Raw genomic sequence first — 50518 nt, 5'->3', positions numbered from 1 at the left:
ACCAGTCCTCGTGTCCTGCCCCCTAGAGGTGGCCGGGCTGGCTGGGCACTCAGTAAACAGTCTGGGGGAAGACAGGCCACCCAGCAGGGCAGAGAAAGCGACACAGGCAGGAAAGGCTGTGGCTCCCGTGCCGGCCGCTCCCCTGGCCTGGGGGGCCTGGGGGGCCAGGACGCAGCCCTACCAGGGAGGACGGGGCTTGCCGAAGGCAGGAGGCGGAGATGCAGCCCCCAGGAGCCTGTCCCCCGCAGCGAGCTGGCTTCTGAGGGCTGGCTGGGGACGCACGGGGGGATCTAGTCCCCTGCTCCTCCACAGCCTCCGACAAGGCCTCCCTGGAGGCTCAGGCGGGGCCCAACCCCCTTCTCCCTCACCCTGAACCCCCGGGCACAGAACACCTAATTGATTATATTGCTAATGAATCCGTTCGCCTGGGTCTCCCTGAGATCAGTCTCAGCAGCGCTCGACGGCCCCTCCGCACCCCTTCCCTTCCAAGGAGCCTGACTTGTGGGGTTCACGCCTGGACCTTCCTCCCCAGGTCCCAGGCCCCGGGAAGGGCAGCCCTGTGGGGCCCGCAGCTGCACCTTCTCCGGCACAGGCTCTCCCTTGACCCCAAGCCTGGACACCCTCCTGGGGGCCCAGAACACACCCTCCTTTCTGTGAATGAGGCGGCGGAGGCCCAGCGAGCCCGAGGTAAGGGGCAGAGGGGGAGGGGCCTTCTCTCTCCTCCAGGGCCGCCTCCTGCCCCAGGGGCTCCGAAGGTACCCAGGTTCCTGGAGGACAGGCCCCAGCTCCCCGGGGCCCTGCGGGGCGGGGACAGCAGGCGGCGAGAAGCACACACGAAGGTGAACGGAGCGGGAGCCGGACCGGGAGGCCGCGGGTCTTCAGGGCACCAGCGTCCACTGGGGCTCAAGGGAGCCACGTTCCAAGGCCACACCCTGAGGCGGCTGCCCTCGGCCCAGGCCAGTGTGGCGGAACGCGATGCTTCCGAGGAAGGGGCCGGAACCTGGGGGTCCTTCTTCAGACAGGATGAGCACCCGCGTCACCAGAGCAGGGGCGGGGCGGGGGGGCGGGGGGGGGGGCCAGCGAAGGCGGCCCCTGCCCCGCAGCCTGCGGTTCCCGCTCAGCATCATGGCCAAGAGGAGGGACGTGGAGGGTGTGCGGGGGCGTCTCCTCGGCCATTCCGCGGCCAGCGAGCCCTGATCGGGGCAGCGGGGCCGGGAGCTCATCCGCATACTTGCCCCCAAGTCCAAGGCCGGGGCCCGGGCCCTCCAACAAAAGCTCCTCTGAGGGAGTTCGAGGACAAAAAAGAGAAAGAACCCCCAGGTCCTCAAGAGCAACACAGAAAAGCTCTGTAATTCAGGGCCTCGGCCGCGGAGCCCGGGGTGCAGCCCTGCCCTCCTGCCGGCCGGGAGCGGGGAGGGGCGGCAGGCAGGGGCTCGGCGCCGGCGAGGGGCCACGTCACTGCGTCTTGGCCTTCACGAGCAGTCTCTGAACTGTTTTGTACAGGAGGTCGAAGTGCTGGGGGCAGCGGGGAGGCTCCTGTGAGGCCGGGGCCCCGCCACCGCGAGGAAGGCCTGAGTGCCACCGGGGGGTCATCTGCTTCTAGGCAGGGTTAGGGCCGAGGACTTGCCTGGCCTGGTCGACCCCCGCAGGGGCCCCGCCTCCCACCTGAGCCTCTACTCAGCAGTGCTCACCTGGACCGCCGTGTAGGCCATCCCGAGGTAGGCGCCGATGCAGACGGCCAGGAGCAGGTCGAAGATGGCGGGCTTGACCCTGGGGGAAGCGGGGCACCAGAGAGTCGGGGGAGGGTCTGCCGCTGGACCACGCGCCCTGGGCCGTGACCGGGGGCACCACTCACCTGTAGGCGTTCATCACCTGCTTCAGCTGGTCATAGAAGACGAACTCGGGGTCCCTGTGGAGACAGCGCGCTCACCCGGCTGCCCCGCGGCCCGCCGCGGCCCCCAGATGTCCCACCAGCTCAGGAGTGGGAGGCCGCGCGTGTGCCCATCTGTGCGCACGCACGAGGCTACGCGGACCCTCCTGGGGCAAGGACTGGCCTCTACTCCCTGTTGTTTTTTTGGGGTGTCAAATGGTACTCGTTAAAAATGGAATAGGGGTTGCCGGGGTGGCTCAGTCAGTTGCGTGTCTGACTCTTGGTTTCTGCTCAGGTCACGATCTCAGGGTTGCGAGATCGACCCCTCCATCGGGCTTTGTGCTCAGTGTGGCGTCTGCTTGAGATTCTCTCTCCCTCTGCCTTGCCCCTCCCCCACCGTGTGCATGTACACTCTCCTCTCGAGACAAATAAAATCTTTTAAAAAAAGGACTAGTGTCATTGTGTGAGTCTAGTGGTCCACAGAACATTACTACCGAGGGGAGATGGTCGGCGTCTGGGTATTGAGAGACCCTGGCTCCACAGCTGGGGGTCCACTCTGAACCTCAGTTTCTTCTTCCGTCCGAGAGTCCGGACTCCCAGGCACACCACGAGTAGGGAGAAGGCAGAGGGCCAGCGAGGTGCCCCAAGCACTGTGGGCTATCTCCCACCTGTGCACACCTGCAGGTTCCCGCCCTACCACGAGGCCCTGCAGTGCTGGCTCGGCCCGTGGTGGGAGGGGCATAGGCCAGATGGGGGACCCGGGCACAGAAGGACCAGAGAGCGGGTGGTTTAGGGCTGCCCGATGAAACGCAGGACGTTGGTTATGTGCGGATTTCAGATGAAAGACAACTGGCTCCTGGCGTAAGTATATCCCAAATGCTACATGAGATATACTTACACTAAAACACACTCATTTCCGTGGAACTCCTGTTTAATTGGATCCCTGTACTTCCCATTTTACTCTTCGTCCTCTGCTTTCACCAGCTCGACCTTGCCCCTTGGGGGGCCGGCCGCGCGGCCACAGGGTGCTGGCCAGGGCAGCGGCGGACTCACCGCTTGTCGGCCTTGATGTGGTGCGGCTTGACCTCCTTCAGGTAGCGGCTCAGGTAGTGCTCGAGCGTGCTGAGGAACGTGCCGTCCTTGTCCACGAGCTGCGCGGCCCGCGGCTGGTTGGTGAGCCAGTCCATCACCGAGTCCAGCTGCTCCTGCTGGATCTGCTGCGGGGGGGGGCCGAGGTCACGGGAACCACCCCCCGCCGCCCCCGCCGCCCCTGCCGCCCCGCCCCGCCCGGCCCCGCCGTTACCATCTGCTCCGTGAAGACCGGCATGTCTGGGGGGGTCCCCTGTGGAGAGAGAAGGGGCGGCCCTGAGTCCGACCCATGGGCTGGGGGGCGCCGGAGCCGGGGGGCGCGGGGGGCGCCTCACCTTCTCCGTCAGGTTGTAGATGACGCGGGTCAGGGCCTCCGCGATGAGCCTGGTGTTGCGGGTCAGCGTCTTGGAGTCGACCCGGGACCTTAGCACAGGGGTGGGAAAAACGTGCGTGGGCATCTGGAACCCGCGGCCGCCAAGCTCACCGGCAGAGCACAGCCGTGTCTCCAACGACAACAGGAGACGGGCCGCGGCCTGCTGGGGGGGCGCCCGCCGCGTCTGCCGGAAGGACCGCGGCCCTGGGCCTGCTTCCTCGCTGCGGATGTGGGGTGCTGGGGGACCTCCATCCACTGTGGTCGCAGGCAGCGCTGAGATGATGCCAAGGGGCGAACGGCACTACCCACGCTCACCCCGACCCAGAACCCAGGAACGGGGCCTGATTTGGAAGCCAGGCGTCCGCGGACGTGGTGAGTGCCAGAGCACAGCTCCACATGGGACAGCAGATGTCCTCATGCGAAAGGTGGAGACCATCTGTGACCACGGGAGCAAAGACTGGGGGACCACAGGCCAGGGGACACCCAGTATAGCTGGCGACACGCAGACCCGGGAAAGGGGCTTGGGTGCAGAACAGAGCCGGCCACTGGTTGCTGCCGGGAGCACGTGAGGGGGGCTGGGCCGCCGGGGGGAGCCGGGGCAGCGCTCTCCTCGGCTCTCACTCCCTCCACCCTGGAGCGCCCTCCTCCGGCCCATGCCCCTCAGCTCCAGCATCACCTCCTCCAGGAAGCCTCCCTGATGCCCCAGGAACGGTCCACAGCCCTGCCCGCAGCTGCTCTCTCTCTGGGCCTCGCCTGGAGCCAGGCAGCGCCTCCTCCAGGCCCAGCTGCTCACCCCGCAGCAGACACATGCCAGCAGCTGGGCCAGGCCCAAGGGGGGCCAGAGAGTGCACATGGCCAGACCGGCCCAGACCCAGCCCCACGGCCACCATAAACCCTGGCCCTGCGGAGCGCTGACACACCACTGGGAGACACGGACGGGAAATGAAATCCTCCACTGGCACAAGCCAGAGGAGCCCGGCATCTTGACGAGAGCTAACCCGAGGAAGGAGAGGTGGGGAGGGCTCCGAGGAGGTGTGAGGAGACGGGGCACCTCTCCAGGCCTCCGCGTGGCCGTGCGAAGGCCCAGGGGCAGGAACCACAGCCTCTGAGCCACAGGGCAGACCGCAGTGCTTGGCATCTGAGGGTCACAGGTGGGGTCTGGATATCACGTGTGGGGGCCAGAAGACCCCAAACCTCTCCCATGTGCCCCCCTGTGCCTAGTAAGGGGGGGCTCAGTCACCCGCCGCCAGCTGCCCCGTCACTGGGCTCAGGCCCGCCGCCCTCCCCACCACCCACGTTCCGCGTCTGCTCCTTCCAGTGTCTGTCCACGCCGCGGCCCCGCAGAGATCCCCCGTGGTGGCAGACAGAGGGGAGGCCCTGGGGCCGCGCTCACCTCACGTCCATGATGCTGCTGCGCTGGCCGTCGCGGTGGCTCTCCAGGTGGGACAGGGTGAAGGCGGGCAGCCGGCGGATGGCGAAGCGCTCGTGCTCCCAGGCCAGGATGTCCTCCGCCAGGTTGATTTTCTTGTGCACCATGGAGAACCGGACCTCCGGGAACTGGTGGGCAGCCACCTGCGTGCGGGGGCGGTCAGGCTGGCGCTCAGCCCCGCGGTCCCGCCCCGGCTCGGCTCTCGGATGCTCACGGGGCCCTGATAGCCGGTAGCGTCCGAGCCCTGGACCCCACCGCGGCCCCGGGCCAAGCTGCGGCGGGAAGGCACCTACCGCCTCCAGCTCGCGCAGGAAGGCGTGCTGCAGCGTCCCCTCCCGCGGCGGCTTGGACACGTGCAGGTGCAGCCGGTCTCCGCGGCCCACGGTGTCCAGGCACAGCACGAAGGCCACGTTGTCCTGGAGCAGACTGGAGTCTGCAGGGCGGCAGCGATGGTCGGGACGGGCGGGGAGCAAGTACCCCGGCACCCCTTCCCCCCCAGCTCCCCCAGGGGCCGCTCACCTGTGTGGTCCAGGTTGTCCTCCAGCCACCGCTTCGTGCCCTGGTAGTTGAACTTGCCCCCTCCAGAAGCAAAGAAGAGAAGGTTGTACCTGGCGTGGGGGCAGCAGGGGGTCGGCGGTGAAGGAGAGGGACCAGGACCCCGGCGAGCAGGCGGTCCCCCCGCCGGTACTGAATCCCGACCAGCCCCCAGAGCAGGGTCTCCCCGTCCCAGCATGGTGGGGCCGCACCCCTGCCCCCCACTCCCTCGGAGCCAGGAGCACCCCCAGGGTGGCAACCACGAATGCCCCCAGACAGGACCCTGTGGGCCTGCAGGACAGGATCTGGGCAGGGCTCAGCTCCAGGCCCATGGGGGAGGTCCTGGGAGCAGACCGGACCCTGTTACTCCGGGGTGCGCGACCCCGACAGGCAGCAGCCCGCCCTCCCGGCAGCCCCTCCCGCCGGCCGTACGCCGCGTGCGTGCGCTTGTAGGTGTAGAGCCTGGAGAAGAGGCGGGCGAGCTCCAGCAGCACAGAGATGCCACTCCCGTTCGAGTCCGCACCATGTGACAGCCACTGCGGGAGACAAGGCCAGTGATGAGCCCCAGGTCCCGCCCGGCACCTCGTGGTCCCCATCGCGGCAGCCAGAGAGGGCCCGGACAGCCCCGCCTCGCCACCAGACGGCTCCCGGCACCCCGTGTCTGCAGGGCTGAGACCCAGGGCCCAGGCCCTTCCAGCTCTCCTGCTTGCTCCCCAGCACTCTGCCCCGGGGCCCTGGAGCCCAGCGGGGCTGCCTCCGTCTGGAGTCAGCACCTGCCCCAGGAGCGCAGCACGCCCATATCACCGCGAGGGGTTCGGAGCGGGTTCCCTCCACTGGGACAGACCCCAACCCATCCAGCTCCTACGATCCAAACGTGCCCAACCACGTGGTAAGGGGACTTTGCAACCCTCCCAAGGTCAGGGTCCACACGCCGACATATCACACATCGACGTATTAAAATTCAGGGTCGTGCACGGGGGGTCCAGACAGCAGGGCACACGGGTGTGAGTCCACGCATGACATGCCCTGACCAGGCTCCTCCAGGGACGGGAAGGGGACCGTGGATACGGTGTGACTTCTGATGGGGACAGGGCTTCGTGCAGGGGAGACGGAACCTTCGGGAAGTCAGTGACCATGGTTGCACAAATCTGAGTGTCCCACTAAACTACGCGGTTTAAAGGAACAATTTAGATGTTACAGGGCGCCTGGGTGGCTCGGTGGGTTAAGCCTCTGCCTTCGGCTCAGGTCATGATCTCAGGGTCCTGGGATCGAGCCCCGCATCGGGCTCTCTGCTCAGCGGGGAGCCTACTTCCCCCCCTCTCTCTGCCTGCCTCTCTGCCTGCTTGTGATCTCTGTCTGTCAAATAAATAAATAAAATCTTAAAAAAAAAAAAACCCTCTGTGGTAGGAGGTAGAGATTGGGACGAATCATCTCGAAGGGCTGCCAGTCGGGCGGACAGGAGAGGAGGACCAGGCTGAGCCTTCTGCGCGGACCGCTGAGGCCCTGGCCTCCCAGGCGGGGTAGCGCTTGGGACAGCCGCACTGTGGGTCCCCTGGTCAGGACCTCAGGCCGCTATTGGCCTGAGGGTGGTTTTCCTTCCGAAACAAGACCTCCCTGAGGAAGAGCGGACACCGTTCACGCTCTGGCGTGAGCCCTGACCTCGCCGTGGCGGGGCTCGGAGAGCATGCCCGGAGGAGGCGGGTTCGCGAGTCTGGCCCTCCGCAGCGTCTGGACCGGACTGCGGGCTCCGGCCAGCCTCGCTGCCAGGGGGCTTGGGTCCCTGGACCGTCTGTGCAGACGCGAGGTTCGGGCTGAGCACCCGCCCCTTCCCCACGTCCCCACGTCGGGCTGACGGGCCGCGAGACCGACCCTGCAGAGAACCTGGCACTGGGTCTCTGCCAGCCCCTGGAGACCATAACCACACACGCACGGTGCTGTCTCGTTTGGAGGGAACTAAGCGTGTCCGGTGGGACACCCCGAGGGAGAGCTCTGGGAGCTCCGGCCTGTGTCCCCCCCCCGTCCCCCTCCCACACCCAAGGTGAGCTCATTTTGCTTCCTGTCCTCTGTCCTCCGTCCGTACAAACAAGGGCCGTGGGGACGACCATCTGCTGGGCCCTGGGGTCCTCCCGGTACATCCCCGCACCTGGGCCTGGGGACGGACAGGGACACCTGGTCTCGATCCGCGGCCCGGCCTCCTATCTGCCGTGGGACTCTGGCCACGGGAGCTGCCGCAGATTAGCCTGTTTCTGCTTCAGGAGAACACCCGGCCCCAGGGCCCTCCGAGGTTCAGCCAGAGCAGCACGGGGAGCGCGAGCGCACGCATACGTACAGGGGCCACTCCGAAGGCATCGTAGTGGGCCACGATGACGATGGTCGGAAGGTCTTCTCCGCCCAGCCCAGTCAGCCGCCCCTGCGGAGACACAGTCTGTGAAGGGGCTGCCGGCCGGGGCCCCGGAGGCCAGAAGCAGCCCGGGCCACGCTCACAGGTAGGGCAGTGCTCCCGACTTTGCGGACTGTCATGGACAATACGTGAACGAATGGCTGTGCCCACGTGTCCATAAAACTTTACTTGCAGAAATGGTCTAGAGGACCATGGCCTGCTGCCCCACCCGGAGCCCAGCCCGTCCTTCAGGACGGAGCCCCAGGCCCCCGAGGGTGCTGGCAGGAGAGCTCTGCAGGTGAGGCCAGCTGCCAGGACGGGACGTGGCCACAGTCCAGGTCCCGGCGCCCACGGCCCAGCTGGAGTCTCTTCACACAGGGACTGGCCCTCGCTAAAGTCACGTGTGGGACAAGCGAAAACGACCCCCCGTCAGCAATGCCTCGGCCTCCACGCCTCCCCCCGTCTGAGAGCTATCGCGGGGCACAGAGAGGGGGTCCCACAGCACGGCCCAGGGGTCTGTGCCGGCGCACGGCTGAGGCCATCTTCCTGCCTCCCATCGGAGGGCGAGCTCTGCGAAGGCCTTGGCCGTGTCGGAGGGAAGGTGCGAGCTCTCCCCGCTGCCGCCGGAGACCGGGGGCCACATGCTGGCTGCGGATCCTAGCGCGAGACTGTGGACGCGCGAGACCGGGGCCACACCTCTGCCTCTAGGGGCTCGGGGCCCCTTTCCCAACAGATGGGCCAAGGCTAGGGCTGGCCGGGTGGCCAGACGTGGCCCGACGTGGCGCAGAGGAGCAGGGGCCAGCCCAGCACCCCCACCTGCGCACCAACAGCAGGGACGGCAGAGGGCTCAAGGAGGTGCAGGGGTTTCCAGAAGTAAACGCCAAGGCAGCCAGGCTGGCGGCTGACACAGACCCTCTCGTGGCGAGCAGGGTCCTCTGGAGCCAGGCCGGCTCCAGCTGCTACTGACTCCAGCCGACCAGGCCAGCTGCGGCTTGGCCCGACCCGACCTTCGGGAGCCTGACTACGAGGCCTCTGGTCCCTGGGGCCTTCCCTGCCCAGACCGCCACAGTCCCTCACACAGCGGGAAAAGAAGGATTCCTCCTAATTTAACTGACGGCATAGACGCTGCGGTGGCCTCCCCACATCCTGGATGGGCCCGTCCAGCTGCACCGACCTGCCCGCCCTCCTCCTGCACCCGGTCTGTGCAGGGCAGCCCAGGAAACCCTGGGCCGGGCACGGTCCTCACTGCTATAGGCCTGCAACCTGGACGTCCCCGAGGGCCCCTGCACATGCCAGATGGGGCCACTAGGGGACGGGGCTGCTAGCGGACGGCACCTACTGTCCTGCCAGAGCCCTTCTCCACTGTGTCTAAGTGCCCGTTTGCTGCCCTCAGACCTCCGCACCTGCCAGTGAGGCCTTCACGGAAGGAGGGGCACCTTGCCCGCTCCCGCCGCTGGCACACGGGGCAGCTCAGAAGGCGCTCACGGAGAGGCGGACTCAGTCCTGGACAGGGAGGCTGCGAGCCTGGGTCTGCCCAAGTCCCACCTGCGCCGACACTAGGTGGGAGCAGAGCAGCCGGCACCATCAGGCGTGAGCCACCGGGCCGGGGTCCTGCACACTCCCTGACGCGCGCTCGCGGAGGGTCCCTGTGCTCCAGAACCCTGGTTAGGCTCCAAGGACACGACAGAGGCCGCGATGTGCGGTCTCAGCGCCTCTGGCACTCGGGCTGACGGGAAAGAAACAGACGACACGCGGCTTCCCGACGCGTCAGGTGGGACCATCCCTCGAGAAAGTGAAGCCACAGCAGGTCCAGCGCAGGGCTCCGGCCCCAGGCGTATACAAAGGCCTTGCCTGGAGGGCTCCCACAGGGCAGGCCGCCCCCGCTCCAGACTCGGGCACACGGGCACGAGCAGGCTGGCGGGCTGCCACCGAGTACTCGTCCCTCGCCCCCTAGCCCTGCGCCTCCGTGGCCGGGGAGACCCCCTCACCGGTGTGCGGACATGACAGACGCGAGGACAGCTCGGAGCAGACACTGCCCACCCCACGGTGTTCTGCTCCTCGCCCTCCCCCGCCCAGGGAGCACCCCACCGCCGGGTGACGAGAAGGGGCAGCCCCCGTGCGAGGGAGACCTCTCTGCAAGGCACGGACCACCGGCGCAAAGGCCCCTGAGGCAGGACGAGGAGGCCTGATGTGCGGCGGGGCTGGTGGGAGACTGAGCCAACGTCCCGATCAGAGGTTCCCCCCGGGGGGAGGCGCGGGGGTCAACTCAGGGAGCCCGGTGCCCCCCTCCCCAGGTCTCCGTGTGGCAGGCAGGGCCGGCACTCACCTCCACACTGGTGATGAGCCAGTCACTCACGGCCTTGCTCTGCACCCCGCTAGTGACCATCTGGAAGCCGTTGGCCGTGGCGGTGTGGAGAAGCACTGAGGACAGGCGGGGGAGGTCAGCCCGCGCTGGGGCTTCCGGGGCCCGAGCCGGCCTCCCCGCGGCCCCCACGCCTCGGACGGTAGGGGTCCGGTCTAAGCCCGGCTGTATGCAGAACCGACCCCGTGACCTGGGGCACAACTTGAGACCGCGCCCGGGGAAGGGCCCGGCGTCCGGCGCCAGAGCTGCTGAGCCCACCGTGCAGCCCCAGGCCGGCCGGCAGGGGGGACTCCGAGCGCCGCCCTCCTGTGCCGCCCGCCGCTCTGGGGCGTTTCTTCGACTGCTTCTGCTAGCGCATTCCCCACAGCCACCCACCCCTGCGCCAAGCTCCTGGACGTCCCCGGTCCCCGGAGCAGAAGAAACCTGTGTCCTCCTCTCCCCGAGGACACGGCTGTCCCGACGGGCTCCAGCATGACGGGGTCGCCCTGTCCTCAGCAGGTAGAACAAACAAAACCCACCGGACGCCCACAGGTTCGACAAGCCAGAGGCCGGCGGGGACAGCCCTCCCTTCAAAGGAGCATTTCTCAAGCTGCTGTTCGCATGGAATCAGCAGCGGTGGGGGACTGGGGGCCGGGAACTGCACAGCCTTGGCTGCAGCCCTGAGACAGGGGCGTGGCAGGCCAGGGTCGGGCCCGCTGACCCGCATGGCTGGGTACCGCGCCACGTGCTCGCCGGGAGAGGGGACCCCAGAAGCGGCCTGGTGTGGCCACAGCCCGCCCGCTCCTGCAGCCCGGGCCTACCTTCGGCGGCGGAGGCAGAGCCCTGGGCGGCGGACGCGGCCTGCGTCTGCTCGTAGATGGACAGCAAGGCCTCGTCCTCCACAGCGAAGTAGACAGGAACCACAGTCTCCATGGCCAACATCTCCGGCTCGGTCTCCATGAATTGCTGTGGAAGAGATACCCGTTTAGGGGGCTCCGAGGCTGGGCAAGAGGCTGCCCAGGGGCCTGTCCCCAGGGTGCGGGCACACCTCCTCCGCAGATGGCCAACAGGGCCAGGATTGTGCTGGAAAACAGGACAGGAGGGACGGGTGAGGCAGCACGCCCACCGCCCTGGGCGGGACCCATTAGGGAACAAGCAGGTCGGGAGATTGGGCGAGGGCCCAGCCAGGTTGGGGTCAGATCTGGTGTCCCCGTGGGCTGCTCCCAGCCCCACCGCCTGTCACACCCGTCGCTGTGGGCAGATGACAGATGCCGGCACCCTGGTCTGATGGCAGGGACCCCCACCAGCGATGGGCACACGGTGCCCGGCACCGAACAGGACGTCGGTGAGCATGAAGGCCCCTCCACCACCCGCCACCTGCTCGTCGGCCACAGCGTCTTCATCCGAGCTGACTCTCGGGTCCTGTCAGGATACCCTCTGCCCCGGGCACTGTGGCCATCGGGCAGGTCACTCTGTGGGGTGTCCTGGGTGCTGGGGGAACTGAGCAGCGCCCCCAGCCCCACCCACTGGATGCCAGGAGCTCCCCAACCCCTGTGTGCACAGATGGGCACAGACACGGCCGGTGACCCTCGGGGACAGGATCCGTCTGGACGGGAGGGGGTGATGACTAGAGGCGAGCCGGCGCCATCCCGCCTCCTGAAGGGCAGAGGAGGTGCAGGGCCGCGCCCGGGGCCTCCACCCACCCCCAGCCCAGCGCCCTTCCTCCGGCCGCAGGTGGGGCGGACACTCACCCGGATGACGTCCTGCGGCACGGCGGCCATGGCCCGCGGCAGGATGATGACCACGGCGCCGGCCGACTGCCGCAGGGCCTTCTGGTACCGCCCATAGGAGAAGTCCAGCAGCCGCATGAGCACGCAGCGGCGGCTCAGCACGTCCGCGTCGATGGTGCGGGCCTCCGTGTTGAGCACCGCGTTCCGCGTGCCTGCGGGAGGGCAGGGAGGGCCTCCCTCAGTGGGGCACCGGGACCCCCAGCCGAAGACCACCACGTCCACCACGGCCAGCCCCTCACTGCCTAGCGGTGCAGGGTCCACTCCAACCCCGGTGAGTCGCGACCCCCTCCCCGGGCACTGTGGGGGTCCGGGCAGCATCCCCCACGTGCTTGGTCCCGCTGGCAGCTCTCCCTGGCGCGACTACCACAGATGTCCCCAGACGTCACCCCGGGTCCCCTGGGATAGTATCACCCCGGGCGGGAGCCCCTGCTCCACATTCCCACGGCTGAAGAAAGCTCCAGAAAATCAGGAAGAGAGCTCCAGCCCGAGTTCCTGGGGAACCGGACCCCGCCCCCACCCGAAGAGAAGTGGGGACTCAGAACCAGGGCGGTGCAGACTTTCTGAAGGCCAGCGGGGACCTCCCCCCCGACACAGGGCACCCCAGCGTGGACGTCAGACGCGCGACGGAGGAGCCGCGCCATCGATCGCTTCCCACCGGCGCTGGCACGTGGCTGACCCTCAGGGCCATCTGTCCCCGGTCGCTGCCGGGAAAGGGGGCCCAGCCAGCTCCCAGGGTCCCGGCGCTCAGCTGCCAGAAATCCCAGCTTTGACATCCAGTCACCCAAATGGAAAAGGTAAGCCACGACTCCAAATGCCTCAAAAGCTGCAGGCCGACCCGGGACGCACGAAACAAGCGAACCACGAGGCCCGTCGGGCGGACACGGCCCCCGCAGCCCGCCCCCCCGCCCCCTGCCATGGGGTCTGCAGTTTGGGATGCGGACAACAAGCCCTCAAAAGAAAGACGCAGAGAAGCGGTCCCGCTCCCTGAGAGGAGCTCCGGCCGGCGGTCCTGAAGGTCAAGGCTGTAGGGGGGAGGCATCGCCCATCCACACAGATGAGGACCTACACAAGGTCACCAGGGGCCCCCTCAGGTCCCCGCCTCTGCTTTCCAGGAAGGTGCCGGGCAGGCTGGAGCGTGGTGTGGGGTTGGGCAGGGGCAGGGGCAGGGGCAGGCCATCTCAGGAGCGGGGGAGCAAGGGTGGGCCACGGGTCCCAGGGCTAGAGGGGGTGGTCCCTGCCTCTCCCCTCCCAGCCCTCCAGGGGCCTCTTCTCTGAGGCCTCGGCCGTGAGAGCCCCGGAGGGCTGACCAGGGAGAGTGCAGCAGACCTTCAGGCCGTCCTTGAAGCTCCTGGAATGCCGGGAAGGCCGCTCCCCGGGCCCCACCTGCCCCGCCGCTCCCGGTCCCAGAGGCGCTCCCGATCAGTGGGGGGTGTGGACAGGGAGGGCCACCCGTAGGGCCTACGGTGCGCGTCCTCCGCCGGGTGCCCCTGCAGGGCCGGAGCGCCGCCTCTGCTGTCCAGAGGGAGGAAGCCAGGGAGAGGCAAGGGGGGGGCAGAGCTGGGTGGACGTGGGTCCCCTCAGGGCCGAGACCCTCTCGTGCTGCTGGGGAGCTGCAGCCCGCGCCCCGTCTGGACAGGAAGAGGCAGGCTGGGCAGACGCCACAGGGCAGGGCACCAGGCACCCGGACATTAGCCCCCTTCTCTCCACAGGACCAGACCTGAGCAGGGTGGCGCGCTGCTCCGCCGGGGACCACTTTGCTCTCACCCCACACGGGCTTGGTCTCAACGGCCTGAGACGCAGGCCAGCCAGTGCCATGTGCCAGCAAAGCTTTATTCACAACAACGGGGGGACGAGGCGGACACGGGTGCTGGGGGCCCCTGCGTTAGCCCAGGGGATCCGGTGAGACCTGGAGGAGCTGCCACTCTGCGCAGCGGGTGCTGGGGGCCCCTGCGTTAGCCCAGGGGATCCGGTGAGACCTTGAGGAGCTGCCACTCTGCGCAGCCCGGGCACCTGGGAGGGCCAGAGTCTGCCGGGCGGAGGCGGGAGCGCTGAGGTCACGCCCCACGGCCTTGCACCCGCGGATTACCCTCGGCCCCGCTCACCCCGCGGCACAGAGCACACCCTCTCCTTCCCAGCAGCCAGTCGGCCTGCATTTCTCAAGAGGAGTGAACAGGAAGTTAGGAAAGAAGAGAGACCCAGAGCAGGGGTTGCACCAGGGGGCGGGGAGCCTGCAGGCACCGAGAGGGGAGCCCGCAATCACGATGACCCAGCAGAGCTGCTCTCGGGGACAACGCCGTCCGGGAGAGGCCCGGGCTCCCCTGAGCCCTACCAGGGGCCCTGCCTCCAACCACCCACCTCCCCCATGGGCAACGGCACCCCCTGGGCTTCTCCCCAGGTGAACGTGCCTGCTGTGCCTGGCCGGGGGCCGGGAGGTGTGAGCTGCACGTGGAGAGCCGGGCCATCGGCAGCCCTTGGCTGGGGCAGGTGGGCCTCCGCCCCCAGAGCCCAAGGTCTTCACAGACGCAGCGTGCGAGACAGGCTGCCCCGGGGCTTCTCGCTCGGAGCAAGGGACCGGGGCGCGCAGGCGAACATGTCAAGTCACAGAAAGGAATGGGAGGGCACCCCAGGGTTGGGAACAACGGACCCAGGGAAGGGAGGACAAGGAAGAGAAAGCAGCACGGAAACCAGCTCGGATCCCGAGAAATGGGTTATCTCAAGTCCCGGGACCTGGGCCTTGGGGAGGGAGATTCCTCTGGGAAACCCACAAAGGTCTAGACCAGGACGGCAGCCACCGGCCACACCGGGCGACTTCAGCTTGTCGCAGCCACCCAGCACTCGAAACTCCCCCCATCCCGCCTTGCCTGAGCCACAGCTCAAGCGCCCAGGGCCCCCTGCGGCTGCCAGCTCCCACATTAGCACACATCCACCACCCCAGAAAGTTCCACCAGACGCCGCCGGTAAAGACCCTCACCCAGGAGAACGGGAAACACCCCGTGAAAACGGGCCCACGACATCAGGGGCTCCTGGTCCTCCCTCCCACCCCTCCAGAGCCTGCGTCCTCAGGTTCAAGGGCATCACTCACCCACAGTTGGGCGCTGTGGCCACGCAGGGCCGGGTGGGTCACTGTGGGGGGCGTCCTGGGCGCTGCGGCATCCCCGGCTCCCACCCACTCAACGCCAGGACCCACCCCCCGACTTGTGACAACCACGAAGTCGTCACCCGATGACCGACCACGGGGTTGACAACCACGCTCTCAACAGCCACGGCCTTTGGGGTGAGGAGCGATGTGAGGGGCGGTCTGGACCTGCCTCCAGGGACGGGGGCTCCCCAAGGACTTGGCTGGGGGTCCACAGGGCTCAGGCTGAGCGTGAGAAGTTCTAACAGGAGGGCGCCGTCCGAGAGCAGATGGGCTCGGAGCGGAGACCGGGGACCGGGGAGGGGGCTCCCTTCTCGCAGGGACCTGAGGCCGCAAGCTGGAAAAGCCGGAGGCCGGCAGGTCCGCCAACACCAGATACAGCTACGGGCGTTCAGAATCCAGGCGCAGGGGCTGGGATCAGGACCTCGACGGCAGACGGGACTGGAGGGGACATCTGTGCTGGATCCAGGCCCGGGGTGGGGGTGGGCTGAGGGAGAGGACAGAAGGGCCAGAGACGATCCAGGACTCCCGGGGAGAGGGAGCACGGGGGGACCCGGAGGCCGAGACCAGGGGGTGGGTGTGCACCGAAGGAAAGGTCCACACGCAGGGTCCGAGGACCCCCAAGAGCCCACAGGCACGGGGACTAAAATGGGCCACGGGTGCCTGGCTTGTGAGCTGGGCCCGGAGGGCAGGGAGCCTGGAAAGGTGGGCCTCGGCGGCACCAGGCCCGGTGAGCGATCAGAGCTCTGAGCCCCCGGCCGCGGAACACCGGCACTGAACAGAACGGCCCGGGGTGCCCCAGGGGGCCGAGGACGGTCAGGGCTGGCGGGACCTGCCCACCGGCTGCCTCCGCCTGGCAGGAGCTAAGCGAGGAGGCTTGCTTCCAGCCGGGCTCGCCGAGGGGGAGCTCGGGGCTCGGGGGCACGACCCGGCGAGGACGGACCCCGGTGGCGCGCGGGAAGGGGGCCTGGGCAGTGCGCCTCTGGCCCGGCTGCGCATCGGACAGAGGGGACGAGGCCCGGAGCAGAGCGGGAGCGTGGCCTGGGGGTCGGAGCGCGGGGATCCGGGGCGCGCTGCCCTGTCCGGCGCGGGGGCTGCGGGTCAGCGCCGGGGGCGCCGAGAGCCGGGCGCGTGGCGGGGCGCAGGCACGCAGGTGAGCCGGCGGGGCGCGGCGGGGCTGCAGCCGGGCCGGCGGGCGCGGCGCGTCCCGGGGCCCGCGGGGGCCGGCCGCACGCACCGTAGGGCTGGCCCTGCAGGTCGTACTGCTGCATGCGGTAGACGGTGAACTCGTGCGCCGCGTCGGCCGCGGGCAGCGGCGGCGCCACGAGCAGCAGCACGGCGGGCAGGAAGACGATGAAGCCGAGCGGCAGGCACGACGCCTTCAGCATGTTCTCCAGCACCTCGCCCGCTTCTTCCAGCATCCTGGCCGGCGGCGGGGCCGCGCGGGGCGGCGGCGGGCACGGGACGGCGGCGGCGGCGGCGGCGGCGGCGGCTCCCGCGGACTCACCTCAGCATGGGTAGCCGCCGGGGTCCTGCGGGCGCCGCGCCGGGCAGCCCGCGCCTGCTCCGGGGTCCTGCGGGCACCGCCACGGGCAGCCCCGCCCGCCGCGCTGCCACCCGGGAGTCGTAGTCCTCCGGGCGCGCGCGGTGCCTCCTGGGAGTGGTAGGCCCGCTGGGTTCCTTCCCTGTGGAGGACGCGGTGAAGGACCGTATGGCTTAAACCTGAGGATGAAGTTTCACGTAACACGCGAGTCAGAAAAATACGGAGACTTTAAGGCAACTATTTGGAGTGGGACTTTCTCAAAAGCTGTCTTTGTGGCGGGGGAGGGGTGGTGGTGCGCGAGAGGTGGAGGCAGGACGTAACCTGGCGACCCGGAAGGAAGTTGGAATGAGAGCCGAGTGGGGCCAGCCTGGGGCGCGCAGTCTCCTGGGAATTGTAGTCCGCGGACGCGGCGCAGGGGCTCCTGGGAGCTGTAGTCTTCCTGGCCGAAGTCAGAAATCCCTTAAAACTCCCAAGGAACGTAGATGCTGAACTCCACGAGGGCAAAGACTTTTGTCGGCTTCCTGCGTTCGTGTACCCCCAGAACCCAGTCGAGGCCTGGCACGCAGTGAGTGGGTTGTAGCGTTTTTGGAAGAATGAATGAAAGAAGAATAAAGAAATCATGATAGACGTTTCCTAAAGGGATGGCGCGGTGGGTTATGGGACTTGTAGTCTGGCGCGTGGCGTTGGGGAAGGGGTTGGTGATCGATCGGCTTCCTCCTACCCGTGTATACCTAAGGCTCACTCGCATTTGGGGCGTAGGCATAGGAGGAAATAAATTTCGCTGCTCATCAGAAATGCACATTTAACTGGGGGTCCCAAACTTCTATTTTCGAATCTGGCAACCCGAGAACCCGCTGTGTTCTGCCCAGGGGTCGGAAGGAGCGTCAGTAACGCACCCCCTCCTCCCGATGGGAAGACTGAGGCCAGGGCGTGCAGAACGCGAAAACCCCGGTGAGCTGACGTCCAGCCTCCAATACGGCCGCCTCCCTTCTGTCCCGGTGCGAGGTGGCGCTGACTCGCAGCATTTTGGATTCAGGTCCCTGTGCCTCCCCCCTCCCCGGCTGTGTGACCTTGGGCAGATGGCTGCACCTCTCAGAGCTCCGTTTCCCGGCTGGTGCATAGGATGACAAATAATCCCACACCCTCCGTAACCCCTTACTGAAATGACCTCTGGCTGCTTGTCACCCCCAGCAGAGTGCGACCTTTGTGGGAGCAGGTAGCAAGCTGCGGACAGGCACAACCGCTGCACGGAGGAGAGCCTGGCAGACGGTGGTTCAGTGAATGAGCGAGCCCACCCCTCCGAGTCCTGTCTCGCCCAGGGAGCTCCTGGGCCCGGGGGAGTCGGGGTGGCCTGGCCAGCCGGGGAGGTGGGGGGTGGGGGGAGGACCAGAACTCATTCTGGCCCGTGTTCTCTTCACACCTGTTCCTTCTGCCCGCGCACTGGTTCTTCCAGGCCGGGCTATGAGCGCACAAGGGCTGCACACGCTCACCCGGAGACAGCCCGAGAAAGGAGCCTGATCTGGCTCAGCTCACAGGGTGCGGGCCCTAGAGCTGCGCGTGCTTCCTCCTCCCCGGAGTCCAAGTTCTTCTGTCTGGAGAGCGGAGAGATTCAACGAATCCCTAACCGGCAGGGATGAAGAAGTCACCAGCCTGCCGTGGCCACCTTGAAGCCCAGCGCTGCCCCTTCCTTGCTGTGTGACCTTGGGTCAGTTACCTAATCTCCCTGGTCCTCAGTCTCTCCATCTGTAAAATGGAGTTAATGGCGGTATGTTCCTCCTAGCGGATTACAGAGGAGGAAACGAGTTAACACCGAAGCGATGGGAGCCGTCCCACCAGCAGGAGTCAGGATTCTGGGGACAGTTGTGCTGCTGTCAGGGAGGGGGCAGGGGAGTGTTGAAAGGAGAGGAAGAGGTTTCCAAGGCTTGGAGGGAGGCATGCTGTGGGGTCCAGTGCTCCCAGAGCTCTGGCCGCAGTCCTGACCCAGAAACTGCCACGGTGTCCATCCTCGTGGAGCATCTAGTCCAGGGGAAGAGGGGGAGGAGTGGCCGGAAGTGAGCACGGCGGCCATCAGTGCGGGATGCGCAGGCAGCTGTGCGAGCCGAGGAGAAACCTCAGGAGGAGAAGATCAGGGAAGACTTCCTGGAGGAGGTGATGCCAAAGCCCAGACCCGAAGGAAGGGCGGGGGGCAGGCAAGTTAGGACTGAGGGTGGGGACATGCCAGGCAAGGGCGCTATGGTGGGGACAAGAAAGCACGTGCAAAGGCCCCCAGCTGGGCAGGCCCCGCGAATGGTTCAGCTCACTCAGAAGAGAGCCTGTGGGGGGGGGGGGCAGCCGGGCCCGTGCACACAGGCCCAGAGCACAGGCTGAGCGCTTCAGGGTGGCCCAGGCTCTACTGACCCCCGATTCCACCGAGTCCCTGCCCTGCCTGGCGCTGTCACGGATAAACATGATGACAGGAATCAGGAAAACATAAAAATATCCCAATTTATTGTGTACCTGGACACGTGCTTGGAGCTTTATCCAAACTTCTCGGATGAGGGACATGTCCCGCGTCTACACTAGCCGAGACAGTGGTCGCAAGCCCCAGGTCACTAAACATTATGGGCCGGACCGTGTCCCCTCAGAGTTCGCATGTTGAAATCCTCCACGTGGGACGGGGTTTGGAGGCAGGGTCTTTACGAGGTGATCAAGCTAAAAAGGGGTTCCTTAGGGTAGGCCTGGCATCCCTCTAGAATGGTGGCATTCGGGCACAGATAACCAGGGAGGGTGCCACATGAAGGCATGAAGGCGGCAATTGGGATGTCACTTCCCGGGGCTACAAGCCTCCGAGGACGCCCGCAGAATCCAGGAGAATGGGGGGCACAGGCTCTACCTCGGAGCTTCAGGTGCACCAGCCCCGCGGGCACCTCGGTTTCAGACGTCCAGCCTCCAGGACCGTGAGAGGACCCTTTTCTGTCCCAGCCACCTGTTCTGTGGCTCTGAGATGTGGCACCTCCAGCTGACCAATGCACCAAGAAGGTGAGTGTTTTGTATTTCATTTCATTTTCCAGCGTCGTGAGCAGCCACACGTGGCTGGTGGCTGCGGGACCGGCCAGCATGGCGAGCAGCTCCGGGCCGCCGCGTCTCTCATCACGCAGAGAAGCCCAGGCTCAGAGAAGAGTGGCTCTGTGCCTAAAGTGGCGGGCCAGGTGCTGCCCCCTGAGCCCGGGCAAGACTTACAGGCACTGGCTTGCCTGGAAGGAGCGGGAGCGAGCTTTCCAGCAGGAGAGGCGGCTGTGCGCGCAGGGCACATCCCTGTGCCGTCCGGTATGGTCACCACGAGTGCCATGGGCCATTTAAGCGTGACCAAAACTCAAAGTTCACCTCGACAGTCGCACCGGCCACTTGTCAAGCACACCGCGGCCTCCGGGGCTCCCGAGGGGGACAGCCTCTACCATCGTCAGAAGTGGGTCAGACATGTAGGACGCCATGTGCCCCGGCGAGCGCTGAGTGTGTGCCCACAGCCTCGGGCTACGGGGTCCATCCCCGATCTGCCCATTTCACAGGAGGGGAGATCGAGGCAGTTAGTGCTAAAGGGAACAGGAGAGGAGCGGCAAGATCCCCTGAGGCCAGGGGGCCAGGCGGCTGCGACTCTGTCACCCCCAGATGGGGCCCCTGATAGGGCAGAGGCCAGAGATGGGGAAGAGGCCGCAGGGGCCCCAGATGAGCAGAGGGGGAGGGGGAGGGGAAGGGGAAGTGGCGAGAGGGGCGGGGACCCACCTGGCAGCCCCCAGCCGCTCTCACACACGTGCGCACACACAGCCGCACCCCACTCTGTGCCCACCTCCCTCCTTCTCTCTCTCTCTCTCTCTCTCTGTCTCTCTTGCACACACACTCACCCACACCCTGCCGCTGCCCCGCACAACCACACCCCCAATCCCCACCGACCCACAGCCCCCCGCCAGGGTCCCCGTGCTTGCACGTGTCCAGCCGACCCACCGCCCCACGCTGTCGCCCCTGAAGCCCACAGGTGAATAAGAAGGAAGCTGGGACAAACCGTTTTTGAACTTCCGTGTTGCCAGGCTGTCCAGCCCCACCGCCCCCAAGGCTGGGCAGGGACTGAGACTCCCCAGAATCACAAGGGAGCTGGGGTAGGGGGAGGGGGCCTTCATCGCAAACCCACTCACGCCCACTCCAGACCCCTCCCCGTTCCCTCGAGCAGCCGCCTCCTCCAGGGAGACCTCCAGGGAGACCTCCGTGGGCCCAGGCGCTGTGAGGGGGACCGTGGAGCCTCGGGACCCACCGCCAGCTGGGGGCCCTTTGTCCTGCCTCCCCCGGGGAGCCCCCCACGCTCCACCTCAGACGCTCCGCACGCTGGAGATGCTGGTCAGGGGCTCTCGCATCCGGAAGCTGAGCGACCGCGAGCCCCGAAAGCTGTCGCGGGGCCTGAGCGAGCTGTCCGTGGTGGAGGCTGCGGAGTGGGCCTCGCCCACCTGGGCCAGGCAGTCCTGGGGCCCGCGCAGGCCCAGCCGGAGGCAGCCGCAGCAGAGGAAGGCCAGCACGGCCTGGCACACCTCCCTGCTGCGGAAGGAGTAGATGACCGGGTTCACGGCCGAGTTGAGCACGGCCAGCGCCAGGATCCAGTCCATGCCGCGCAGGTACTGCTGCGCCCAGTCGGTGGAGCTGAACACGTCGGCCAGCAGCAGGCCGAAGAGCGGGCCCCAGCACAGCACGAAGGCCACCAGGATCATGAGCACCGTCTTGAGCAGCCGGCGGGCCTTGCGGCGGGCCGGCGAGCGCGGCGCCTTCTGGCCGTTGGCGCGCACCACGCGGAAGATGGCCCCGTAGAGCGCGGTGACGGCCGCCAGGATGCAGGCGAAGACGCCCACGCAGAAGAGGATGTAGGCCTTGGAGTAGAGCGGCAGGAGGCTGGAGCAGCGCGCGAAGGCGCACACGCAGTTCCAGCCCAGCAGCGGCAGCAGCCCCAGCAGGCCGGCCAGCAGCCAGCACAGCCCGATGAGGCCGTACACGCGGCCGCGCTTGCTGGCCCCGCGCTCGGCCACCGGCCGCACCATGGTGGCGAAGCGCTCGGCCGCCGTGAACAGGAGGCTGAAGGTGGACGCGGCCAGCGCCGTGAAGAGCAGCCCCTCGCGCAGGAACCAGTGCGCCGGGCGCAGGTGGAAGGTGCGCGCGCCCGACAGCAGCACGTTGGCCAGGTAGGCGACGCCGGCGAGCAGGTCACTGAGCGTGATGTTGACCAGGCAGTAGTAGACCCAGCGCCGCGAGCGCATGTGCGTCGCGATGGCCACCAGCACCACGAGGTTCTCCAGCACCACCAGGCAGCTCACGGCTACGAAGACCCCCCGCAGGACCCCCAGGCTCGCCTCCTCCGGGCCCCCCCGCCCGGCCAGTCGGCCCGAGTGGTTGTAGTGCAGGACGATGAGCCGGCTGTGCCCGCTGGCCGCCAGCTGCTGGCAGGACTCGGGGGCCCCTGGCGGGGACCCCGTGCTGTTCATGGCGGTCCCCTGGGGCAGACTGAGGCCCCCGGGGTGGCTGGGGCCCGGGGCAGGGTGGAGCCGCCCGCCACCGCCCGCTGCCTGCCCGGCCTTGGTTTCCTGTTGTTTCGAATTTCCTGTTATGTTCAAGGTACCCCCCAGGCTGGGGTGAGGCCGTGGACAGGGAGGGGCATCCCAACGGTCGGTGGCTCCCACCCGGGCTCCACCCGGCTCCCACCAAGGAACCGTGTCTCTGCCTCCTTGTGGTCCTAGAAAGCCCAGGGAGGGGTGGGGGCACCAGTGGGGATGGGAAATGGATCGCCCCTCCCCGGGGCGCTCGCCACCGTTCCCTGGGCTGGGCAGCTCCCTCGCCCCCACAAGCCACCCTCTCCAGGCCCCAGCTGCTCTCCTGGACGGCTCCAAGCCTGCCTGGCACACAGTAGGTGCTTAATAAGTGTGTTAAGTGACGGCACACACGTGAGCACCCCCAGATACCTCATTGGAAGCACAGGTGCCTCCCGTTTCATTCCCAGGACGGACCAGCTGCGTGTCTGTGCGCAGAAGAGGAGGCTGAGGCCTGGAGACTTGGCACCAGCGGTCTCCAGCGGGAGGCAAACACCTGCACAGGGACCCACGTAGGTCTCGGCCGGGACCCTCTTTACTGGGGTGGCCTGCCCTGCCTCCGAGCTGGTTCTGCTAGAGCAGAGCTGCTGTGGACACCCCCGCCCCACATAGTCCCCTGCCGGCCCCCCCCTCAAGACAACCCCTCACCTCTGGAGGGGGAGGGGCTCATAGAAAAAATGGGAACTCACTCCCCCTATGCCTATCTGGGGATGCTGAGGACTGGAGCTGGGGGGCGGGGTGCCTGGTGGGGGAGGGGTGAGAGTAGAGCCCATGCTCCGGAGTCTGTGTGGGGGAGGCACAGGGGTCCCAAGAGGGGCTCCAGGATCCCCATCAGGGGCAGGGCCGTCAGGGGACTGGGGCTGAGGGCAGCCCAGCTGCCTGTGGCCGCCAAGCAGCGGCCCTCCCTTTGCTCACTGGTCAGCCCTGGGAACAGCACAGTTACAGGGAACCACCGACACAGGTGCTGCCTGGCGGAAGCCATCGAGTCTTGTTACTGGAGGTGACCAGGCAGAAGCAGGGACCTGAAGACGAGGCTGTGCGGACAAGGGCTACCCAGGCAGTGGGGCTGTGAGGCTGCGGCAGGGGGACAAGCAGCCACGTCTCTCTCAGGTACCACCCGGCAGGGCTGAGAACTGTGCCTTGGTCTCAACTTCACAAGGAACCACCCAAGTCAGAGCATTCGAAGAGGGACACAGTGTGTTCTGAGGCTGAGCCTGGACCCTGAAATGGTACCTGATCCCAGACTGAGCCCTGATCCCTGACTGAACCCTGATCCCAGACTGAGCCCTGATCCCTGACTGAGCCCTAATCCCTGACTGAGCCCTGATCCCAGACTGAGCCCTGATCCCTGACTGAACCTTGATCCCAGACTGAGCCCTGATCCCAGACTGACCCCTGATCCCAGACTGAGCCCTGATCACTGACTGAGCCCTGAGCCCAGGCTGAGCTCTGATCCTAGACTGAGCCCTGATTCCTGGCTGAACCTTGACCTTGGCTGAGTGTGTGACTATAGACCAGCCACAACTCTGACCCCTGACCCTGACTGAGACCTGGCCCTGGACTGACCCCTGAGCCCAGGCTGAGCCCCGGTTCTAACTGAGCCTCAACCCCCACTCCAGCTGCATCCCTGACTCTAGGCTCAGAGCAAATTCAGGACTAAAGTAAATGTAATGAGAGAACAGAGTGTGACTAGCAAGGCCAAGTCATCCAGCAATGATGCCACGAGTTACCTGCTGCCTGGCTGAAGGCCCTGTGCGCATTTTACTTTATTTAATCTCACGATTACCATACGCTACAGAAGAGAAATGCCCCCTCTAGAAGCCTGCCCCGGGACAGCTCTGACCATGCATAAGTACGCCTCCAAAAGGTTAGTCGTTGTTGTTTGTAAATGCAAAATATCAGAAGCAGCCCGAGCGTCCACACACAGGGGAAGACACCGACCAGCCACGCGCGCCACAGCGTGGACTACCACACAGCCACGAAAAAGAGTGGATCGGATCCCCCTCCACGTCGTATTGTTAAGTGGGGAAAAATACGAAAAGGTATATGGGATAAGCTGCCTTCTGTGAAACAAACAAGGGGGAAAGAAACATATACACGGCTGCTTGTTTTCTCGAGAGAAACCCGGGAAAGATAAACCGGGACGCAACGAGCTCGGTTCCCTCTGGGGGTGGTGGGTGGAGCGGAGAGGGGATGACAGCCTCCGGACACTCCTGCTCGCCGGATTTTCACACTCTGTGTCTGCTCTCTGTATTCTACAATAAAATTAAATCCACAAGGTGCGGGGAGGAAAGCTCGAGAATGGGTCATAAACCGAAAACAGAGGAACCGAACTGTGCTTCAGATGAAAACCACGACCACACAGGAATAGAGGAGAAGGAGCCCATGCGCCTTTGGACACGCGCTTGTTCTAAAGACAAAAGGAACTACAGAAAAAGAAATATGAACTTTGTGTTGTCGGTTTGTTTTCAGGAGGAGTAGAGGTGTAGTGATTCTGAAACTCTCGTGTGTATTATGGGACGAGCAAAATAGCAAGTGTACGGATCTTACTAAGAACCGGGTCCATTGGCGGCGCCTGGGTGGCTCAGTGGGTTAAAGCCTCTGCCTTCTGCTAGGGTCATGATCCCAGGGTTCTGGAATCAAGCCCCGCATGGGGGGGGGGGGTCTCTGCTCAGCAGGGAGCCTGCTTCCCCCTCTCTCTCTGCCTGTCTCTCTGCCTACTTGTGATCTCTGTCAAATAAATAAATAAAATCTTTAAAAAAAATATCTGGGTCCGGGACGCCTGGGTGGCTCAGTTGGTTAAGCAGCTGCCTTCGGCTCAGGTCATGATCCCGGCGTTCTGGGATCGAGTCCCACATCGGGCTCCTTGCTCGGCAGGGAGCCTGCTTCTCCCTCTGCCTCTAGCCTGCCACTCTGTCTGCCTGTGCTTGCGCTCTGTATCTCTCTCTCTAACAAATAAATAAAATCTTAAAAAAAAAAAAAAATCTGGGTCCACGCTGGGCAGGAAACATGATGTAAATACGGAATGGGAGCGAGCGCACATCACTCGACCCCATGGAAAGTATCATCAGCGTGGGCCCATGATTGAAACAAAAATCTGTTGCATCACTCTATCTGCTGAGACAAGCCAGGAACAACAGGCATAGCTCTCCTGCACCCAGATCTCAGGTTCTAAACACCACCTTTGGGGCTCCTGGGAGAAATGGATGATTCCAGGACTGGGGCAGGTAGGGGGCCTGATGGGCCTGGAACATCTTGGTGTGCCAGAGAGTCAGGAAGTGCCCTGAGATGGACAGGGACTGGTCAGAGACACAGGAGCCAGCCTGGCGGGGCAGCTGCTGGCTAAGCCTGGAGCCCTGTGGGCATCAATACTGAGTGACCGTAACTTTGGAGAGACGGGAAGTGGCGGTTGTGCGCTGCAGGGGGGCAGGGGGGAATCATCGGTGTTTGATGGGGACAGAGGTCAGGTTTACAAGATGAAAACAGCCCTGGAGGGGGGCGGGAGGGGGATGGTGTATGACATTATGGACGTGTTTACTGCCACTGACTGAAAATGCTTAAAATGGTGCATTTTATGTAAAGCGCATTTTACCACAATAAAACAAATTAGGGGGCAAAAAAAAGAATATTCTTTCTGTATGACCCAGCAATTGCACTCCGAGGCAACCCCCAATAAGCCAACGGTCATCATTTTGTGGCCAGGACAGAGTGACCGGCCCAGGCAACGGTCAGTGCTGGGGGTTAAGTTATCGGGTAGAAGTTGGTTGGGGAGAATGGTCTTTGGATAATCTCAAAGTGTCTTCCAATGGGTTCCTTTTATTTTTTTTTTAAATTTTAAATTTTAATTTTAATTTTTTAAAAGATTTTATTTATTTGACAGAAGGAAATCACAAGTAGGTGAGAAGCAGGCAGAGAGAGAGGAGGAAGCAGGCTCCCCGCTGAGCAGAGAGCCCAATGTGGGGCTCGATCCCAGGACCCTGAGATCATGACCCGAGCCGAAGGCAGAGGCTTTAACCCACTGAGCCACCCAGGCACCCCTATTCTTAATATTTTAAAAAATATTTTATTTATTTATTTGACAGAGAGAGACACAGCGAGAGAGGGAACACAAGCAGGGGAAGTGGGAGAGGGAGAAGCAGGCTTCCCGCCGAGCAGAGAGCCCGATGCTGGGCTGGATACCAGGACCCTGAGATCATGACCCGAGCTGAAGGCAGACGCTTAACGACTGAGCCACCCAGGCGCCCCAATATTTAATTTTTTTTTTAAGTAGGCTTTGTGCTCAGTGTGGAACCCAACACAGGGCTTGAACCCACGACCCTGAGATCAAGAGTCAGTCCCTTCACCCACTAAACCACTCAGGCGCCCCCTACAGATCACCTTTGCGTTAGAAAGAGGAAACTGTCTTTTGGGGGAAGCCCAGCGAAGATGGTGTTTACATCACTAGGAGTGTGATAAATGGGCATCCTGGGCGGGAAAGGGGGGGGTGCTGCTGGGATGTTCCCACCGGAAGTGTGTATCCCCCATCTGACCCAGGAAATCAGCCCCCAGACCCACCCTGAGGCACATCCCGCAGAATAAGTGGCCTGCACCCTTCCAAAGGTCAAGGTCAAGGAAAGTCCAGAAAGACAAAGGAGCAGGGCTGCGTGTCAAGTCTGGGACGGAAGGAGGCCCCTCGCCCCTCCCCCAGCCGCTACGGGGCCCGGAGTTAAGTGCGGGAGTGAACCTGGACGGGACTCGAGCGTTGGGGCGGGGGTGGGGGGGGTGGTGGGGGAGGTGTCGGAAAACACGGTGTCAGGACGACTGATGGGATTTTCACTCGGGCTCGAAGTTATATACACGCGAGATTGCCTGAACTTGACCATCGTCCTTTGCTTACATAACAGAAGGTGTTTGTTCATGGAAATGCACGGTGTTTTCCGGTGAAGGTTGGTGATGTCTCCAACGCACTCTCAAATCACTTAGAAAAATGGAGAAAAAGGAGGAGAAGTTGTCTATAGAACACAGTGTTTGCTTTTAGATCATGCTTACAGGCAGAGACAAAGCAAAAGGTGAACCCCGGGTGGATCCAGCTCTGGGATCTAGATTTTCTTTCCGCAAAGGGATAAATAGTAAATATTTTGTGCTTTGCGGGCCAGACTGTCTCTGTCACAATTACTCAACTCTGCTGTCATAGCGGAAGCTGCCGGGGACAATATGTAAACGAATTGGCGCTGTGCCGATAACACTTTATTTGCAAAAAAACAGGCTTGGCGCAGGTGGTTTGTCCATCCCGGACCTAGATGAGGGGCACACGGAAGTTCATTGTAATAGTTTTGCAACTTCCTTCCTAGCTTTGTGATCAGATTGTGGTCCCTAAATATCACCTCCCAAGAAGCAGGGCTCCTTGGAGAAATGGCGGGGTCCGGGGCCAGGGCAGGGTGAGCCCACAGCATGCCTCGGGGCTAGAACATGACCTCTTAAATCTGGCGGGGGCATGTCAGAAGGACTGAAGGGCCCACCTGCTGTCATAGAGCAGGACAGTCACCGTCGTAACCGTCTTGGAGTGCACGGCTCCGTGGCGTGAAGCACTGTCAACACCCCCACCCTCCGTCTCTAGAACTTTCCATCCGCCCACACGGAGACTCTGTCCCCACGAAGCACGGACTCCCCACCCCTGCCCCAGCCCCGGCTCCCACCCTCTCCTCTCTGTCTGTGCGGAGGGGACTCCTCTGGGGCCCTCCCGGGAGTGGGGTCCTACAGGACGGGTCCTTCTGGGTCTGGCCGCTCTCGCTGAGCCCCGTGTCCTTGGAGTCTCTCCGCATCACGGCAGGAGCCCAGGTCCCTTCCTTTCTGAGGCTGGATCGTGTTCCCGCGTGGGGATGGACTACGCGGTGTTTATCCTTCCTCCCCAGGTAGACACTCAAGTTGCTCCAACCTCTTGGTGTGCAACGTGGGTGTGCAAGTAGCTCTTCAAGACCCTGCTTTCAATCCTTTCAAGTGTGTGTGTGTGTTTTAATAGAACAGTTCCAGGCAAAAGATGCAGAGAAAAGGAAAGCATTAGGATATCACCATTTTTGCGGTCCCAAATGATGTCTCTTGAGGAACATTCCCCAATGGCTGCGAAGACCATCAGGAGAAAGGCTCGTGGGCAAATTCGTGATCGATGAATCAGACTGATGCCCCCTAAACCCAGGGATCAATTTAAACACAGAAGACAGAGAGAATGAGCTGGATGTTCCACTGTGTGTCTCCTGGAGAGGGGCAGAGACGCAGGGACCTGCGCGGAGAGAACCAAGCAGAGGTTCAGTGTGGAGGCTCACAGGCCGCCCGGGAGTCCCGTTTCCAAACAGGTGAGTTCGCAGGGGTTACGGGGAATGAGGAACACATCTGTCGACACTGCGGCTGCCCCTTGCCCTGTCCGGAGGCTGGGAAGTTCTACGGGACAAATGGCCTGGGTTCTTCAACAGATAAATGACCAAGAAGAAAAGGTTGGGGGCTGCTTCCCGAGGAAGAGAGTTACAGCAGCTAGTGCCACGTGCGGGCTTGGGTTGTGAGCAAACGTCTGGGACTTGAGCCCATCAGTGACGAGGGACCCTGTCATCGTGGACCCAGGAAGGGGTCAGTACTGGCCTAGGAGGGCTGAGTCTCCGTCCTGGCTTCGGGGCCAACTTCCCCTTTAGGGATCTGTGCAAATGTTCTTAATTTCTTAATACAGCAATCATGAATACGTAATGAGCCCAGTCTGGATTTCATTGGTCTTTTCTACCAACAGGTGTTGAGCCCACAAACGCCCACATGCAGCCCTGACTCTCCCCCCTGCTTTTGTAGGTTTGATATTTTCCATGATTTAAAAAAAAAGATTTTCAAAAGAGTTGGATGACTCCTTGGCCAGGTGACGGAGGTGCACAGAGGTGGCAGGCTGACGATGCGGCAGAAATGGCCTTCTGCTTCGGTGGTCCTAAAACCCGTAACCTGAGCCCAATCATGAGGAGAATGCCAGGCAAACCTTCACCACGGGACTGTCCAGGAGATATGGTCACGTCCTAACTCCCGGGATGTGGGGATGTGATCTTCTGTGGAAACAGGGTGTTTGCAGACGTCATCAAGTTAAGATGAGGTCATTGGGGTGGGCGCCCATTCAGTATGACTGGTGACCCTGTAAGGGACGAGAATGTGGACACAGATACAGACGCACACAAGAGAGGGGTCCACGTGAAGATGGAGGCTGTGATGGAGAGACAAGTCCACAAGCCAAGGGGTCCCTGGAGCTCCCCGGGAGCAGGGAGGGGCCCTCCCAGCCACACATTTTACTTCTGCTCTCCAGAGCTAGAGTAAATGTCTGCTGTGTAAGTCACCCAGTTTACTTTGTTCTAGAAGCTGGGGGAACAAATGCAGTCCCAGACCAGCGTGCTTCAGAACGCCCAGGATCAGCAAAAACAGAGGAAGCCGGGAGCTTTGGTCTACCCGCTAGACTGGCTGCTCCCCGATTCATGAATCTCCGGGAAAAAGCCAGGAATTTCTCTAAAACTCACAAACGAGGCAAGTCTGAGAAACTGTCATGGCCCAGAGGTGCCTCAGGAGGCGTGATGGCCTCAGGTTGCGTGGTGTCCCGGCGGGGGTCCTGGGACAGGAAAAGGACACGAGGGGGAAACTGAGGAAATCTGAATATCGGGGGGACTTCAGTTCATGGCGAGTCAATGTCGGGTCATAGATGATCAAGAAAAGGCGCGCGTGAAGGTCGGATGTTTGTAATAGGGAAACGCGTCATTTCGTGGGGTGACTCTTCTAGTTTCACATTTTTTTCTGTAAATAGGACTATTCTGAAAAATAGTATATATTTTTAAAAATAAAAAAAAAAAAAGAGGTGCCTGGGTGACTCAGTGGGTTAAGCCTCTGCCTTTGGTTCAGGTCATGGTCTCAGGGTCCTGGGACTGAGCCCCGAATCAGAGCCCGGGCTCTCTGCTCAGCAGGGAGCCTGCTCCCCCCCACCACACTCCGCTCCCTGCCTGCCTCTCTGCCTACTTGTGATCTCTGTCAAATAAATACCTAATGTCTTTTAAAAAAATAAATAAATGAAAGTTAAAAAAAAAAAAAAAAGCGTGCAAAGAATCAGTATCTTGACGTCACCAAACCACAGGCGGGAGCCTCGGTTAAACGACTGCATGTCTCTGTGTGGGTCTCCCTGCTGACCACAGAGGTGGGCTGAGGCCTCTGGGGCACCGTGGTCTGCGGGAAGTGGGACCATCTCCGCCCGCATCTCCACCTTCATCAGAGGTGGACGGCGGCTCCTGGAATTCGGGGTGAGCAGCAACGCGGCTGGGCTCGAATGCCAGCCCCTATCAGACCCGCCCTACCGCCCCAGGCCGGGGACAGATGCGACGCCACCTCCACGCTCCAAGCGCGTGGGTCCCGCACCAAGGACGTGCCCTGCACGGGTGGATGGACCCCGGCGACTTGTGCCCACCTTCTCCACGCGGCTACCCCACCTGGGACAGGCGCCCTGAGAAGGGGCCGCGCAGTGAGACCCAGGACGCCCCCAAGAAATCACAGGTGTCCGGCCTGTCCTGTTTTTAATGTCTCGCAGGGGCCCCGCTGGGGGGTGGGGGGGAATAAATAGAGAAAGGTCGTGAGACGCAGCGCCGGGCCCCCAGCCTGGGAAGTGGGGGAAGCGCGTGGGCCTCGGCCTCCCTGGTCTGTAAACAGGGCGAGACACGCTTGGAGGCACAGACTCTGGAAGGGACAGCGTTTTCGGGGTCTCTTTTCCCGCCGGGGACAGGGAAGTCCCCGCGCTCCCCGGACTCAGGCTGGCAGGCGCCGCCTCCCGTCCGCCAGGGGGCGCCAGAGTCCGTCCCTGGGACCGAAGTCGCCCCCCGCCCCGCCCCCCGCCGCCGCCCCCAACACCGGGCCGGCGCGTCGCCTCCGTGGGGTCCCCGGCCTCCGCCCCGGGGAGACCCTACCCAGGGCAGGGCCCCCTCACTCTGCCTCCGCCCTGCCGTCCCAGGCGGCCCGTGTGCTCCCTCTCCCGGGAGGTAAACGGAGCCCAGCGAGGGCCTGGGGAGGGCCGCGAAAGGAGCAGGCGGCGACCGGCCTTCGACCCGCGACCCACTCGCCGCCCGCACCCGGGGCTGAGCGACGGGGGCATCCGGGCTCCGCGAGCCCCGGGCCGCCCGCAGGTCCCGCCCGCCACGCGCGGGGCGAGCCCGGGGGCAGCGGCGCCGGGGTCACAGCAGGTTGATCTCGTCCAGGTAGCGGGCCAGGACCGAGTCCCGCACGTCCTTGAAGACCTTGCGGATGTTCTGCGTGTCCGTGGCGCACGTGTAGTGGCTGAAGAGGCGCCGGGAGCGCGGCCCCCTCCTGCTCCCGTCCGCGCCGTCCACGCAGCCCGCGTACATGCCGGTGTACATGTCCAGGATGAACCTCTTGGCTGCCTCCGCGTCCTGCTTCGGGCCTGCGGGGAGAGGAGTGGCCAGTCAGGGCTCGCGGTCCGCGGGGCGGGCCGGACTCTCCCTCATCAGGGCGGCAGGGCCGGCAAGGACGACGCAGCACGGCGCAGGCGGGCGCCATCTTTGGTCTTTATACAGGGTCACATGACCATCAGGTCCAGCCAATGGGAGCTTCAAGAATGGATTCCGGTGTGACACATGACCTGGGATGATCCAATAAGACTGGGCTCTGGGACTTTGGGCAGAACCGTGTTAAAGAAAGAAGCTCACGTGTCTGGGTTTGCGACTGAGGGGCTGGGAACCTGGAGCTGCGGACAAAGGTCTCTCTGAGCGGGGCAGATGGGTAAACCGAGGCCAGGAGAAGGGGAGGGATGGCCACCCTGGGGAGGCCGCTGACATGAGCAGCCTCTCTGTGTCTGTCTAAGTCTTTGTCTCAAGCCAGAGCCCACGGCCTGGCTCTGCTACTTCCTAGTTGGGTTGCCTTATTCCGTCGTCCCCGCAACTGCTGCGAGCCTCAGTTCCCTCACTTGTAAAATGGGGATCCCAACCGTCCCCAGCCGCCCAGGGTTGTGAGGATTCAATGCAGCCCTGTAGAGGGCTCTGTACTCAATAATGAGAAAGTTGTTGGCATTCTTCCAGAAAGTTAGGATCCCCAGCGGGTAACTCTGCTGGCTCCTGATCCAGACTGCCTGGGTTCGAATCTTGCCTCTGCCACTCCCCGGCTGTGTGGCTTTTGGCAAGTGTTTGCACCTCCTTGTGCCTCGGTTTCCCCACCTCTACGTGGTGAGAAGAAGGAATTCTGCTGCACTAGGTGCTTCCAGTGGGGTTTGATGCGTGAGCTGTTGTTATAATCACAGATGTTATTTAGTACAGAAGAGGGAAGGACCGAGCGCCAGAAGTTGGCAAAGAGTTCTCCCGCCTATGGCTGGGAGAAAAAGGTGAGTCATGAAGGTTTCCTTTGATGTGAAAGAAATAATCCTTCAAAACTCTCCACTTTCTCCGCATCCCCAAACTCTCCTGGCCATGTCTGCCATGCTGGAATAAGCTGACATCTGTCTCCCAGGCCCCCAAATCTGATTGGCTGATTGGTCTGATTGGCTGAGAGGAGCTCCCCTGGGCTCTGAGACCTGACAAGGCCAAAGGTCACACCCATGGTGATGCCACCAAGTTTATAGCGGCATCTGCCATGGTTGCCTGTGTATTGGGGTGACTAGCATTCCCCCAAATCCCTGTCCACCCAGAACCTCAGAGCATGACCTTATTTGGAAATATGGTCTTAAGTTGTCATTAGTTAGCCCGCAATGGCGTCATACTGGATTGGGGTGGGCCTGGTAGCCCATGACTGGAGTCCATATAAGAAGAGGAAACACACACACACATGGCCGTGTGATGGCTGAGGCCAACTGGAATGCTGTGTCTGTAAGTCAAGGAACCCCAAGGATTGCAGGCAACACCAGAAGCTAGGGGAGATGCCTAGCTCAGATGTCCCCTCAGAGCCTCCAGAAGGAACCAGTCCTGCTGACGTCTTGATTTCGCACTTCCGGCCTCATTACCTGAGGAGGATACACTTCAGTGGTTTCCTGCCACCTGGTTTTTGGCCCCAGAAAATGAAGCCAGCTTGTCTCCAGGATAGCAGCCATCACTCCCCTCCCTGTACGTGGGTGCCATCTGGCCATCGAGAAGGGAGTCTCTTTGACTTCTTTTGAGTATGATCTGGCCCCAGTGACTTGGTTGACCAATAGAGTGAGGCATCTCTTACCATCTGGGACTTCTGAGGCTCCCCCCTGCCAACCCCCTGAGGCTGGAGTCTGGTCACCCCAAAACAGTCATGCTGTGAGCAAGCCCAAGGTTCATGAAAGGACCTGGATTAGGAGACACCAGCTGGGGCCAGGGAGGCATGTAGAGGGAGAGGGGGGGGAGAAAGAGAGAGCAGGAGGGGGAAGGATGGGGAGGCAGGAGGAGGAGGGCGTAGAGGGGTCAGACATACAGTGTTGGAAGTCGGGGGGGGGGTATCTCGCTCGTGGCCACCTCAGCTGATGCCACGCGCATCAAGGATGCGCTCACCCGCCTCACCCCTTCCCAAGTTCCTGCAGCGCGAAAACTTGAGTGAAGTCAAAGGGCTATGTTAAGCCCCTAATTTAGCGGGCGGTTTGTCGCTCAGCTGGGCTACTTCCACAAGTCCCTCCACAGTGGCCCTCCAAGGAGAGTTCGAGCCCATTCACCCCTTCCTGGGACGCACCCAAACCCCACTTGCCCTCTCTTTAGAATATAACCTGCTCCTGCCCAGGGTAGGGTTATAGTCCTGATTCACGCGCCCTCGCCAAGACACGACCGTTGCTACGGGTACCGCGTGTAAGACGGTTGCCGTATCAATGAAAACTGAGCCCTGTGCCTTGGAAGGACTTGTCCAAAGGCCAGGCACTGGTTTCTTTTTGCATCTGCTATCTTAGATAGAGATAAGATGACTACGAAAGATTAAAAAAAGAAGTCTCCAAGATCTAGGCTGATTCTGGAAATAGTTGTTGGCGCCTTCCAGGTGTGGCTTATGACAACGAACTCTACGGCAGACCCACACACAAGAGATCTATGACACCCGCCTCCTTAGAGGCCCCTGTTTGAAGGCACCGCATCAAGAATGGTGGCAGCTGTCACTTTCTCCCCATCCTGCAGAGGGGGGCACTGAGACTCAGGACTTGGGTCTGGACCTCAGGTCTGTCCCATCGCATATGAAACTCCACTGACTCTAGCCGAGGTAGAGTCTGAACCAGCATTTGTCTTGGGAGCTGCTTTCGGGAGATGAAGGGTATAGAAAGTTCTAGAACCACTCACCCTGGAAACTGGGGAAGTAGGTGGCCAGGTGGGAGGTGGGGATCTTCTCCTCGAGGATGTCAGTTTTGTTGAGGAAGAGGATAACAGATGTGCTTTTGAACCAGGGCAGTTCCAGGATGGTGCCGAACAGGGCCAGGCTCTCCTTCATTCGGTTCTGGGTCGGGGGAACAGGTAAGTCATTACTCCAGTGGCCAGCTTGGACCACAGACTCCCCCCCCCCATGTGGAGGTGGGGCTGTCAGCCTAACGTCCAAGAACTTGGGGCTCCCCAGCTCCTGCGTGGGTCAGAGGGGCTGTGCCCATGCTTTTGTGTGCCTCTACTGGCTTGACTAGTGTCCCCACCAAGTTCATTTCCCTCTAGAACTTCAGAATGGGACCTTATTTGGAAATAGGGGTTTTCTAAGATGTAATTAGTTGAGAACAAGTCACAGTAGATTGTCACCTCCCATGGCAGAGGTCCTTATAAAGAGGGGACATTTGGACAGAGATACATGGGGCTAAGACCATGTGACCACAGAGGCAGAGATGGGGTGTCGTGTCTCCAGGCCAAGGGACACCAAGGACAGCCAGCGACCCCCAGAAGTGGGGAGAGCTGGGGACAGAGTCTCCCTCACGGGCTCGGAAGAATCAGCTGACATGCCCATCTGGGGTTTGTGGCCTCCAGCCCTGGGAGAGGAGATGTCTCTCTGTGGCTCCAGCCCTCAGGCTGTCACACTTTGTCACGGCAGCCACAGCAAACCAGGACATGGCAGGGGTGGGGGTGGTGTGTGCTACATTCGACCAAGATCTGTGGCAGAATGACCTCAAATTTATTCTGTTGCATTTGGTCTGACAGTTAAAATTTTAGCATCGACCCTTGGATTCCCCAGACTGGGTGTGTGAAACTTTAACCCCTAAAAGCGCAAATGTCTGAAGCGAGCCAGGTCCTAATGAGGAGAAGGGTTCACAAAGGAGCAATGCCCAGCCTTTCTGAATAAAAGCAGGACGCTCTCCCTGGGGCATGACCCATTTTCCCAGGCCAGCTGCATTGTGCTTCCTGGGGCCATGTCTCGGGATGAGAGAGAGAGAGAGAGAGAGAGAGTCCGGGGTGTTTATGGATCTGTGTCTTAGACTCAATGTTCTGACCACAGAAGAGTGGCGGTGGGGTGTTTTGCTCAGCTCCACATCCCGGGCCAGCAGGAGGCAGCACCCGCGGTGGCCCTCACCTCCTGGTTGTTCTCCTCCAGACACTGGTCGTATTCACTCAGCGAGGCCAGGTAGATGAGGGCGATCACGTTCTCGAAGCAGTGGATCCACTTCTTGCGTTCTGACTTCTGGCCCCCGACGTCCACGATCCTGCCAAGGATCACCCCCATCAGACCTCATCAGGACCCCCTGCCATGGCACCCTGGACCCCAGGCACATCTGGGGCGTGTCAAGATCCATATTTATTTATTTATTTTTATTTTTATTTTTTTTAAAGATTTTATTTATTTGTCCGAGACAGAGGGAGAGAGAGCGAGCGAGCACAGGCAGACAGAGAGGCAGGCAGAAGCAGAGGGAGAGGCAGGCTCCCTGCCGAGCAAGGAGCCCAATGTGGGACTCGATCCCAGGATGCTGGGATCATGACCTGAGCCGAAGGCAGCTGCTCAACCAACTGAGCCACCCAGGCGTCCCAAGATCCATATTTAATAACAGCAGGAATCAGGGCCAGGCTCCGGGCCAATGCCTCTGCTGTGTGAGTGCATTTCAGCCCCGTGGGGCAGGTGTTACTCTTGGGTCATTTACACATGGAGAAACTGAGGCATGGGAGGGGAGACTTTGCTGAGCTTCTGTTCTGGGATGCCTGATTTCCACCCCGTGGCAGAAGACAGCAGGCCAGACACATCCGGGGTCTGGCAGGTGACCTGGAACCAACTGCAGAATAGTCCAGGACTCAGTTTCCCCATCTGTGACGTGTGCACTGTTCTGTCGGGGCCCACACCGCCCTGTGTGTGTGTGGCCCAGGGCCAGGGCCCAGACTCCACCTCCACACACCGCAACAAAAGCCTGAGCCCTCCCGTCTGTGCTTGCATCATTTTCCCGGGGACGGGACTGTTACCCAGGCAGCCAACAGGAAATGCCAGACGCCCCAGAGCAAGAAGGGACTTGCCCCTTTGTATGGAAAACCGGGCTGGTGCCTGTGGCTCGTGATCCCTGAGTCCAAACCAAACCCTCTTGGCCCTCTTGGGACTCCCTGAAACCTCGGAGCAGAACGGGGGGTGCACTGGCTGAGAGCAGGCTCTGGGGACCGAGACAGGTGTGAGGCATGCCATTGCCAGCCTCCCGTCTCAGAGTCTCAGCTTCCTCTGAGCCCTCACTGCACGGGTTAGCTCTGTCCTTGGCCTAAGAACACACTCAAGGCTTCCCCCCTGAAAATCAGCACCTCGGCGCGGGCTCTCCTGTGAGCTTCCCCAACCTCTATTTTCATTCCTAAACCTTGACCAATTCTTCCACCCACATGCTCACCCCCCCACCCGTCCGTGCGTCTATCCAACCACCCACCGTCCACCCTCCATCACCCGCGCGCCCATCCATCCTCCATCACCCGCGCGCCCACGCACGCACGCATCCGCCCATCCGCCCGTTCATCCACGCGCGCACCCACCTCGGCACTCCTGCACGCGCAGACACTCACCGGCCGTCCACTCGTTCATTCCATCCGCCCGCTCGTCCTCCCACATTCACCAACTTCCACTCTAATCTTGAGCCGATCACCACTAGCAAAGCAGGAGAACCAAGCTCCTCCCCTGGCCTGGTGCGGCTCTCCATCAGGGGAGGAGGCCGACAGCAAACGGGAAAAGATGGACCATCCTTGTAAGGACTATGAAAAGGCCAGAAGAGCATGTCTGAGGGTCCATCCGGGGAAGCGTGGGAGTCAACATGGGGGAAGTGAACACAGCCTGTGTCCGGCCCTCGCTCTGCACCCTCCACGCTCCCCGCCAGGAGCCCACAGACACCGAGCTTGCTGAGGTCATCAACCCCAGAAGTCACTTCTCTCAGTGTCCTCTTCCTCGCCTTGCCTTAGTCTTTGACACTGGCCATCATCCTGCCTGGATGAGCCCCTGTCGCACTGGCTACGTACACTTCCACCTTCCAGCTAAGGCCTGTGTGTGTCCAGCCACGTTCCAGATGCACCAGACTCCTCAGACCCTGGTGCCCCAAATGACTTCATTGTCTAATCGAATACCTCCATGCTGCTGCCACCACCATGGCCCAACATTGACCCCATCACCTTGATTTCCAGATTCTTCCCCTCATCTAGTCCTGCCCCTTCCATGTGCAAAACGATTTTTGCACCACCCCGTCAATACCATCCCATGCCCACTGCGCCTGCCCTTACCAGCCCTTCCTGCTTGGATCATGGTCCTGCCCCCTCCTGCGTCTCCTGACCTCCATTCTCACCCCCCACGAGGATCACCCTCTGAGCTCCCCCAGCCCTGAATCAATCCTTCTGGAATGTCACTGACCACAAAGTTGCTGCTCCCCCTAGCCAGCGGCCCTTCGAGATTTATCCTAATGATCTCCTACTCATCCTTCAATGCCCTAATACCAATGTCCTCTCCTTAGGAAAACCTGCCCTCCGAGAGCTCTGGTTGCCCCACTCTGGGATCTTCCAGCCTCAGACCTGACTGTAAGGGGGCTGAGGGTGTCTAGATCTGGCTCTGCCCCCTTCAGCCTGGAAAGCCCTTGAGGACTGGGACCAGGAAACTCCTCTTCATCCTTCAGGGCCCCAGTTCCTCTGCCCTCCCATAGGAAACTTTCCCCAGCTCTGGGCTGTGAGCTCACCGCAGGTTGGTCTTCTGCACGGAGAAGCAGTACTCATTGATGCCAGTGGTAGGCATGCGGCTTCGGAGCACGTCCTGGGCTGTGGGGATGTAGCCCTCCTCAGTGATGCGCTCCAGGTGGGACAGGTAGCTGTGGAGGGAGGAGCCCTGAGGCCCAGTCTTGCAGCCTTAGTTTGTTTCTCAGACCCCCCCACCCAAAGCCCAGTGAGGCCCCTGCTCGGGGAGGGGCCAGGATCTCTGGCTCTGCAGGTGGCCCAGAGCATCACCCTGACCTGGAGGAGCATTGGGAAGAAGCAGTTTTACCCTCAAGCTGGAAAGCAGCATGACCTCAAGGACAGTATGAACTCAAGAACAGTCTCACTTGGCGGGGGGGAGGGGGAAGTCACCTTCGGGGAGCTGTCACCCAGTGAATCTGTCCCAAGAAAAGTCTCAACTGTCAAATCACCCTAGATGCCCAACATTGTACTCAGGACAGTGTCACTGTGTGATGATGAGCAGTGTCACCCCAGAAATGATGTCACGGCTGGTCAGTGTCCCCCTGAACGACATCACTCTGGAGGAAGACCGTCCATAGCCAGCCCACCCCACAGCATGTCCCACAGCCGGAGCCCACCAGCCTGGACCCTGATTGTCCAAGAGCGATCTCCGGGAGGAGCTCATCCCTGGCTGTGTCTCAGCTGTGCCCTGCACCCCACACCTGCCGCCTGCAGGCCCCCACACTCACTACACAGCTGAATCAAGCAGGTGGAACTCTCGGCGGCGCTCGTAGCAGGCCCGGATACCGGCGTCCCTCCACAGCCACTGTATGGCCACGGCGTAGTGCTTCTCGAAAGTGGTCACCTTGTAGGGGTCCTGGCTCATGACCACACTGGCATAGTGCTGGGGAGGGAAGCACAGGGAACTTCAGGACAGCCTGGCAGGGCAGGGCCACACACATCCCTGCAAGTCACTGCCTCTCTCTGCTAGGGAGCCCCCCCACACCCACACTGCAGTCTTGCTCCACCCTCTGCTCTGCTCCGCACCTGTGTGTCCCCAGACAGAGGGCAGAGAGACAGCAGAGAACACAGTGGGGACATCAGTTCTGGTTCTTGGATGCCTAGGGGGCAAGTTGCTACGGGACCCCCCACCACAGACCAGGTAGTGCAATGAAGCCCTGTGGCCAGGTCTCTCGGGGAGATGGAGGCACGTGCAGCCTGAGCCGCCTGCCCAGCGGCCCCGCATGTTTCCCCTTCTTCGTCCCAGCAACCTCCACTCCATCTCTCCTCCTTTCTTTCTAGCAGGAGGGCGTCCGTGCCTCTCAGACTTCCTGTGGTGGCCTGTGCATGTGCGGGTGTGTGCGCTGGTTTGTGCACACACGTGGGTGTGTGTGCATGTGGGCTTGTAGATGCCTGTGAATCCACATGTGTGTGGTTGTGCATCTGGGCATATGCATGTGAATGTATGTTCCTCCGGACTGGGAATGTAACTAAGATTTCCACGATCTCTAATTAACACCATATTGTTGTATTGCCAGTGCTATACAACAGGGGGAAAAAAAGGAAAGGTGTCAGGTTTGGGAAGGAATATGTTATGCTGTGGTTATTCACAGGTAACATGACTATAGGTAGAAAATCCCAAACAGCCTAGAGATGAGCTGTCAGAATAAACAAGTTAACTTAGCAAGGTTCCTGAATGTGAGATCAATAAACAAAAATCAAACAGGTGGCTGTATATTAACCAGGAACCAGTGGAAATTTTTAAAAATGTAAATCTCATTTACATGTTAGTTAGTTCTGAAAGATATCAAATACTGAGGAATAAATCTAACAACAGATGTGAAAGCCCTCTACACTGAAATGTAGAAAACATGGCTAAGAAAAATTTAAGAGAGCTAAATAATCGGAGGGCTGTGCCATGTTCATGGATTGAAAGACTCAACATTTTTTTAAGCTTCTAGTTCTCCACAGATTAATCTACAGATTCCACGCAGTTCTGCTAAAACCCCAGAAAGGTATGAAGGGGGGGGTGTGTGTGTGTTTGTAAAAATTGAAAAGGTAATTATAAACTTTATGTAGAAATGCAAAAGGGCCTGGAGTAGCCCACACAATTCTGGAGAAGAACAAAGTGGCAGGATTTACACTAGCACGCTCGAAACCTAGATATTAGGAAGCTACAATTATTAACATGAAGTGATAGTCACTCAAAGGTAGATAAAATGACCAATGGAACAGAACAGTGAGCATTAGTGGGTCCAGGCACATTTGAACACCTGATTCATCACAAAGATGAGACTGTGGTACAGTGGGAAAAGCATAAGAGGTATTAGCATGATTGCATATCTGTCCTGGGGGCAGCAAGGCAAGGGGGGGTGAAAGAAAAGCAACATAATCCCTGCCTCACACCCTACTCAAAAATCAATTCCAGGAATGTAAATCTAGATATGAAACAACAAAGCTCCCTTGAAAGATAGCAATAGAGAGTTTTATCATGACCTTGGAGTGGAAAAACATCTCAACCTGGCTCCAACCTCCCTCCCCCACGAACAACACATTATTAACCAGAAGACTGACATGCTTCATTCAAATTAAGAGCTATTCATCCAGACGCCATGAAAATGCAAGGAACGGATGGGGAGAAAATATTTGCAAAATACATAACAAAGTTCTCATATCCAGAACATACAAAGAATATGCTACAAATCAGTAAGAAAAAAACTGATACTTAAAGAAAGAAAGAAAGAAAGAGAGAGAGAGAAAGAAAAAATAGGCAGAACTAAAAACAAAAACAAAAATGGGCAAAAGTTTTGAACAGGTACTTCACAAAAATGGAATATCCAAATTTCCAACACACATATGAAATGGTGTGTAACCACCTTATTAACCAGGGAAATGCGAATCAGAACCACAATCAAAGATGACCAAGAACGCACCAGAATGGCTACAACGAGGGGACAGCATCAGGTGTTGGCTCGGATTTGGGGCAAGCAGAACTCTTCACACGCTCCTGCTTGGAGACAGTTTGGTGTCTCTTCCTGATCTAATCCACTTTCTGATCCACATCGACTTCTATGCAGATACCCAACAGAAATGCACAGGTTTTCTTAAAATATATATGGTGGAAAGGAAAAAACCACAAGTGTGCCCCCAACGATGGAGGAATTACAGACGCGCTGCACTGTGCAGTGCCACAAGCCAGACATGGCAGAACCTTCCACCTAACTCCATGTAGGAGAAGTTCAAAAATAGGTGAGATGCTGAGGGAAGACGGGATAGTGGTTAGCCCTGGGAGGGGGGTTGGGTAGCGATGTTGGGAAGGGGCCTCGCTTCTCCTTCTCGTCCCAGGCCGTGGTTACACACGTGTCTTTGCTTTGTGATGATTCACTGAGCTCACCATCGGGCTTCTCTGGCACGCGTGTTATATCTCAATAAAAACATTACTCTGTAAAGCAAAGCGGTGTAACCAAAGGTGGTGGGGTGGATAGCAGGTGCTTATCTTTGGTCTTCCGCTTGTGGACTGTGAAAATTTAGCCAAGTGTCTCCCCCCTTGAGCCTCCTGTTTTGCATCTGGGAGATGTGGACGACGGCTCCCCGCCGGAAGGGGTTTCCTGCTTACTGTGCCCTACTACATTCCAGGCACATTTTGAGAGCTTTCATCACTTTTAATAGACCCCATTCTTTTACCAGCCCTGTGAGGAAGGTGCTACCAGCCCCATTTGGTCTCCCGAAGTCCTTGGACCAGCTCAAATTCAAAATCAGAAGCTTTCTGGTTCGAGAAAGGTGAGGTCATGTCACACCTGTCGGGATGGCTATTATAAAAAGCAAACAGAGGACAGGTGCCGGTGCGGATGTGGAGAAGCTGGAGCCCTTGTGCCCCACTGGGGGAAATGCAGACTGTTGGAGCCGCTGTGGAAAACAGCGCGGAGGTTCCTCCAAAAAATCAAAATAGAACTATCCTGGGATCCCGCAATTCCACTTCTGAGTGTTGACCAAAAGAATTGAAATCAGGATCTTGGAAAGATATGAGCACGCCCCGTGTTTCCTGTAGCCCCATTCCCAGCAGCCAAGGTGTAGAAACGACCTAAGTGTCCACCAGCAGGTGAATGGATAACGAAAACGTGGTGCGCGCACCCACACACATGCACACGCGCACGCACTCACATGCACATGAGCGTGCACACACGCACACACACACACACACATCAGAATATTACACGGCCTTACAAAAGAAGGGGATTCTGCGTTAGGTAACTGGTCGAATGAATGTGGGGGCATCACGTTAAGGGAAATAAGTTGGTCACAAAAGGACAAACACTGCAGGGCTCCACTCACATGAGGCGTCTAGAAAAGGCAACCCCCATGGATGCAGAGAGCAGAATAGGGCTGCAGAGGGGGGATTTGGGGAGCTGCCGTCCAAGGGGCACGAAGTTGTAGTTAGGCAAGGTGACTATGTCCCAGGGATCTGCCGTCACCAGCCCTGCCTGCTGCACGTGGAGATCGGTTACAAGGGCAGAGCTCGTGGGGAGCTTCGCCGAATAAAATTTAATGAGAAGGGGATGTGACATGTGCGTGCGCAGCGGCCCTCCCGCAGCAGGACAGGCAGGACTCAGTCCAACATTCCCCTGGTGAAATAGGGCCTGGTTCAGGACTCCCGCCCTGGCCATCGCGGGGGCCAGAGATGACCGAGCCGGGGGTCCACGGGGGAGGCAGGAGAGGGGAGCCACTGCCAAGTCGCCTGGGATGCACGGAAGACCCCCGGAAAGTGCTGGATGAACCTAACATGATCTGGGGGCCCAAAGGACTCAGCCATGCTCCACGTGCTGACCTGGGGGGTCTGAGGGGATGTGGTCCTGACCTGGGGGGTCCGAGGGGACACAGCCCTGACCTGTGGGGGCCTGAGGGGACACAATCCTGACCTGAGGAGTCTGAGGGGATATGGTCCTGGACTTTGGGGTGTGAGGGTGCACTCCTGCCCTGGGGGTCCTAGTGGATACAGCCTGGGTTTGGGAGTCTCCAGGGACGTGGTCCCATCCTGAGGTCCAGAGCCCCCACTCCGCCCCCACCAGCTTGAAACCCAGGAGGGGAGGCCCCAGGATGCTCACGCTGCTCTCAGGCCTGCTGAAAGGGATCTGCAGCCGGTCCATGGCCTCGATCATGGCCCGCATGGAGACGAAGATGTTCTGGTAGACGAGGGGCCGGAAGCCCTTGCGGTCCTCCTCCGAGTAGCCCGCCCCGTGGATGATCCGCATCTGCTTGATGAACGTGCTCTTCCCACTCTCGCCGGGCCCTGGGGAGGCAGACAGGCAGCTCAGCCCTGGGGCTCCGGCCGCGCTCCCCGCCCCCCCCATGGCTTCACGGCCCCAATCCTGGCGTGGCCAGGGCCGCGCTCTGCGACCCGGGACCATGACCTTCACCTTCCGGGCCTCAGGCTCCCCCGCTGTAAGACGGGTTTTGCGACAGACCCTGCCCGCCAGCTCCCAGGAAAGGAGTTCACTGTGAGGGGCTCCCGGGGGAGGGGGCAGCAAACTATCCTGCGGGCCGTCTGTTTCTGCGTGGCCGGCTTTGAAACCTCGGACGCTTTTTACGGTTATAGTTTTTAAATTTTTAAATGATGGAAAGAAATTTTTTTGAAAAAGTCTATTTTGTTACATACAGAAGTGATGTGAAATTCGTGGGTCAGTGTCCACAAATAAAGTTTTATTGCACACAGTCATGCCTGTGTGCATACAAACAATCTATGGCTGTGTCCTCAATACAGGTAGACGGGCAATCCGGCCCCCGGGACTGAGAATATTTACTGTCTACTTGTACACGAAAATTCGTGGAGCCCTGGCTTACATGATGCCTAGACAGTGCGAGCTAGGTCAGCTAGGGTTCACTGTTAGCAGCAGTCGTAGCCCTGACTATAGTAGGAATCACTATTATTACTATTTGCTGTAATTCTGGGGGCAGAAACTTTAATGAAGGAAATAGAATAGAATAAATCGTGTTTAGCTGACTCTAGCTGAATGTCAGAGAAGGCCTCTCAGGGGAGGTAATTTGTAGAATTGAGATCTGAAGTCTGGGAAGCTTGCTCTTGTGCCAAAATGTGGAGGAAAGGCACATCATGCAGAGGGCGCGGCCCGTGCAAAGGCCCTGGGGCAGAATCAGGCCTAGTAGTTTGGAGGAACAGAGAAGAGGCCATTTGGCTGGGGCAGAATGGGGGAGGGAGAGAGAGGGAGAGGGGGAGGGCAGGGAGGGAAGGGGCTGGTGGTGCAGGGCCTGGGGACCAGGAGAGGACTTGGACTTGACCCCAGGGAGGTGGGAGCCCTGGAGGGTGGTGGGGTGTGGAACACCTGACCCAGGTCCTCGCAGGTATCCTCCGGCGGCTACTGTAGCAGGGACAGACTGTGGCGGGCAAGGGCAGGCTGGACCCAGGTGGAGAGAAGGGCACATCTGAGAGCTCCTCCGGGGACAGACTCAACAAGACCTTGCTCAGGGATCAGAGGGTCCTTGCAGGGCCGACTGCACGATTCACGGGCCAAGTGCGAGATGAGGCCCTTCTGAGCCCAGAGCGCTGTGGGCTCACCCTGGTCCCACACCCAGGAAGCCGGCCCTGGGCTTGCGACAGCGTCACTAGGATCTCCGACAGCCTGGGCTGGAAAGTCAGACACCCAAGGCTCAAGCCCGCCGCTGTCCGAGCTCTGGACCCTCGCTCCCGGTGTGCCTGTGTTTCCTCTTTTGTGCAGTGAGTGTGACAGCCAGGCAGGGCACGTGGTACCAGGAGGTCCCGCCAACACCTTCCTGCCCTGCCCAGCTCCTGGGGGACCCTGGCGGTGGGTCCTTCCAGGGACAGGATGGCGGACTGGAAGGAGGAACAGGAAGCAGCAGAAAAGGAAGGGGTGGTCTGGTTGGAGCCCAGAAAGAGGAAACGGAGCAGAGGGAGCAGAGAGAGGTGTGTGTGGGGGGAGGTTTTGCCTTGCATCAGCCCCCCAGAAGCTCTGTACCCCCACATATCTGAGGGCAACAAGGGTGGGCCGGGAGAAACCGGTATCTGTTAAGTCCACGGGACTCGAGGTCCAAGAGAAAGACCAGCTTTTCTCTTGCCCCGAGGGACACCAGCAGGGAAAGGGGGGAGCACTGAGCCGTGAGTCAGGTGTGCGGCCGGGCTGGTGCCTGCCTCCGCCGTCACCTGCTCCTGGTCCTCCCTGCTTGGCGGGGGGACCCAAGCCCGTCAAGTATTTAGGGGTAAAAAGCCATCAGGCCTGCAACTTACTTGCAAGCAATTCCGGGGGAGACATGAGTACGTATTATTAAAAACGCGAATACGTAACAAAACAAATTGTAGATAGAATAACGCATCATCTAAAGGACGACTATACACACATGTCTGGTCGCGCAGAGTGTGTGCACAGAGAGGGGGGACCGAGGCCATACGGTAAAACGCCAACATTTGCAGAAGAATCGGGCGCCCCTTTTCCGCGAGGTTTGAACGTGTCTCAAATTGCAAAGCGAAGCGGGTGGGAAGCTTTCGTGCAGCGTGAGGTGCTGGAGGCGACGGCGGAGCAGGAAAATGGCCCCGTCGGAAAACCAGTGACGTTCTCGGCCGTGACAAGCGTGCTGCCCTCTCCGCTACGCGAGCGCGAGGGGAAGCCGTTTAGGAGTCGACAGAAACTCTCGGCACTACCTTTGCCATTTTCCTGTACCTGTAAAATTATTCCAAAATAAGGCGTTTCCCCCCCCACCCCCCGAGCACCCGAACAGCCCACACCACGGGTCCACGGGCTGAAACTGTGCAGCGCGGAGCCGCATGGGTCTGAGATCACGGGGTGTCTTGGGTTCTACGAAGGGAGGCGTCCAGCTCAGCCAATGTCCCTGCGGGGCAGCGTGCGAGTAGCGCAGCCCTGAGCCCAGCACGCACCGCCGCACCAGAGCCTCCCCTGACCGGAGGACGGCTCTTGGCTCACTGTTCGTGTGGGGAAACTGAGTCCCAGGTGGGCTCACGGGCCCGCTGCGGGCCATGCAGCCGATGGTGGCCGAGCTGGGACGCAAACCTCACTCCATCGGAGCCCAGAGCCCGGGTTTGAAGTGGGGCACCGGGAAGCTGCCATCACGATAATCACGGCGAGCGCCCACCCGGGCCGGGGCCAAAGCCACCTGTGCCCGTCCTCGGTCAGTCCTCTCACGACCTCACTGGCTTGCCATCTGCAGAAGACGCCCAAGGGTCAGAGAGGGGAGGTGATTTTCCTAGGGCCACACAGCCAGCAGCAGACTCAAGCCCTAACAGCTCTTAAACCAACAAAACGGGATGCGGCCCGCCAGCCAAGTGAGGTGTCACCCGAGTATCAGACATCCGAGTCATCCGAGAATCAGACGACGTCGTCCGAGTATCAGGTGACGTCATCCGGCTTGGGGGGTCTCGGTCTCCCCCAGGAGTGCAGAGAGCAATCCCAGGCCTCACAAAGCAACAGCTAACTTGATGTTTCTCTCTTCTCCTCTGGTTTGTTAAAGGGAAAAAAAAAATCCTGGTCACCACCGGCACCACAGATCCTGTGACTCATGAATGGGTCACAGGCGGAAAACTCCAGCGGGTGGAAACCCCTCTTTGCAGCCCAGGACCATCCTGAAGCCACGAAGGGTGCCGGGACTGCTCAGCCCCAGGCTCCCGGGCGGCTTCGGGAAAGCCCCTGGTGGGGCTGGGGGAGGGGGGTGCAGGGACAGCTCTGCCCACCTGGCGGGCCAGAAGGGAAGTGGCTGCTTCCTTCTGGGGACGGATGAGGAAGTGGAACCTCGCAGACACCGGGAAGAGCTGTGCCAACCCTGGTCATCACGAGACACCCGTGCGGCTCCTTCCCTAGGGGATGGCAGCTCCAGGAAACGGGGCCTCGGGGGCTCGGGGAGTCAGGTCTGGGCAGCTGGAGGACCGGCGGCTCAGCGTCCGTGTCCAACTCAGGCTCGGGCTGGCTGCCAATCCCAGACCGATCCTGTCACCTCCCTGGGCCTCAGTTTCCCCATCCGTCACTGAGGAATCAGGGCTTTTCTCTCCAGGGGGCACGTTCGCAGGGAGGTCAAGTGCATGGGCTTTGGACCCAGAATTCTAGGTTCTGATCCAGGCTGCGTGACCTTGGGCTCACCGCGTCACCTCTCTGAGCCTCAGTTTCCCCATCCTATCTACCTCCGGCGCTGCGGACAGAGCCAGCTCCTCCGATGGCTTCGTTCGCTCTGATGTGCCTCACTCCCCAACATGCCAATGGCTCCCTGTCAGGGACAGGCTCCTGGCCCCTCAGCCTGCTTCCTCAAAAAGATCAACCACCTCCAGGAAAAAAGAACTTTTGGATTCAATTCCTGTTTTCAAGAAGGGACGGTGGTGTGGAGGCCGCCCTCAGGGCTGGGGATGGGGGGGAGGTCAGGATCACAGACCACAGGGCCACCAGCCGCGCATGGGACGCGGACAACCTCCCCGCCCCCACCTGACTCCGGCAGAAGGGGCTTCCTGAGTGGGGCTGGCTGGGCCGCGGTCTGAGCTGTGTGGGGCCGGGGACCTCTCCTCCCCAGGTCTGGCACAGCTCCGGGGAACATCGCCCTGACACAGGACTCACCCATCCCCTTATTCACTTATAAAGTTTGCTCTGGGCATCCGCTCTCTGTCGGGGTCACCGCGCTCCTGGGCCGGAAGCTGGGGGCCGGGGAAGGAACGAGAGAGACGCGGTCCCCACCTTTGCGCTGTTTGCTGTGTCCCTGGCGAGACAGACCATGGAAAACAGTGAACCAGTCTAAGAGAGGGTCAGTGAGCGAGGGCTGGGGAGAAAGATCACGTGGATGGAGTGGAGGAAAGAGTAGGGTGGGGGGCCTTTGTAGCAGGTGAGTCCGGGAAGACTTCCCGGAGGAGGCGACACATGGGCCATGCTGCCTGGAGTGAGTGCACCAGCCGTGCAGAGGTGTTCTGCTTCTAGAAGAACAGCACGTGCAAAGGCCCTCAGGTTCGGGTATGTGAACTTCAGGTGTGCAAGGACAAGCTCACCGACGCCGATAAGCCCGAGCCTGACGGACGGAGGGAAAGCAGGCAGACAGGACCCAGGAGAGGGCACCGCCCCGAAGGCTCGCGGCCTGGAAGGGATGATGACGGGTTTGGTGGACGACTGGACGCCCGTAACCTCGACAGCTTCGAAGAAACGGGCAAGGGCTTTGAAAGGCACCGACAACCAAAACTCACTGGAGAAGAAAGAGCCTAGCTAGCCCTAATCATATCATTATTAAAAGGTAATCAATCACACATCACGTCCGACACCTACCATTACTGGAACAGCCTACCCGGGCTGAAGAAATCCGAGACAGCTATTAAAGCAATTAAAGTCCTAATTAAAAGCTTCCAGGCTCAGACAGCCTCATTGGCGATTTTACCAACATTGAAGGAAAACAAAATAGTCCACGAAGAAAAGCAAAGAACCCAAGTGGCCGCCCGCGGGTTACAGGAGGGAGAGGCAGGAGCCGGGGTCCGCGAGGCCACGGGGCCGGAGGCTGGACCTGGATGGCCGGCTGCCTTGGAAAACTAAAGTGTCTCTTACCAGAACTACGTATAAGCCTAGACTGAGAAGGGCCTGTGCAGGTGCCGTCCCGGGGTCCCATGGCTCCACCGCTCCGGGCCCCGCCCACTGAGCCGGGCAAGAGCGCGGCCCCCACACAGAAGGCCAGCCTCCTGGCCCAGGGCCGGCCGGCCAGCCCCCCTGACTCCGGGACACCCCACACCTGCCCAGCCCACCCCCCCGCCCCGCTAGGGCTCAGGATGTCCCGCGCAGGGTCAGGCCTGTGGGGGTGGACCCGTGAGCTGGACGGGACCTCGAGCTCTCCGGGGCCTCCCTTCCAACCCGCCAGCCCGGTCGCTCCTCCCTTCTACCCTGATTTCTCCTCCTCCTCCTCACTCTTCTTGCTGCCGGAAAGTATTTTCTCTGTTTGTTGGTGTCTGGGCTAACCTCGGTCTCCCTCGTGGCAAGAGATGAGGTCCACGGCGGCTGGGACCTTGCCCCTGCCCGTGGCTGCTGTGTCCCAAGAGTCACTCACTGTCTCTTGAATGAACGAATGAACGAATGAATGAGTCCGTCCGTCCGTCAGTCCGTCAGTCAGAGCCCCCTGGCAATGCTGGGCCCAGGGCACTCCGCGGATGGTCAAGCCCTCCGTGGGGCAGGCCCGCGGCCGGGGAGAGGGCGGGAGGGCCTGTGGAGACGCAGCCGGGAGGGCCTGGGCGGGCTGCAGCGCGGAGCTCATGGCTCCCCCCACCCCCACCCCCGAGGCCGCCGCAGCAGCCGGAGCCGGTAGGGCGGGCTGGGCCTGCTGCCCCGGGGGCCACCTCCACTGCAGCACCTGCCCCTCGAGGTGGCCGGACCCGGATGTCTCTGTGCCTCTGTCTCCTCGCCCAGAAACGGGCTCCCAGACGCTCCCGGCCTGGTGGGGGGTCTGGTCGGCACCGTGTCCCCGTCCCGGTCCCGATCCCTGTCCCGGTCCCGGTCCCGGGCCCGGGCCCCGGCCCCGCCCTGCTCACCCAGCAGCAAGAGCTTCAGCTCCCCACGGTCCCGTTTCTTCTGCTCCAGGAGGATCCTGTTGATCTCCTGGTCGATGCGGGCGGCCGCCTTCTCATCCTCCGTCAGGCACCACGGGCAGCAGCGCCAGGTCAGCGAGCGGGCCATGGCGGGGATCTCAGCGGGCACGAGACCGCATGGCCCCGGCCCCCGGGGGAGGGCGCCCCACCCAGCCGGCCCTGGAGAGGGCTCTTGGCAGTGGCCCGTGGAGGGGGGCGCACTCTTCTGGGGGGGTCACCCCTAGAGACCCCTGACGTCCCGGCCTTGGGCACCGGGCGCCCTGAGCGGCGAGGCCTGAGTGCCCGGCACAGGCTGGTGGGGGCAGGAGGAGGAGCCCGGGAAGGTGTGGAGGCTCAGGGCTCCCCGCCCATCTCCAGAACTGCCTGCCCGGCCCTGCCAAACTGGTTGAGGGTGGGTGCCCCCGGGGAGGGCGGGCTGCCTGCGAGGGAAGGACCGGACCGCAGTCTGCCTCCCGCAGCGCCCGCTGGGTCCTCCTTCCTCATTCTGGAGGAGGCGTGGACTCCATCCTCCCCGGCCTCTGACGCGGCCTCCAGGCTGGCCCCAGGCCCACCCCTTCTTCCCCTCCTCCGAGCCAATTAGGAGAGATCATCAGAACGCCAATAACGATCTTTTCTGAAAAGCGGTCAAGGCTGGCGGCTCCCATGTGCGGGGGCTCCTGTTACCCGCCGTGTGCGGATAAGCGAACTGGGGCCCGGGGTCAGGAAGTGACCTGCGGGGGCAGCCCCCGCCGCAGCGGCGGAAGGACACCCGGGCCTGGGAGCTGGTGAGGCCCCAGGCTCTAGACGCTGACCAAGCAGCCCTGGGGAGGGGCCCTTCCTTCTTCCTGAGGACA

The 50518-nt window shown here is 61.5% G+C and overlaps 3 protein-coding genes across 6 annotated transcripts; all 3 read right to left on the bottom strand.

Moving 5' to 3' along the window:
• Window positions 1–504: 504 nt before the first annotated feature.
• NCLN (nicalin) lies at window positions 505–16493 on the bottom strand. 2 transcript variants are annotated; one of them, XM_032305825.1, is made up of 15 exons: window positions 16180–16493; window positions 11768–11958; window positions 10838–10982; window positions 10002–10096; window positions 7625–7705; window positions 5728–5831; window positions 5281–5369; window positions 5055–5194; window positions 4726–4904; window positions 3295–3382; window positions 3174–3212; window positions 2924–3087; window positions 1856–1909; window positions 1692–1770; window positions 505–1515 (listed from the first exon to the last, which is right to left on the bottom strand). In XM_032305825.1, exons 1-15 carry the CDS (start codon window positions 16361–16363, stop codon window positions 1456–1458), a joined length of 1692 nt encoding a protein of 563 aa, XP_032161716.1. In that variant the 5' UTR covers window positions 16364–16493; the 3' UTR covers window positions 505–1455. The 2 variants fall into 2 exon arrangements, with proteins under 2 accessions (XP_032161716.1, XP_032161720.1); XM_032305829.1 differs by having other exon boundaries at window positions 2924–3084.
• Window positions 16494–18951: 2458 nt separating this feature from the next.
• Window positions 18952–22652, bottom strand: S1PR4 (sphingosine-1-phosphate receptor 4). 3 transcript variants are annotated; one of them, XR_004277068.1, is made up of 3 exons: window positions 20822–22652; window positions 20522–20610; window positions 18952–20015 (listed from the first exon to the last, which is right to left on the bottom strand). XR_004277068.1 is itself a non-coding variant. In XM_032305845.1 (2 exons), exon 1 carries the CDS (start codon window positions 21978–21980, stop codon window positions 20823–20825), a length of 1158 nt encoding a protein of 385 aa, XP_032161736.1. In that variant the 5' UTR covers window positions 21981–22652; the 3' UTR covers window positions 18952–20015; window position 20822. The 3 variants fall into 3 exon arrangements, 1 of the variants encoding a protein (XP_032161736.1); XM_032305845.1 differs by lacking the exon at window positions 20522–20610; XR_004277066.1 differs by having other exon boundaries at window positions 18998–20015; window positions 20522–22651.
• A 7515-nt stretch (window positions 22653–30167) lies between these two features.
• Window positions 30168–50179, bottom strand: GNA15 (G protein subunit alpha 15). The gene is made up of 7 exons (XM_032305815.1): window positions 49629–50179; window positions 43216–43400; window positions 38863–39017; window positions 38140–38268; window positions 35538–35667; window positions 34334–34487; window positions 30168–31509 (listed from the first exon to the last, which is right to left on the bottom strand). Exons 1-7 carry the CDS (start codon window positions 49771–49773, stop codon window positions 31283–31285), a joined length of 1125 nt encoding a protein of 374 aa, XP_032161706.1. The 5' UTR covers window positions 49774–50179; the 3' UTR covers window positions 30168–31282.
• Window positions 50180–50518: the final 339 nt, after the last annotated feature.

Source organism: Mustela erminea, chromosome 1 (genome assembly GCF_009829155.1).
Source record: "Mustela erminea isolate mMusErm1 chromosome 1, mMusErm1.Pri, whole genome shotgun sequence".
Classification (NCBI taxonomy): Eukaryota; Metazoa; Chordata; class Mammalia; order Carnivora; family Mustelidae; genus Mustela; species Mustela erminea.
The sequence above is the reverse complement of the archived record's forward strand: the minus strand, read 5'-3'. Positions and strand labels throughout refer to the sequence as shown.

Bases quoted from the DNA above. Each gene is read 5' to 3' on its own strand.
- S1PR4 (XM_032305845.1), bottom strand. From the start codon at position 21,980: ATGAACAGCACGGGGTCCCCGCCAGGGGCCCCCGAGTCCTGCCAGCAG.
- GNA15 (XM_032305815.1), bottom strand. From the start codon at position 49,773: ATGGCCCGCTCGCTGACCTGGCGCTGCTGCCCGTGGTGCCTGACGGAG. The intron at 39,018-43,215 runs GTGAGCATCCTG...TTCCCTCCCCAG, and splicing joins TCAGCAGGCCTGAGAGCAGC to CACTATGCCAGTGTGGTCAT. The intron at 35,668-38,139 runs GTGAGCTCACAG...GATCCTTGGCAG, and splicing joins GTGCAGAAGACCAACCTGCG to GATCGTGGACGTCGGGGGCC.
- NCLN (XM_032305825.1), bottom strand. From the start codon at position 16,363: ATGCTGGAAGAAGCGGGCGAGGTGCTGGAGAACATGCTGAAGGCGTCG. The intron at 5,195-5,280 runs GTGAGCGGCCCC...GCCGCCCTGCAG, and splicing joins GGACAACCTGGACCACACAG to ACTCCAGTCTGCTCCAGGAC. The intron at 1,910-2,923 runs GTGAGTCCGCCG...CTGTCTCCACAG, and splicing joins CACATCAAGGCCGACAAGCG to GGACCCCGAGTTCGTCTTCT.